This window comes from Zingiber officinale, chromosome 3A (genome assembly GCF_018446385.1).
Source record: "Zingiber officinale cultivar Zhangliang chromosome 3A, Zo_v1.1, whole genome shotgun sequence".
Taxonomy (NCBI): Eukaryota; Viridiplantae; Streptophyta; class Magnoliopsida; order Zingiberales; family Zingiberaceae; genus Zingiber; species Zingiber officinale.
Genome location: NC_055990.1, coordinates 142,922,186 through 142,993,910, shown reverse-complemented (window position 1 = coordinate 142,993,910; position 71,725 = coordinate 142,922,186). Strand labels below are relative to the sequence as shown.

The 71,725-nt window shown below is 39.2% G+C and overlaps 5 protein-coding genes across 10 annotated transcripts; 2 read left to right on the top strand and 3 right to left on the bottom strand.

Moving 5' to 3' along the window:
- Positions 1-12,912: 12,912 nt before the first annotated feature.
- Positions 12,913-33,420, top strand: LOC122050728 (receptor-like protein kinase 7). Its single transcript, XM_042611612.1, has 5 exons — positions 12,913-13,014; positions 13,309-13,406; positions 30,809-31,349; positions 31,453-31,788; positions 33,307-33,420. The coding sequence occupies exons 1-5, from the start codon at positions 12,913-12,915 to the stop codon at positions 33,418-33,420; spliced, it is 1,191 nt and encodes a 396-aa protein (XP_042467546.1).
- LOC122052612 (pentatricopeptide repeat-containing protein At3g54980, mitochondrial-like) lies at positions 32,477-36,124 on the bottom strand. Of its 5 annotated transcripts, none has more exons than XM_042614220.1 (3): positions 33,293-36,124; positions 32,853-33,048; positions 32,477-32,769 (listed from the first exon to the last, which is right to left on the bottom strand). In XM_042614220.1, the coding sequence occupies exon 1, from the start codon at positions 35,974-35,976 to the stop codon at positions 33,496-33,498; it is 2,481 nt and encodes an 826-aa protein (XP_042470154.1). In that variant the 5' UTR covers positions 35,977-36,124; the 3' UTR covers positions 32,477-32,769; positions 32,853-33,048; positions 33,293-33,495. The 5 variants fall into 5 exon arrangements, with proteins under 5 accessions (XP_042470154.1, XP_042470155.1, XP_042470153.1 ...); XM_042614221.1 differs by having other exon boundaries at positions 32,477-32,707; XM_042614219.1 differs by having other exon boundaries at positions 32,477-33,048; positions 33,289-36,124.
- Positions 36,125-36,497: 373 nt separating this feature from the next.
- On the bottom strand, positions 36,498-39,104 carry LOC122052610 (pollen receptor-like kinase 3). Its single transcript, XM_042614214.1, has one exon. It carries the CDS (start codon positions 38,663-38,665, stop codon positions 36,743-36,745), a length of 1,923 nt encoding a protein of 640 aa, XP_042470148.1. The 5' UTR covers positions 38,666-39,104; the 3' UTR covers positions 36,498-36,742.
- Positions 39,105-39,250: 146 nt separating this feature from the next.
- On the bottom strand, positions 39,251-47,474 carry LOC122052611. Of its 2 annotated transcripts, none has more exons than XM_042614215.1 (8): positions 47,010-47,474; positions 41,199-41,346; positions 40,969-41,119; positions 40,540-40,665; positions 40,380-40,460; positions 40,095-40,296; positions 39,758-40,022; positions 39,251-39,666 (listed from the first exon to the last, which is right to left on the bottom strand). In XM_042614215.1, exons 1-8 carry the CDS (start codon positions 47,235-47,237, stop codon positions 39,425-39,427), a joined length of 1,443 nt encoding a protein of 480 aa, XP_042470149.1. In that variant the 5' UTR covers positions 47,238-47,474; the 3' UTR covers positions 39,251-39,424. The 2 variants fall into 2 exon arrangements, with proteins under 2 accessions (XP_042470149.1, XP_042470150.1); XM_042614216.1 differs by having other exon boundaries at positions 40,095-40,287.
- Positions 47,475-65,023: 17,549 nt separating this feature from the next.
- Positions 65,024-65,617, top strand: LOC122050727 (nucleoplasmin-like protein NO29). Its single transcript, XM_042611611.1, has 2 exons — positions 65,024-65,149; positions 65,405-65,617. The coding sequence occupies exons 1-2, from the start codon at positions 65,024-65,026 to the stop codon at positions 65,615-65,617; spliced, it is 339 nt and encodes a 112-aa protein (XP_042467545.1).
- The last annotated feature ends 6,108 nt before the right edge of the window (positions 65,618-71,725 follow it).

Below are 71,725 nucleotides of genomic sequence, written 5' to 3'. Positions count from 1 at the left end.
AAACCCAACTCCCGGTCAACCATGACCTATTGGGTCTCTATGCCTAGCACTTGGCCACACCCGATCAACCTCGAACTAGCCTTCTAGCCTCCTCCATCAGCCTTGCGTCTCTCAGATATCTCCCATCCTTCACCCCTTGCCTTCAGGAGCTTCCTTCGGCCTCATCCTAGTTGTCGGATTATACCACCACACTCGACCAACCTCGAACTAGCCTTCTAGCCTCCTCCATTAGCCTTGTGTCCCTTGGATATCTCCTCATCCTTCACGCCTTGCCTTCAAGAGCTTCCATTGGCCTCATCTTAGTTGTCGGGTTCTCCTAGCCAAATCACCCTAGGACTTGCTTTGCCAAGATCACACTTGGACTTTCCAATTACCTGGCTCCTCACCAGGACCTTCCCATTGCCAAGATCACACTTGGACTTTCTAATTGTCTGGCTCCTCACCAGGACTTTCCTTTTGCCAAGCTATACTAGGACTTTCTAATTTCCTGATCTCACTTATCAGGGCTTTCACCACCAAGTCTGGTCAACACTGACCTACTTGGATTTTCACTCTTGTCAACCTTCCTGTTAGACTTACCTTTGCCTAATCTCCAATTAGGACTTTCCCAGTCAAGTCTCCTGTCAACCTTGACCTACTTGAATTCTCTCTTGCCTAACCTCCAGTTAGGACTTTCCCAAATGCCTAAACTCCAGTTAGGACTTTCTCATTACCTAAACTCCAGTTAGGACTTACCCGGTCAAGTCTCCGGTCAACACTGACCCACTTGACTTATCTTCTCATTAACCTGGTTAATCCCTTGATCATCTCCACAATCAGACGATTGCTTCAGCAATCTCCATATATTGTCAAATGTCTTATATTGTCAAACATCAAAACTCAAATCCTGACTCAAGCTTAACTCAACTCAAGCTTAGTCAAACTGGACAAACTTGACCTAGGGAAATTGTCCCAACAATCTCCCCTTTTTTGATGTTTGATAATTCCTCTAAGTTAGGCTAAATCCCATAACATTAACCTCTTCTTTATACCAAGGCTAAATCTCATATCCTTAACCTCTTCTTTATACCAAGGCTAAATCTCATAGCCTTTATCTCTTCTTTATACCAAGGCTAAATCCCATAGTCTTAACATCTTCTTTATACTAAGGCTAAATCTCATAGCCTTAATCCTCTCATGACAAAGCATGAGTGAAGGTTTCCTTCATTCTCTCCCTTTCCTAGAGGGCAAACTCCCCCTACTTGGGATGAAGGACCAACTTAACCTTCCATTCTCCCCCTTTGTCACACATTAAAAACTGAAAATAAACTCTTCTCCATAAGAGTTAACTCTTCGTTGTTTACAACCTCACATGTTGTTAACAACCCCACAATGAAGATCTCATACTCTTTATTGCCGCCAAAGCTCCCCCTTGAGCTCTACTTTACTTCACAATGCTCATCCTAGAGCATGCATCAACTTCCCGATGAAACTCCCATTCATTGTATTCAATGCTCTCCCTTGAGCAGTAATCTACTCCACGATGCTCATCCGAGAGCATTTATCATCCTAACAATGAAGATAACCAATCTTCCATTGCTCCCCAATACTCGACCCTGAGTATTAATTCATCACGAAGGTTTAACCCACCTTCCAAGGTCTTTGAAAAGATTTTTATGTTTTCAAAGAGTAACTCCCCCTAAAAACATGGTCAAACTTCTATCATTGCACCAACAATAACTTGGGGTTCCTAAATAATTAAGAAAACCAAAACTCGAAGTTTTGAGGTTCATAATTCAATAATGAAACTAAACATCAACCTAAACTTCACCTAAGTCTTCCTTAACCAATCCATGCTGGTTTTCATCATGAAAACTCTCCCTAAGTGTATGCAAATGTATTCCAAAAGGTTAGGAATGATTAATGACCCTTTAAAACCAAAACTTGAAATTTTAAGGTTCCAAAATTCAGAATTGAAACTAAACCTTATCCTAAACTTCACTTTGGTTTCTCTTAACCAATCCATACTTATTTTCATCAAGAAAACTCCCCCTAAATGTCTAAAATGTATTCCAAGGGGTTTGGAATGATTATTGGGACTCGAAGTGATTTAAGGTGCTGAAATCAGGCTTTTCAGGCCAAAATCAGACTTCCCAATGGATTGATATTGGGACTCAATCGATTGAAATCACTTCAATCGATCCATTGATCGATTCCGTAAGCTACTGCTGGCAGAAATGTCCTCTGAATCGATCGACTGATCGATCCAGACTGGGTCAATCGATCGGCTGATCGATTCACTATCCTTCTGTTCGTGGGGATTGACTTCCCAATCGATCGGCTGATCGATCGAACACATACTAATCGATCAGTTGATCGATTGGGTTTCTGATTTCCTGAAATTCAATTTCAGCGAAATTCAGAAACCCCCCAAAAAATTCTATAAAAATCTAAAAATCATGAAAACTCATGTAGACATTATTTAGGGTATACTTTATCAAGGAAAAATAGTTTTCTATGAAAATACTTCTTATTTTCAAAGATTGACACAAATTTGAAAACTTGTAAACACTTTAGTGTTTTCTTCAAGTTTGTGTCTAACTATTCAATGATGATCACTATCAAAAGATAGTCTTCACCAAAGTTTTCCAAAAGTATTTTAAAATCATTTTCAAAACCAATATCCAACCATGTTCTTTGGGCTCAATGCACATGACTTGTACATTAGCTTTTCCAATGATTGGAAGAGACATAACTATATGTTTTGATGAACCTAAAACTCAACAAGATGCACTAAATAAACATCTTGAGTTTTGTTCACCATCCTAACATCTCACTTGTATCTAACGTGTATTAAAACACATTCAAGTCACTTTATAGTTCTTATGAGATGTATATTTGATTTTGCCCTAAACTAAGGGATCATGCATATCTATCTAGGCATTAAGAGACTTATGATCATCCACCTAGGATGTCATTTGGTATAATCTCACTTGTTGGGATATTTATCATTCTTAATGAATGTCTTTTGTCCTTAATTACAAGGAAATTAACATAATGCATGATGTTACATGACATACATCAAAATAAGCATTTTTCAAAAGAAAATTTCCTATAGCTACATGATGTATGTATGACATGACATGGTATTTTTATATTTTTCATAATAATCATGAATGTAAAAATAAATATGATGTCATGACATATGATGGGCAAACAATCATGGCATTTTAGCATAAACAAAATATACCTAGATAATCTATCTAAGTATCCTTAATTCTTAGCTACACCTTAAAATTAAATCCTAGATTGTCCAATTTCATCAAGAAAGTGTCAAACCCAATTTTGACATTTCTTTTCCCTTTATAAATTTGTGCCTTTTTTAAATTAAACAAATTCCTCAAGGTATGGCACATTTTACTCTTTCAAAGAGTAAATGAAATCAAATTAAGGCTTAGATTCGCCTTTAACCTTCTAAGAAAATGTCAAAACCCCAACTTGACATTTCTTATCATTTTCTAACTGTGTCAACCTGAATTAAGTTCAAGTCCTCAAAGTTTGACACATTTTACTCTTCCAAAAAGTAAACCTCTTAGATTTAAAACTTAGATTTGCTCTTAATTCTTAAGGAAGTTATTTAAGTCCTAATTTGACATCTCTTTTGCTTTCTCAAGTATGCCAATTTAACCTAATTTCAAATCCTCACACTTGGCACCTTTTTTCCCTTCAAGACTTAATCACATTTGATTAAAGCATGAGTTTTCTCTTAATTTCTTAAGAAAGTATCAAAATTCTAACTCAATTTTTCTTATACTTTTCTTAAGTATGTCAATTTAGATTGAGTTCAACTCTTCAAATTTTGGCACATATATCACTCTTTCAAAGAGTAACCCAATAAACGTTTTCATTTTCAAAGGTTAACAATAACCTTGAAAATGCTCTCAAGTGTCAACTTTACCAAGGTTGGGTTAACTACCTTTCCAATTAGAGTTGACACTCTCTAAACTCATCTAGGGTGTAGAGAATATGCTCCTAGGAACTCAAAACCTATTGGTGCTCCTTGGGTGCTCTAGGTACTCACTAGGGATGACTTCCCTAGATACCTTCCTAAGGACCTTTTTAGGTTTCTCAGAAGCCTTGCTCACTTCCACTAGGTCACTTATAAGGCTTGCTTCCCTTGTAACCTTCTTTGTGACTTTATTAGGCTTTTTTGGAGCCTTAGTCACCTTTACTAGATCAACTTTAGGGATGGTCTCCCTTGTGACCTTCTTTGTGACTTTGTTAGACTTCTTAGAAGTCTTAGTCACATTGGTCTTTGTAAAAGTACTCTTAGGGATAACTTCCTTTGTACTTTTAGCTTGACCACTAGTCCTAGGTTTGATTCTATAGCTATATGGAACTCTATGAAATGAAGTCACATCCTTCTTGGCTTTAGGTTTGTATCCCAAACCTCTATAGCCATTGGATGGCTCTTGTCTAGCTTTTCCTAGGTTATGCTCATTTTGACCCCTAAGCATGTTTTCCATTCTTGCTAAGGTCATTTCTAAACTATCAAGTCTTGTCCTCAAGACTTGATTTTCACTCCATAAATCCCTAGATTTTGGTTTTTCATTGAATCCTTGAGCATTTCTATTCTTAGGCATATATCTAAAGTCCTTAGAGTTATTGCCTAAGTAGTTATCTACCTTCCTAACCTTAGGTGTGGTAGTTCTAGCATGAGGAGGAATATATTTTCCCTTAACACTATCATGCTTCCTACTTTCATGATAATTTGCATTAAAATGATAAGTGTTATTTCTAACATGTATTTTATCATGACTAAAAGGAATTGCACTATTAAAGGTTACCTTGGGTTTGCTCTTAGAAGCTCCCCCTTGATTTGTGCTTCCTCCTTTAACTTTGATTGGCTTCTTTCCCTTAGGGCATTGACTCCGGTAATGCACATTTTGATTGCATGAGAAGCACACAATGTGCTCCTTGCTCTTGCGTTTCGTGGGACCAATCTCCTTGGGCTTCTCCTTGGCCTTGGATACTACTTGGCCCTTCTTCTTGGCCAATTTGGGACACTTACTCTTGTAGTGCTCATGCTCCCTACACTCAAAGAAAATGATATGGTTTTTGTTATTTACAATTGAAATTTCTATACTTTTGCTTGTAGGGTTGATGCTTGATCCTCCATTTGATTTTTCTTGCAATGTAGAGATGACATCATCTTCTATTTCTTCCTCTTGACTTGAGGATGTGGACTCTTCCACTTCTTCATCTCTTGAGGATGTGGAAGATCTCTCCTCTTCCACCTCTTCCTTCTCTTTCTCTTCATTTTCCTCCTCGAATGTTGACCTCTCGTCAATATCGGATTGCATCTTTTCTTCCTCCTCTTCTTCGAATGTTGACCTCGTGTTAACATCGGATTGGTCCTTCTCTTCTTGAATCAATGAGCCCTTCTCCTTGGGCTCTTCCACTCCTTGGACTTGTGTAGGGTCTTCATGATAGACAATGATCTTTTTCCAAAAATCACTTGCATTTGTGGTTTCACCTACCCTCAATAAAATATTAGAAGGTAGTAAATTATGTAAAATTCTCGTAACCTCCTTGTCCGTCTCCGATTGTTCTCGTTGCTCTTCGGTCCAATGCCGAGGTCAGAGGCATTTACCCTTCTTGTCTGTAGGAGCTTCAAATGGGTCACTCAAGATAACTCATTGGTTCCAATCCATTTGGAACCATGTCTCCAGCCGATTCCTCCAAAAGGCGAAGTCTTCCTTATCATATGGCAGAGGAATCCAGATGTCCCATCCAAGTGAACCTCCCAAGTCCATCTTCTTCCTCTACCGGTTGCTCTCTTGGCGGTTAGTCCTCAGAAGAGCGGCATCGCTCTGATACCAATTGTTAGGACCTTTGTGCCCGCTAGAGGGGGGGGTGAATAGCGTTTCGTCACGCTTGCGTTGGTTTGCTTCTTCTTGATGATGTGCAGCGGAAAATACAAGAACCAAACACCAACAACGCTAACTCTAGGGATTTACTTGGTACCACCTCAAGCAGAGGTGACTAGTCCAAGGATACACACACTCACGCACCCTCTACTATGAAACCACTACTCTACGGTAACTACCAAAGGCGGAGAAGCCTTACAAGCTCACAATACAACAAGAATATAAAGAGAAGTAAATACAAGGGAAATCTTACAAGATTTGTACAATAAACCCTAACCCTAGCTTCTTCTTCTTGTTGTAACTCACCTCTTGACTTGGACGTGCCTCCAAGAACCTTCAAGACTGGCGAGGAGAGCTATGGAGAAGTCGCTGTGACAGTCGCAAAAGAATCGCAGGAAAGAACGCAAAGTTCTGCGGAGAAAACGCTCCGCCAAGGCTTTAAACAATGCTCCCAATCAATCCAAATCATCCCCAATCGATTGTCACGTCAGCACCGCTTCATCGCAGCCATCCATCACCTGGATTCTGCCCAACGGTTGAATTCCAATCGATCGACCGATCGATTGGGAACATCTGAATCGATCGGTGGATCGATTCAGAAGCATTCTGTGTTCTCCCGATCGCGCGAGAACTCCTTGCCCAATCGATCGACCAATCGATTGGGCAGCTCCCAATCGATCGCCCGATCGATTGGGAAAGCTTCTGTGCTCGTGATTTTACATCCCAATCGATAGACTGATCGATTGGGTCTTCCCATAATCACAGCACACTCCAATCGATCCACTGATCGATTGGACCCTAGCTCAATCGATCGCCCGATCGATTGACCAGCCTGAACTTGACTCAAACTCAAGTCCAAATTCCCAAACCCAACTCCCGGTCAACCATGACCTGCTGGGTCTCCATGCCTACCACTTGGCCACACCCGACCAACCTCAAACTAGCCTTCTAGCCTCCTCCATCAGCCTTGCGTCTCTCGGATATCTCCCATCCTTCACCCCTTGCCTTCAGGAGCTTCCTTCGGCCTCATCCTAGTTGTCGAATTATACCACCACACTCGACCAACCTCGAACTAGCCTTCTAGCCTCCTCCATCAGCCTTGTGTCCCTCGGATATCTCCCCATCCTTCACGCCTTGCCTTCAAGAGCTTTCATCGGCCTCATCCTAGTTGTCGGGTTCTCCTAGCCAAATCACCTTAGGACTTGCTTTGCCAAGATCACACTTGGACTTTCCAATTACATGGCTCCTTACCAGGACTTTCCCTTTGCCAAGATCACACTTGGACTTTCCAATTGCCTGGCTCCTCACCAGGACTTTCCTTTTGCCAAGCTATACTAGGACTTTCCAATTGCCTGATCTCACTTATCAGGACTTTCACCACCAAGTCTGGTCAACACTGACCTACTTGGATTTTCACTCTTGCCAACCTTCATATTGGACTTACCTTTGCATAATCTCCAATTAGGACTTTCTCAGTCAAGTCTCTTGTCAACCTTGACCTACTTGACTTCTCTCTTGCCTAACCTCCAGTTAGGACTTTCCCAAATGCCTAAACTCCAGTTAGGACTTTCCCATTGCCTAAACTCCAGTTAGGACTTACCCGGTCAAGTCTCCGGTCAACATTGACCCACTTGACTTGTCTTCTCATCAACCTGGTCAATCCCTTGGCCATCTCCACAATCGGACGATTGCTCCAGCAATCTCCATATATTGTCAAACATCTTATATTGTCAAACATCAAAACTCAAATCCCGACTCAAGCTTGACTCAACTCAAGCATAGTCAAACTGGTCAAACTTGACCTAGGGAATTGCCCCAACATTCTCTTCAAAAATAATACCCTCCATTTGGATATATCCTTTTGCAACTAATCAATCTTTGTATCGATTAATCAATCCATCCGCTTTTCTCTTGATTTTGAGAATCCACTTGTTTCCAATAGCCCTTCGGCCTAGAGGAAGATCAACTAAATCTCAAACTTTATTCTTTCTCATTTACTTCATTTACTCATCCATTGTAACTTTCTATTTTTTTCTCTAACTGAGCATCTTAGTGTTTCCTCAACGGTTCGAGGTTCATCATCATCAACTGAGAGTGTTATTAACGTCTCATTCTCTATATCAAACTATTTCCTAGGTTTAATCTTACGAACATTTCTTCATAAGTTGGGTTATTGAGAAGTCAACTTATGAATTGACAAATTACTCCTTATAGGTTGATTAGATTCATGCATCTCTAGTGATTCCTGATTTATTGATAAAGGAACATTATCCTCTTCCTCTATTTTAAATAAAGGAATTATCTTATCAACTTCACCAATTGTTGGAACCCAGTTTCAAGAAAAGTAGTATCTCTTGACTCTATTTTAAAGATAGTTCTATCTTGTTAAACACCAATAAAAACATAACTCTTAGAAATTTCAGAATACCTTATAAAGATACACTTTTACCTCTAGGACTTAATTTTCTATATTTGTGAGTCTTATCATGAATGTAGGCAACTGACCTCCAAGGTCTCAGATTACTCAAATCTAATTTTCTGCCTATCTAACGTTTGTATGGAGTAGATGAAACCTATTTAGAAAGCACTTGGTTAAATATATAGGTTGCAGCTAATAACACATCTCCCCAATCGAAAATAGACAAATTAGCTTGAGCCATCATAAACCTAACCATATCTAGAAGAGTTTGATTTCTTCTTTCAGCAACTCCATTTTGCTATGGAGTTCCAGAGATAGTTAGTTGTCTAATGATCTCTTTCTCATTACACATTCTCTTAATTGATCAGATAAATATTCACCTCCACGATCAGTGCATAAGGTCTTAACCTTGTGATCTAATTTATTCTCAACTTCGTTCAATTAACGATTAAAGCAATCTAATGCTTTAGATTTGTGAGAAATCAAATACACATGACCAGAATGTGTGAAGTCATCAATAATAAAATAAGAACTTCCATTTCTATCTTTCATATTCATTAGACCACAAATATCCGAATGAATTAATTGCAATGGTGATTGAGCACTAATAGCCTTACCAAATTATTTCCTAATTATTTTTGCAGCAAAATAATACTCACATATAGACAAGTTAACTTTAGCATGAGTATCAAGCAAACCCTCTTTAGCTAATCTATTCATTCGTTCTTATCCTATATGTCTTAGTATAGCATGTCAAACTTCATAATTAATATCAGCATCACTAGTAAGAGCAATGTTTGACAAACAACCATCATTTCCATAATTATTATTTAGTTCTACATCAAAAACCATGAAACCATTTGTTACATAATTATTCCCAATGAACACAGAGTTAATGCAAAGTTCCACAAACAACTATAAAAGTTTACACAATAGCCTAAATCAAGAAGACTTGTAACGGAAATCAGATTCTGTCGAATCTCAAGTGCATATAGGACATCATGTAGAAACAAGGTACGTCACGTATGTAGCTCATCACGAGCTACATGATTCATTGCTCTTGAATCTATAATCCACAAAAGATAAGAATCAGCTAACAACACTGAACAGTCTAAACTTACAACATAATGTTCATGGAAAGAAGATAAAGATGGATCTCTTTTTTGGCTCAATACAATCCTAAGCAAAATGACCCTTCTTGTCACAGTTATAGCAAGTCAGCTTACTCTTAGGTTTTTGTCGATATTTCTTTCCTTTCTTCTTGATTAGGTCTTGCCCAACAACAGCACTAGCTTGTTTTTTCCTTTCCCTTTCCTCTCTTAAACCATCTTTTCGTATTCTTAGATCCAAAACCTTTAGTTACAAAAGCTTAACCAGAAATCCTTGCCGATTCTATTCTCTCTGTCTCCAATTCTACATAGTATGAGATATTAGTGAAAGTCTTGATACTTTTGTTAGATCGTAGAGTTCGCTAGAGGGGGCGTGAATAGCGATCTTTAAAAATCATTATCGAGTAATTCGAGTACGCAGCGGAAAAATAAAAGGTACACCTCTAACATAAACTAATTTTACTTGGTTTGGAGCCTTCGTCGGCTCCTACTCCAAGGCTTGCACTCATCAAGTGCTTTCGTTAGAAAATCACTAATAATTTGTAAGATATTACAAACTTAAGTACAAGAATAATTAAAACAATATTGACAATACAGAAAAAGAAGTTGAATCGCAGGTTGTCGAAGGAGCCTCGCAGCATCGCAGGAGCAGAGCGCAACAGAGCAGTCATAGAAAAAGTTGTCGTTCGTAGCTCTGGAGGAAGGCTCCTTTTATAGGAGTGCTCTGGGCGCCTGGACCGTGACGTTGGGCAACAAGATAAGTTTTTGCACTCTGGGTGCCCGGATCCCTTCCGAGCGCTCGGACTAGCTCCGGGCGCCCAGACCACCATTTTCCAGCACATCAATTTTCTGCAAGAAAATATTAGTCCGAGGTAAATATAAATTATACTACCCTGTAAAATAAAGTGTTAGCACAATTATAGTAAAAAGGGTAGTAATTAGATTCTATCTCACCGAGACTAGAATCTAGTCACGATCTTAACTTAGATTCCCGAAATGCTTCTAAGTTGGATCAACGCTTACTGTTCCCTTGAACGGGGAACGCGTCCTCACCAAGTCACTCCCCTCCAGTGACTTACCTTATCTTACCTGTCAGACATCCGGTCAGCCCGTCAACCCGTCTGGGCTTCGTGCCAGCTATCCAGTCAGCCTGTTGACCTAGCTGGACTTCGTGTCAGACACCGATCAACCTGTCTGGACTTCGTACTAGCTATCCGATCAACCCATTGACCTAGCTAGACTTCGCACCAGCTATCTGGTCGACCCGTCGACCTAGCTGGATTTCTCCTACACACTTAGTCAAAGTGTTAGATCACAACGAAACTAACTTAACCTACTTTGTCATTCATCAAAACCTGAGTTAGATCATTAGTGCTAACCACACTAACAACTTTCATTGTGAGCCAAATTCTATTTCATTATTTTCCAAGATCAGGAGGGAACGGATAACTGTTTGAACATGTTGTTTATCAGTCAACTCATGATCGGCAATTTTTTACTCTCGAACTGTATTCGTCATTTCTCTTAGATGTTGGGTCATGGTGATATTTGGACACTTGTTGCAACTATCAAACTTAATTATTAGTTGATGAAACTTACTAAGACTTACTTCATTATACTTCTCTCTAAGGACAATCTAGACTGTATGAGCAGATGGTAATGACTCATACTCAAATACTAGGTCGTCTACCATTGGACTAATTAATATTCCCTTAGCAGTGGGCATCAAGGTCACGTTTGTGTTATGTTGTAGAACTATCAGCAAGTTCTTCCATGAACTGATTTATAACCTTTTAAACTTCTTTTTCCTCAAGAACATATTGTATCTTAAGGTGTCAGATTTTGTAGTTATCCCTATATAAGTTTTCTCTGTTATTGAGTGTAGCTATAATGTTCTTATTTGCCATGATCTAATATAAATCAACACATTATTTAGTAATTCACTGTATTTCACATGTATATAATTTATGATTAATTCAATATTAATTTGAGTTGGTTTATAAAATCAAGTGACAACTACGTTTCCACTTATCATTTGTATAATCCAATCTAACCAACATTGATCAATTCTATTATACATATCCCATTAAATAAACTAATCATTAAGTGAATAAATCATGAAATAAACTCATCATTTAAATAAACTAATCATTCTTTTAAGACTGTTAACACATAATATTCCCTTTTCTAGTCGGTTAATATATAACATAATTTTTCATAAAGTAGCACTGTTCGTACGTAACAATAGTTTCTACTACATAATTTTATTAAACTTAATGGGCTAATACTGTTCGTACATAACAATAGTAACAATAACAACAAACACTCTAATAAGCTAGATAAGCTAACACCACTACCACTAGGACAAACACTAGTGTAGCGATCAACACTATCTCTTCATCCTAGACTCAATTAGGGAAATCTCAAGTAGACCAGCTTCAGGATTCTCTATTGGATCCACATTCGGATCCTCTTGTGGATCCTTCTCAAATTATTTGGGATTCTCTTGATCCACATGGTGAAGTAATTCCACAAACAACTGTGCATATGAGATTCTCTTTATCCACACTCAGGCACCCTAAACCCTTCTAGGCGCCCGGATCAGGCCTATAAATGCAATCCTGATTTCTGTAGTTAGAACAACACTTGTAACAGCTTCTATGCTTACACTTCTAGTTTTTGTTCTCTACTTTTTACGCTTTTAATGTTATAAGAGGCTACTCCACCATTGGAAGAAGGAGACCTTAGTGAGCTTTATTTGTCTTGGATTAGCAATCCTCTAATTACAAACCAAGTAAATCTTTCTTGCCCCTATCTTTATTTTATTCATTTCTTTTCTATTTTTTTACAAGTATTTTGCCTAACTTAGTCCGAAGTTTAAGAAAGGGTATTCGTTTATTTTTCAGGGCTATTTACCCCCCTCTAGCCGGCCACCAAAGGACCGACAATTGGTATCAGAGTGAGGTCGCTTCAAAAGGACTAATTATCGACCAAAGTAAAGAAATCAATGACCGAACCAAGCCTCATCCCACCAAAATTCGAGGGGGAATTCGCGCACTGGAAACGCCGAATGGAGGTGTTCCTAAAAACTAATTTTGAAATTTTTTTAATAATTAAGTACGGTTTTATAGTTCCAAAAGATCAATAAGGCGTAAAGAAAGAAGAGTACCTCTAGACGAAGAAGGAGAAAAGCAATTTCGTAGCCAACAGCAGAGCAGAATATCACCTTTTAAGTCACCTTTCTTAAAACAAACTATTTTTAAAAAGTCATTCTCATCTTTTCGCCATTAGTTAATATTAACAAAATATCAAAATTACCAAAATTTATAATAATATTTTATTAATATTTTTAATATTTTATTTTTTTCTTGAAATTAGTGAATTGTCATTTTTATTTTTATCCTATACTACTAATCCAAGACCAAGTCTTGGAACATTTGTTATTATTTTTGTTGTGTGCGAGATTCTTATTTTAATGGCCCGCCAAGAAGGCTACAGCACAGCTCGTCTGCCTCTTTTCTCCAGTGAAGACTTCGGCTACTGGAAGGGCATAATGGAGTATTATCTGAAGACAGAGGTAGAGATATGAATTATCATTTAAACGGGCTTCTCCCTACCAGTCGACAACACCGGAGCACTTGCCCCCTACAACAAATGGGATGCACCAACTCGCAAGAAAATTGAAGTCGATACAAAATCAACACAAACTCTTCAATGTGGTCTAACCAAAGAAGAGCTAAACCGGGTTGGTCCCTTCAACAGTGCAAAGGAGTTGTGGGAAATATTGATCGAGCTACACGAGGGCACTTATGACACGAAGTTAAGTAAAAGAGAATTAATATTAAATAAATTATATAATATAAAAATACAGGAAGGTGAGTCAACGAGCCAGCTTCATGCTCGCATACAAGATCTTCCTAATGGACTCCACGTAATCGGACAAAAGGTGGAGAACCGTGACGTCACAAGGTACGCACTAAACGTTTTTCCGAGGAATACATTGTGGACATCAATGGTAGATGCTTACAAGGTATCCAAGGATCTCTCAACAATTAGATTAGATGAATTATTTTCAGAATTTGAATTACACAAGCAAACTAATGCATTGCCGGGTGAGAAAGGTATTGCTTTGATTGCATGTACAAGCAGAACGAGAGAATCAAAAATTAAGTGCCGAACTGAACCTGAATCCAAAGACGAATCAGACCTTGAAGACAAAATCACCACTAAACTAGTTAAATTAGTTCAGAAAGCACTAAAGAAGACGAAGGTGACTCAATCGAACTCGAAGACCAAGTCTGGAGTTATCTGCTATAGCTGCAACTAGAAGGGACACTACAAACCTAACTGTCCAAACCAGAAGCACGAAAAAAGGAAGGCGTTGAAGGCAACATGGGATGAGTCATCGGAACAGTTAGACGAAGAAGAACACAAGCAAACAAGCTTCCTTGCTCTACCGGTACAAGCGTACGTTGTCGAAACTGAGTCCGAGTCCGAAACTGAGAGCGAATCAGAAACCGAATCTGAGAGAAGCCATGGATCCGTATCTATTTTCAAAGGGACAAACACCGCTGTAAGATCTTCTCAAGTAGATAAACTGTATAATTTAATTAACTAGTTAATGCGCAAATTAGCTAAGTCAAATATCCAAGTCAAGTCACTCCAAAAAGAGGTAACAGCCCTTAAGGAAGTGACTAGCCCAAGCTCCTTGACCAAACCTATTCAAACTAGAACTTCAACTCAGGTTCAACAACTTGAGAAAGAAAATTTCAGTCTAAAAGATCAAGTCAAGGAACTTAAGGGAACATTGGAACAGTTCACCTTGGGTTCCAAGAATCTTGATCTGATTCTTGGAAAATAAAAGGTCGTATACAATCGATTTGGACTTGGATATAAGACTAAATACAAATTCAAATCATACTTATCTCTGGTCAACAGAACAAATAGAAAATTAGTCCAAACATGGGTCTCCAATTCTAACCTAACTAATCAAGTTGAACTTGGTCAATATTGGATTCCCAAATATCATATTCATTACCTTGATAGACCCTATCGAAGCTATGATCTAGGGGGAGCCAATAGAAAGATCATCCTTATTAGATAAAATTGTTTGATGTATGTTTTACTGCTTTTTCATTATATATACTTAGACTAGGGTAGATAAGAACCTAGGCTTGATTGACACTTGACTAGTTAAACCTAGGATTTTCATAAAGGAAATTAAATATTCAATTTCTTTAAAAGGCTTTGTCTAGAAGTGGTGGATAATTTCATACCCAAGAAGGCCTAGTACTTCGCCACAGCCTGGAAGTCAATTATTGAAATAGATATTTAATTGATTAACTGTTAAACCTTAATGTAACTCAAAATGCTAATCAATCCTTAGATTGAAATTTAAATTAAAGATTAAATTAATCATCTCACAAAACTATTAAGGTTTCCTGATTGAGAATCTAGAAAAGGGTGAGATGGATCTATGTTTAAAATATAAAGTAGTTAACCTAACCCAAATTAATTAAACTCAATTAAGTTAACTAAAAATTAATTCAATTAAACTAAGTTATTTTAATAATCTAATTATTATAATTATTTTTAAATCATAATTAATTTCAAAATGTTAATTACTTTCAAATCATAATTAAATTATAATTATTTTCAAAATATAATTTCAATCCTTAATAAAGTTAATTATTTTTAAGTAAGTTAATTTTCAAAATCTTAATCATAGTTATTTTTAATATTGTTCAAAAAGTTTTAAAATTTAATTACTCAAACATAAATGTTTTCAAATTCAAACTTATATTTTAAAATCCCAAGTTCAGTATTTTTAAAATCCAAATTTAACTTAAATTATTTTTGAAATATACCTCTATATCATAAATATTTTTCAAAGTTAAAGATAAGATCAACCTAACTTAACTCCGTCTCACACACACTTATAAGCTAAACATGTTTGATAACCTAGAATGGGTGAGATGGAAAATCAGGAAAATAAATAATAATTTTTATATTTTTGATTTACATGCTTGGACTTTAGGACCCTAAATTTTTTTTTGCCATTAATTAAGGGGGAGTGCAAAGAAGTTTAAGACATTAATTTTTATTTTTATTTTATTAAAGCATTGTTTTTCAAAGTTAAACTTTTCAAAAAGTTCAAAATATTTCTGAAAGAGGAAGTTCAATTTTTTATTTTTGAAAAGACAGAAACTAAGTATTTACTAAATTATTTTTATAAGAAAATATTTTTAAAGTTAAGTTTTTATCAAAATATTTTTCAATCTAAGATTTTATCAAAATATTTTTAAAGCTAAAGTTTTTATCAAAATCTTTTTAGAAGCTAAGCTTTTATAAAAGTCTTTTTAAAAAACTAAGCACTTAACTCACTTTTTATCAAATCTTTTAAACTAAGCTTTTATCAAAAAAAAAAAATAGTACTTTTAACTAAGTTTTTTTTTTCAAAATCTTTATAAAGCTAAGTGTTTATTAAAGTCTTTTTAAAGCTAAGTTTTTATCAACTTCTTTTGAAAGCTAAGTACTTGACAAAATAATTATTTTCAAAGTTTAGCTAAGTCTTTGTTGAAAAAACTAAGCATTTTCAAAGCATTACTAAATTAAACTAAGTGTTTATCAAAGTAATTATTTTCAAAGCTAAAATTTACCTAAGTTTTTTTTTTTTTGGAAAAAGCCAAGAACGTTTCAAAACTTAAGAAAAAGTCCTAGCTGCGGTTAGGCGGGTGGAAAACCCTAGGGGATGGTAACCCTAAGCTATGGAAAACCCTAGGGGGTGGTAACCCTAGGTGAAAAGTCCAGTCAATCTGGAGGACCGATCTGGCAACAGATAAACTCTCCTGAGACGAGTAGGTGAGGATGCGTTCTCCTGTGAGGGAACAGTAGGCGTCGGTTCGACCTAGGGTTTCCAAAGGAAATCCGAAGTCATAACCGGACAGTCCGAAGGCTGTCAAAACTTTTATTTACATATTATCTTCTATGTGCTAACTCTATTTTACAGGAGACTAACACTTTATGCAGGGTTAGAATCGACAAAGATCGGTCAACCGAACCTCCAAGCAGCAAGATCAGAGTTCTAGCGAGTGGAACGGGTTGGGCGAGGGGATCGGTCGACCGAACCTCGGGATCGGTCGACCGAACCAAGGATAAGTGACGATTGGATCAGGCCGGGTTGATCAGGGCAGAGATCATCGGTTGATTGGTCGACCAAATGGCGGGATTGATCGACCGAATGAAGGCTTATCCGAAGCGGCAGAATTTGTACGGGAAGCGGGGCTGATCCTGGCAGGATCGGTCGACCGAACTAGGGGATCGATTGATCGATCAGTGACGAGTCAAAGACTGATCCCAAGATCAGTGGATCTAGATCAGATCAAGCTCAGCTATAAAAGAAGGGCTCGACCAGCTGCTTCGACAACAATTCTTAAAGAATAACTTGAGCTCTTGTGCGCACTCTGAAAACGTCTAGACGTCACTCCGACGGCGATCAAGTTAGAAGTTCTATTTCTCCAAGTCGTCGGTAACAAGTTTAATTTTGAGTAATACTTGTAAGCTTCATATTTATACATGTACTCAATTTCCGAATCTATAGTGATTGCCCAAGTAGGAGTCGTCACAGACTCCGAACCAAGTAAAAGAAATCGTGTTAGCGATTGCCTTTGTTATTTATCTTTATTCCATTGCGTTACTTTGAGTTTTCCGAAACAAACGAATTAGCCACGAGTGTTATTCACACCCTCCCCTCCCTCCTCCCTCTCTAGCACGTCTACGATCCTACAAAAGGCAAAAGAAATGTCAAGTTGAGTTTTGACATTTTCTTAGAAGGAAAATATAGCAATATAGGATTAATCTTAAGTTAGTAAATTTTTAGAGAAACTTAGATAGAAAATCTATATATATTTACTTATGCTAAATTGTCATAATTGCTTGGTCATCACATGCCATGACATCATATTTTGTATTCATATTTATTATAAAAAATAAAATATAAAAATATCATGTCATGTTATACATAATTACCTAGTTATAGTAAGTTTTCTTTTAAAAATATTCATTTTGATGTATGCCATGAATTTGTTGGAGCAATTCTGATGGTCCATGCGACCATGTATTTTGGTGTTTGGGCAAAGGGTTTAAGTTAGGTTCACCCTTGTATTTGATATGTGTATATGAGTGTGCAGGTTTACAAGATACACATATGATTCAGGCTGATGGCTTCGGGTCCAGTGAAGGATGGAGCATCCGAGGGACCGTGGATAAGGCAACAAGGACAAGAGTCAAGGAAGTGACTTCGAGGCATACGCGAAGGATGACATTGGGACGAGTCGTAGGCTTGGGTGCATCCGAGGGATGAGATCCAAAGGAAGTAGGTTTGAAGGCAAGAGGTCAAAGCAGCAACGAAGAGTCAAGTGAGTCATAAGGGTGAGGGTCCAAGTGCTGAGAGATTGTATTTGGGTACCAGCCGACTGGTGGTTTCATCAGTTGACTGGTGTAGTCGACTAGGCAATCGATTGGGAGCGAACAGAATGTTTCTGTTCACTCGGCCAGTGTGGAGTAGTCGACTGGTACTTTTACCAGTCGACTGGTATCGAGCCGTTAGGATGTAACGGTCGAATCTCCACAGAGGGCAGTCGACTGATGATTTTTGCAGTCGACTGATAGGCGGGGTTTTCCAACCCGTGGCCTATATAACTAAGCTTTGGAAGCTTGGTTAAGGTTCACAAAATTGGACTTGGTTAAAGTCTAATTAGTAGTCTACCAGTTCTTAAGTGCTTGTGAGTGTTGTGGTGAGCTTTCTCCACCCATAGAGAGTTTCTTGAGTAGTCAGAGTTTGTCGGGGGACTAATCCACCGATGGATAGGGATCATCCACCTCAAGGATAGTCGTGGAGTAGGAGCAAGTTATCTCTGAACCACGTAAACGAGCTTGTTAGCAGTTTGTGCTTTTCTTTATTGTCTTTACTTTGTATTTGCTTGTATTTCGTTGCGCAAGCTAACAAGTGTAGAAAGAGCTATTGATTTGGGGGTACCATCCATTCAACCCCCCTTCTAGCCGGCCGCAAGATCCCCAACAAGTAGTATCAGAGCGAGACTACTCTCCATCAGACTAATCGCCGAGGAAGCTAAGAAGATGACCGGCTTGATTGAACCGCCAAAGTTTGAAGGTAGAAGCTTATGGGACATCACCTATTGGATGATGAAGATGGAGGTCTTCTTCGACACGGATTGGGACACCATGATGGTAGTCAAGGAGCCGTTCGACATCCTGAAGGAAAAGAAAGGGAAGAAACTCTGACCACGATATTGGACAGAGGAGCAAATCACACGATCACAGGTAAATTCAAAGGTAATATCTATTTTGATTGATATTTTAACCTAATGATGTGATAAGTCATGTAGGTGAATATGAGAATGCTCATGATTTGTGGAGTAAGATAAAAGAAGGTTTAATGGGAAGAAAAGAGCCCAAGGAGATGAGTTTAATAACTCAAGAAGAGCAGGAGAAGGAGGAGAAGGAGGATGAGGAAGCATCATCAACATCCTCAAGGGTTGAAAAAGAATCCAAGACAAGTGAAGAAGAAGTCTTGGAAGTCAACCTAGTGAGCACCTCCATCGAAGTTAAATTAAGAGACCACATCATTTGTTTCGGGTACAATAAAAAGGGACATTACAAGAGTAGATGTCCCATGGGTAAGAAGAAGGTAAATCCTAAACTCATTCAAGTTAATTTAAATGCTAACATGGGTTATAGGAATGATGAGGCCAAAAAGAGGAGAATGCACATCATATACTTCACATATGGGTAGAAGGGTCACTACCACACCAAATGCCCTAAGAAGAGAGAGATTAAAAAGTTGGGGCATCTAAAGAGATGGGAGAAGAAGAAGAGCAGCTCAAGTCGAGGGGGAGCTTCAAGGGTAAGGGAGGTATACCCTAATTTGAAGTGTAATTCAAATTTAAATTTAAATTCTTATTTTCCCATGCATGCTAGGAGAAATGATTTTGTTAATCATAGTATGCCCATGCATAATTTTGGATTTAAATATCATGATAGGAATATGGTTAATATAGATCAAAACCCTAAGAAATTTATGCATGATAAACCTAAACATGTTAGATTCTCTTTACCTAAGAGAAGAAAGTAATAGAGAACCTAGGTAAAAATCCCAAGAAGGGGAGACATATGCCTAGAAAGATAGGTAGGTCTAGGAATGTCCAATGTAGACAAGTCAACTCTAGGTTTAGGAACCTAAAAAAGGAAAATCAAGCTTTGAAGGAAAAGCTTGAAAATTTAGAAAAATTCCTTAAGAGATTCAATGTTAGATCTAAGGAATTAGGTATGGTGTTGGATAGCCAAAGACCCAACAATGATAGATCAGGTTTAGGATACCGATCTAGTCCCTTCAAGGCTAAGGAGAGATCATATGCTAGGGTAGCAAATGACCATGGCAAGGGAGAGTCATCCAAGGCCAAGAAGAAATATGCTAGGGTTGCATATGATTATGGCAAAGATGTTGTGTCCAAGGTCAAGAAGATAAGAAAATCTTCTAAGGAAAAGCTAACCAAGGACAAGGTGTCCAAGGTTAAGAAAGTTAGATTTGTAGGCCAAGTGTCACTGGAGGTGCATCAATGTGGCCTAGTCATTGTGGATTAGTCACCTAAGGAGGTGCTAAGGCTAAGAGCTCCAGGGGGGACTCAAAGAGTCAATTTGGGACCCATGGCTAATGGATTTCAAATTTATTTTGTAGGGGATCGGTGGCCGACTTGAAGGGGGGTTAGATAGACGACACCCCCAAATCGATTGCTTCCTACACTATGTTAGCTTACGCAGCGGAATAATACAAATAAAACAAACAAGCTAAAGACTAAAGGAAAGAACAAGAAAGCAAACCGCTAACACGTTCGTTTACGTAGTTCGGAGATAACTTGCTCCTACTTCACGGCGTGTCCGTAAAGTGGACGATCCCTCAATCCGTCGGTGGATTAATCCCCGGCAAACTCCGGCTAGCCCAACCTCCTTGTGGGTGGCGAAACCTCACCACAACTCTAACCAAGACCTCTTGGCACACAAAGATCTCTTGAGCACAAAAGACTACTAATTAGACTTTAACCAAGTCCAATTTAGTCAGAGATAACTAAGCTTCCAAGCCTTGGTTATATAGGGCGCGGGTTGAAAACTCCGCCTACCAGTCGACTGCCAAAACATGCAGTCGACTGCCCTCTGTGGAAATTCGACCGTTACATCCCAACGGCTCGATACCAGTCGACTGCTAAAACTAACAGTCGACTGCTCCACACTGACCGAATGAACAGAAACATTCTGTTCGCTCCCAGTCGACTGCCCCAGTCGACTGCACCAATCGACTGCTAAAACATGCAGTCGATTGCTACAGTAACGCTACAGTACTACTACAGTAATGCTGCATTAACGCTATAGTAAAACCCTGAAACTAGGATTTTACTCCGAATACAATCTCTCGTACCCTCATCCTTATGACTCACTTGACGCTTTTTTGCAGCCTTGACCTCTTGCCTTCAAGCCTACTTCCTTTGGCTCTCGTCCCTCGGATGCATTCAAGCCCGCGGCTCGTCCCCAATGCCATGCTTCACGTATGCCTCGAAGTCGCTTCCCTCGGCCCTTGTACTCGCTGCCTTGTCCACGATCCCTCGGATGCTCCATCTTTCACCGGACCCGAAGCCATCAACTTGAGTCACATGTGTATCCTGCATACCTGCACACTCACATACACATATCAAATATAAGGGTGGACCTAACTTAAACCCTTTGCCCAAACACCAAAACACATGGTCGCACGGACCATTGGGATTGCTCCAACATGTTTTACTTGGGAGTCTGGATTAGGTCATGGAATGTGTCAAGTGGTTTGGAAACGAACTTGGGCCTCAAACCTAGGGATTTGGGCACAATTGAGTTATGTTTCATGCTTGAAAATATGACATTGGGGTCATATTGCATGATAATTGATTTTTGATGTATAGATGTCATATAAACCAATGCTAGGGATGCATTGTGGGTTAGTATAGGCAAATACATCAAGAGAAAGTCAAAACTAGGACTTTAGGTCAAGGTTCAATTGAACCATTTAGCTAGTTTTGGATTTTGTGTCAATCTTGGGATTGGTGATAGATACATTTTTGAATGTATTTTTCCCAAGTAGACATGGGTAAAATAAAGCTCTCCATAAAATTGGGGATTTTTGGATGTCTGTGGAATTTTTGGCCCATTTCTGAAGTTGGGTTCAGAATGTTGTTGGGCTTAAAATAGTGTGTCAGTCGACTGGTAACAGTGTATTTCGAACACAGAATGGTTCTGTGTGTTGAATTCGATAGGAGCAGTTGACTGGTGATTTTGGCACGACTGATACCAGCCTGAAACTATTTTCAACACTGGATTTTGACCGAATCAGCTCGTATATGTGTATGAGATCATAGGGGGATAAATACATGAGTTTATGGTCAATTTGGATGATAAGTTTCAACAATTGGGAGATTGTTAGAGCTTTTTAATGTTAGGCAAAAGGGGAGAAGTAAGGTTTAGTTGGGAAAACCTGAAAATACCTTTGCAGTGGTGAAAACCCTAGCTCGGGAGCTTAGGTGTAGGGAGAGCCTTATGATAGGTTCTTAAATAGCCCTGTGGAAAATTCCTAGCTCAATGGGGAGCATAGGTGTAGGGGGAGCCTTGTGATAGGTTCCAATGTATGTTGCATTGTTTTTGTTTTGGCAGTGTAAGTCCATGTGTATAGTCTTGACAACATAAGTCCATTCGACGATGTAAGTCCAAGTGTGTAGTCTTGGCAACGTAAGTTCATTTGGCGATGTAAGTCCAAGTGTATAGTCTTAGCAACGTAAGTCCATTCAACGGTGTAAGTCCAAGTGTGTTCAGCGGTGTAAGTCCAAGTGTGTAGCCTTGGCAACGTAAGTCCATTCAACGGTGTAAGTCCAAGTGTGTTCAGCGGTGTAAGTCCAAGTGTATAGCCTTGGCAACGTAAGTCCATTCGGCGGTGTAAGTCTAAGTGTGTAGCCTTGGCATCGTAAGTCCATTGTTTTTAGCATATTGTTTTGCTATTATGTTTTCCCTAACTTAAACGTATTATCAAATATCAAAAAGGGGGAAATTGTTAGAACAATCCCTATGGTTCGTGCGACCATGTGTTTTGGTGTTTGGGCAAAGAGTTTAAATTAGATTCACCCTTGTAGTTGATATATGTATATGAGTGTACAGGATTGCAGGATACACATATGACACAGGTTGATGGCTTTAGGTCCGATAAAAGATAGAGCATCCGAGGGACCATGGACAAGGCAGCAAGGACAAGGACCGAGGGAAGCGACTTCGAGGCATACACGAAAGATGACATTGGGACGAGCCGCGAGCTTGGGTGCATCCGAGGGACTAGAGCCAAATGAAGTAGACTTGAAGGCAAAAGGTCAAAGCAACAACGAAGAGTCAAGTGAGTCATAAGGGTGAGGGTCCGAGTATTGAGAGATTGTACTTGGGTACCAGTCGACTGATAGTTTCATCAATCGATTGGGAGCGAACAGAATGCTTCTGTTAGCTCGGCCAGTATGGAGCAGTTGACTGGTACTTTTACCAGTCGACTGGCATCGAGCCGTTGGGATGTAACGGTCAAATCCACAAAAGGCAGTCGACTGATGGTTTTTATAGTCGACTGATAGGTGGGGTTTTCCAACCCGTAGCCTATATAACCAAGCCTTGAAAGCTTGGTTAAGGTTGATGAAATTGGACTTGGTTAAAGTCTAATTAGTAGTCTACTAGTTCTCAAGTACTTGTGAGTGTTGTGGTGAGGTTTCTCCACCCACAAGGAGTTGCTTGAGTAGCCAAGAGTTTATCCGGGGCTAATCCACCGACGGATAGGGATCGTCCACCTCAAGGATAGCCGTGGACTAGGAGCAAGTTATCTCCGAACCATGTAAACGAGCTTATTAGTTGTTTGTGCTTTTCTTTATTGTCTTTACTTTGTATTTGCTTGTATTCCGCTGCGCAAGCTAACAAGTGTAGGAAGAGCTATCGATTTGGGGGCGCCGTCCATTCAACCCCCCTTCCAGTCGACCGTAAGATCCCCAATAGAATCATCATGCATTACTTTTGATTCCCTGTAATTAAGAACAATGGTATTTATCAACAAGTGACATCCTAAGTGGATGATCAAATTTTACAATATCTAGACAGATATGTATAATCCCTTAGATTAGGGCAAAACTAATATTTACATCTCACAAGAACTATAAGTTGACTTGTATGTGTTTTAGTGTACATTAGATACAAGTGAGATGTTAGGATGATGAACAAAACTCAAGATGTTGATTTAGTACATCTTTTGAGTTTTAATTTCATCAAAACACATAGTTATGTGTTATCCAATCATTGGGAAAGCTAATGTAAAAGTCATGTGCATTTAGCCCAAAGAACATGGTTGGAAATTGATTTTGAAAATCATTTCAAAATGCTTTAGGAAAATATTGGTGAATGTTATCTTTTAATGGGAATCATCATTGTATAGTTAAACACAAACTTGGAAAAACATTGAAGTTTTCAAAAGTTTCTAACTTTGTGTCAAATCTTTGAAAATAAGATATATTTTCTTATAAAACTATTTTTCTATGATAGTATATGCCTTAAATAATGTCTATATAAATTTTTACGATTTTTAGAATTTTGTAAAATTTTTAGGGCATTTCTGAAATTCGATTGAAATCGTTTTCAAAAATCAAAAATGATAATCGACCAGGCTAGTCGATTACCACATCCTAATCGACTGAAGACCAACCGTAATCGATTGAAGTTGAGATTCAATCGACTCCCAAGTGTTAATCGATTGTTGTGATCGATTAAACTCCTTAATCGATTGCTGCAATCGATTTCGTGAGCCACTGTGCTCACGGAAAGTCTCCTAACCCTAGGAAGTGCTTAGATAAGCATTCAAGGGTAGTTTTATTGTTGAAATAAGAAAGGATTGGTTAAAGAAGACTAAGATAGAGTTTAGGATGAGGTTTAGTTTCAAAGTTGAATCTTTGAACCTCAAAACTTCAAATTTTGACTTTCCTAAATGTTTAGGAACACCAAGTCATTATTGATGCAATGACAGAAGTTTAGAGTATGTTTTAAGAGAGAGCTACTCCTTAAAGACATGATATGTTTTTTTTTTAACAAAATAATGAAAGGCTTTAAATCTTCATTATTATGTATGCTCTAGGATGAGCATTTGGGCACAATGAAGGGTATGGGACCTTCATTGTGATATTGTGAACAACAAATGAGGTTGTGAACAATATATAGGAAACTCTTCGAGGGAGAGTTTTTGATGTGTGCCAAACGAGGAGAATGTATGATTTAAGTTAGGAAACTTTCATTACCCAAAGGAGGAGGCTACCCTCTTGGAAATGGGAGAATGAAGGAAACTCTCATTCATGCTTTAGCATGAAGAAGAAGTTGAGGTTATGAGATTATTAGCCTAACTTAAATCTATTGTCAAACATCAAAAAGGAGAAGATTGTTAGTGCAATTTCCCTACGTCAAGGTTGACCAGTTTGACTAAGCTTGAGTTGGCTCAAGCTTGAGTCTTGTTTGAGTTTTAATGTTTGACAATATATGGAGATTGTAAGTGTAATTGTCCGTTCGGAAAGATTAGTCAAGGCTTGACTAGGTTAATGTGAACAAGAGTCAAGTAGGTCAAGGTTGACTCGATACTTGACTAGAAAGTCCTAACTGGAGGTTAGGCAAGGGAAAGGTCAACGAAAAGGTTGGCAAAAGGAAAATCCTGATGAGTGAAATCGGGTAAAAGTTTTAGTGAATGAAGCTAAGCAGTTGGAAAACCCTAGTGAGTGAATCTAGGCAAAAGGAAAATCCTGGTGAGTGAAGTCAGGTGAAAAGCCCCAGTGAGTAAAACTTGACAGTAGAAAAATCCTGGTGAGTGAAGCCAGGCAGTTGGAAAGCGCTAGTAAGTGAAGCTAGGAAGAAGGAAAATCCTGGTGAGTAAAGTCAGGCAGTGGAAATCCAGGTGGGTTAAAGTTGACCAGACATCTAGCGATCGGAAGTCCAAGTAAGCCAAAGGTTTGACCGGATTCTTGCCACAAGGAGAGAAGTACAAGTAGATCAAAGATTTGGTCGGATACTTGGCACAAAGAGAAAAGTCCAAGTGGGTCAAAGGATTGACTGGACACTTGATGAAAAAGTCCCAGCATGTCAAAGTTGACCGGATGCTAGGCAATGAGAAGTCACAACAGGTCACGGTTGATCGGATGTTGGCTAAAGGAACCCTAGACTTCGGTTTGGAAGTTAGGGCTTGGTATCGACTAGGTTAGTCGATTACCGAAGCTTAATCAATTAAGGTAATCGATTAAGCAGTTTTCGAGAAGTGCATAGAGAGGTTCGTAATCGATTAGGTCAATCGATTACGAATGCTTAATTAATTACAGCAATTGATTACGCCTGGATTTCGTGAATGCGCAGAGAGTTTGGTAAGTGATTAAGCAGGGCAACTTGATCGCTTACGGCTTGTTCTCGCACGAACAGAAAGCTTCCTAGTCGATTATAATAATCGATTAGGAAGGCTTAGTCGATTAAGCTTGAAAAACCAACCGTTATCAGCCCGATAAAAGGCGTTCGCGTGCACTACTCTCAACAGAACTCACAGGTTATCTTCTCCACCAAGCTCATCGACACACGCCAGTTCTTGAAGGCTCGGAGAGGAGTGTTGTTGCACTTCCAAGCATTTTAAGAGGTATATTCAAGGAAGAAGAAGAGAAAGCTAGGATTTCATTGAGTAATCTTGTAAGATTCCATTTGTATTAGCTTCTCATTTCTTCCTTCTTGTATTTATGTGTGTGTGAGTTTGTATGAGAATTCTATGCTTCTGGATTATTTCCAAGAAGGAGTGTTTGATAGTGGATGAGTGAGTGAGAGCTAGATCATTGGATTAGTCACCTCTTCTTGAGGTGGATACCAAGTAAATCCTCTTGTTAGCACTGGGAAACTTTTGAGTCAAGTCTTATCCGTTGCACATCATCATCGACAAAGCGCGAGAAGCTATTCACCTCTCCCCCTCTAACTCCGAAATAACCCAGCATGCTCGACATCACCCACTGCGATCCGACGCCATGATCTACCCCCGGCCCTGAGTAAGGGTACTGATTTTCTGGTGTGTCGTAGCCTCCTCCGAGTGTGTTGAGCCACTCGTCCACTGTCACCTCTCATTTGCTTAGGCCATGAACAAGACACCGTGATCGATTGTGGGACATTGTGAGCCACTGTCGTTGGTCATGATCCACCACCAACCACTGTAGGACTAGGTGAGAATTAGGATTTATGTTAGGCTAAATCGGTTTGATCTTTATATCTGATTGATGAGATCAATTGAGATTTGTGATGGTTTTGGAGTAATTAAGATCATGTGAATTTGTTTGGAATATTTGTAGTTGTTGAATCATCCATTATAGCTCTTGCCGTCACGGTTTCGTGGGCAATCCATAGCTCCGGCCATCTTTTTAGCCAAAAATTACTCTTCGATCATGAACCACCAACAACCCACTTGAGTTTGGGTAAGTTTTAGAGTTGATTCATATATTAAATCTAATTCAGGTTGAAGTTATTGCTAAGACTAAATTTGCGGATTTGTTGGTTAGAGTTAACTAAGTTATTAGATGAATTATGTGTTAGTGCGGAAAGCATCCGATGATCGAACCTAAGTTTTGATAATGGCAAAGGATTCAAAGTTAAGGTTATTTGTGATATAATGTGTTTGAATGAGTTTGCAGGAAAAGTCTTAAGATATCTTAGGAAAAAGTCCTAGCTGCGGTTAGGTAGGCAGAAAACCCTAGGGGTGGTAACCCTAGGTCCTAGGGGGTGGTAACCCTAAGCGGAAAGCCTTGGCGGGTCGAGGTCTTTGGGCAAAAGTCCTAGAGTCGAAAACTCTAGGTGAAAATCCCGGTGTCACGGATCGGGTGGAAAGTCTGGGTGGGTCGTGAAGTGGATGTCCAGTGGAAAGACCTGAAGACTCGGGCGTTGACCAAAAGCCCAGTCGATCTGGAAGATCGAACTGGCAACAGGTATACTCTCCTGTGTGAAGTAGGTGAGAACGCATTCCCTGGAAAAGGGAACATTAGGCATCGGTTTGACCTAAGGTTTCCGGTCGAAAATCCGAAGTCAGAACGGGACAGTCCGATGACTGTCAAAATATTTATGTTTGACTTAGTATTATATACTAACTTTGTGTTGCAGGATATGCTTGGTAGTTTGGGACTAACGTATCTTGCAGGAACAAAATAGCACAGTTTACCTCAAATGAACAGTACCCGAGGCGCCCTCCATCGAGCTTGGAGGCACCTCGGGTGCAAAGGCTGAGAAGACTATGCAGCGAAGCTGGAGGCGCCCTCATGGAGAGTTGAGGTGGCTCGGACAATCTTGGAGGTGCCCTACAGGATGTTGAAGGCGCCCTCAAGTGGATAGACGAAGACTTCTTCGGAGCTTATCCGCGCTGCGAATTCACCAGTGATGGAGGCGCCCTCAAGGGGATTGAAGGCGCCCTCAATAGCCTTTATAAGGAGGCCTCGAGCAGCAGCAAGGAATATCACAGTTTTGGCAATCCTTCTTCAACACACTGCTAACGAGACGATCCGGCAAAGCCGTAACAACATTCCGACGAACTGAAGCTTCTGTTTTACGATTCCTTTGTAGTCGGTATAATTTCTTTATAGCATTCTAAATTGTTATATTCTTTTGTAAGATTTCTGAACTGATAGTGAATTGCCCAAAGTAAACGTTCAACGAGCCTGAGCCTTGGAGTATGAGTCACCCTAGGCTCCGAACCAAGTAAAACCAACCTGTGTACTTGGTGTGTCTTTCTTGCGCTGCTTTCTTTTAATTTTCGCTGCATTTACTCGATAGTTTTCCTAAACGAAAGTGAAAGCCACGAGTACTATTCACCCCCCTAGCGCGTTTTGATCCAACATTATGTGGGTTGGATTCATGATGTGTTGATTATTAAGTAAGTGGATTGATTCTTATTGGTAGGATAATCAATCATGGTAATAAGAGATAATGGATTAGTTGAATTGCTGGTTCATGTCTTGTTGGATAATTAAATTATGTTAACAAGAAGGGTTAACTAATTAAATTAGATTAATTCATAAGGAGATTAGCTGTGAAGGAAGTGTTGGATCATTAAATGAAATCAAAATATGAATTCCTAATTGGATTAGGATTAATTATTTGGCTTATGATAGAACTTAGCAGTACTATGTATTCTGTGTTGCAGGATACTAGTCGGAGACACATCTCGACATGGAAATAGTTGTGGACAATCTACATTTAAGGCGGGTACCTTTTACCTTTCTTCTTTAATATTTTGATTTTAGTGCATGAGCTAAATATTCAAATAGTTATTGTATTTACCTTAACTCTAGTCATATTTTTCTGAGCTCGATACTTACTTGCTTGATCTTTGAGATGATCGGATCCATATCAATACAATCTCTCGTTGTCACTCATGATATTTAGCAGATACTAGATACCATGTTTACTGACTTTGATTGTTGTTTATCCATTGTGGCAAAAGACGAATACGTTCGCCTCCAGCGCCCCCGCCAATCCGTCTCAAGGCTAACACGGAGGAGGTAAATCATAGGCGGCTACTAGCATTTGGAATAGTGACTAGCACATAAGGGAGGTATTTACCTCGGCTTTGCCGATATTCGAACCCCAGACCTCATTGTGGCAGCACCTCATGTGCTAGCCACTAGACCCATCCGAGGGGACTTGATTGTTGTTTATCCATGTACCTTATTGAGAATGCTAGTTTTATTGTAGCATAGTTGATTGCTATTTATATATGTGATGACTATTGTATCTTCCTCATCATATCATTACATGCATGTCGGCGACAAATTCTCCTTTGTGGTTGAGAGAGTCATTGGCCAAAGCTGCACACTCGGTCACTCATGGGTAGTGGTACCTGGAGTACGTACCGCTCGTCCTGTCGTGCTCCCAGTTGATCACTCATGGGTAGTGGTAGATGGAGTTGCGAGTAGCAGAGACCTCATTGCTATGTAGCTAGTCAACTACTACGCAAATTGTCCATTCGGTCACTCGAGAGTAGTGATAATTAGAGTGTTGTGCAGTTGTCATTATTCTGACATCCTGATCATACAGGGGTCGCGGTACAGAGGGGTGGGCGGGAGTGACCATGCCTTGCATACGCTTATGATATTATATTTACTTATGCTGTTTTTTCATTGTATCCATATGACCATGATATGCTTGTATATGTTGAGTTATATACTTGTTACATTGCTTCGACATTGCCTTACTTATTGATAGTATGTATATACCTCACATGTTACCCTTGTAGTTATGAGCAGTACTATTACAGATCCTCACTACTCCTAATTTTCTATTACTAGCTTAGTATATAGGTTCGGATATGAATATTATTATGATATCACTGTATTTCATATTATTCTTTCCTATAAGACTGTATACCTTTGAATCTCTAGATATATATTATGTTCATGCACTATCTATCTATTACTTGTTGAGTCATTAGCACTTACCACCTCTTGAACTAGTTTTTCTTTCGCTAGGAAATAGGTAGAGGATTTATGAAGTCGCCTAGAGATCCTATCCGCCAGTCCTATGTCACATCGAGCGGTTTCTTTCATTATTGTTTCTTCTCGCATTGTTGGTTTTGTTCTTATACTTGTAATATGTATCCTCTGTATAGATTTTTGGACTTGTGATGTCATTTTATTTGGTTGTATACTTGTTGTATCAAGCCGAATTGGCTCGCAGTCAATTGTGTTGTACCGTGTGGGCTATATATATTATCTTGTGTGGTTGTGTTTTTATTTCAGCTGTGTGAGCTATAAATATTATTCTTATATAGCCGAGTGACTTATATATCTAGGTTTCAATTGTCATTGTTAAAGGATAGGTGTTGTCTAATTTTATCCGGATAATCTTACCCTCGGGGTGTGACGATATGCTTCCTCCTCTTAAAATGTAGATCTGCTACATTAACGGTCCCCTAGTATTGGTCCCACGAATATGGAGAAAGATACATGTAGGTACACAGGCGTCAGGCGCATGGTGGAATAAATCCTAGATCGTCAATTCCTGAAAATCGATTCCTGACCATTACACTATTATGCGCCCACTGTCTATGGTACACCCTGGGGGCTAATATGCTTCCTCCTCTCACTATGTCTCACCGTTATCAGGGAGGCAACTCCAATGGAGGTTCGGCGAATCCTCCTCCAGTTGAAATTCACCTTCAAGACAGCAAACGCGACCGCCTAATCATGGACAACAAACAACCCACATTGCAGCGCCGGTATCACGTGTGATTCTGATGACTCTGTTTCTGAAATCGACCTCACCGACATCGGAATATCTGGAGAAATCCGTTTTGATATTGTTTGTTGGCTTCCTTCGCTCATCCCGCTCTCCCCGGGGTCTAATGAGCTCTCTGATGACATCCCCGATGCCCTTCACAGCTGCACCAGCCTCCGCCGGCTTGACCTCGCCTTCGGCTCTCTCAGAGGTGTAGTTCCCGAAATGACCACTCTAGTCGAGCTTCAGATCAACTTTACTAGTTATTATTTCACCGGTGCCTTCCCGTGGAGCTCCCTCGCCGGGCTGACTGAGTTGGAGGTACTCAGCGTCGGGGATAACTCGTTCGATCCTAATCCTTTCCCTGATGTGGTGCTGAATTTGACCAAACTCAATTGGCTCTACCTCTCTAATTGTAACATCCATGGACAAATTCCGCCGGCGATAGGTAACCTGACAAAGCTCATCAACATCGAGATAGCCGACCGCTTCCTCACTGGCGTGACTCCCCGAGATCTCCAAGCTCTCCAATCAGTGGCAACTCGAGCTTTACAACAATTCGCTCAGCGGACATATCCCGAATGGGTTCGGGAACCTCACAAAGTTGGCCTTATTCGATGCGTCGATGAACAATTTGGAGGGCAGCCTATTGGAGATCCGGAGCTTGACGAACCTCATCTCTCTACAATTGTTCGATAACAATTTCTCCGGTGAGGTACCGCTGGAATTTGGGGACTTCCGATTACTCACCAACCTCACGTTGTACTCAAACAGGTTCATTGGGAAGTTGCCGGCGAAGCTTGGAAGTTGGACGAAGTTCAACTTCATCAACGTGTCGAGTAACTCCTTTACAGGGCCAATCCCGACAGATATGTGCAGGAAAGGGACCATGAAGAGGCTTCTGATGATGGAGAACAAGTTCACCAGGGAGATCGCCGCCGGTTATGCTTATTGCTCTTCTCTGCTTAGGTTCAGGGTCAGTAACAACTCACTCTCCGGTGAGGTTCCCTTGGGTCTCTGGAGCTTGCTAAACTTAAACATGATTAATCTCGCCGGCAACCAATTTGAAGGTTCGATTGGCTCCAGATCGGTGCTGCCAAGTCCCTAAACCAGCTCTTTATTTCCGACAACCAGTTCTCGGGTCAGATTCCTCCACAGATCAAAGATATGGCTTCGATCGTCCAGATAGATCTGCATAACAACCAATTCTCAGGCACGATCCCATCGTCCAGCATCGGAGTGTTGGATATTATCTCGTTATATGATGGACTTCCACATTATTTTGTAACATCCGGATCTTATGTGATGTAATGAATATTGATTGTGGGTTTGCATTATTGGATTTGCTCCAATGTGTAGAACTTGTTATGTTATTAATGATGGAAAGAAGTTCAAAGTTCTACAAGTCAAGCACAACTAAACATGTTTAGGGTTCTCTGTAGCATTGATACCCCCACCATAGTACACAACTCCAATACTTCCTCGACCACCAACCGAGGAAGGATTCCCAACCTATGTGAGTTTGTATTGATCCACATTGGTTGAGTTGAGTAAAATAAAGTCTCGGCAAGGAAGGATTCCTAATCCATGTTTGTCCATATGAAACCCCATTGGTTGAGTCGAAAAGTAGAAAAGGGAACCGATAAGTTTTTGAGGATGAACAATGCCAATAAGTGTGAATCTTCTGCAAAATTTCATTAACAAATAAATAAATAATATAAAAAATCTTTTTCCTGCGTTTTTTTCTATAAACATTCTTTTTTTTCCAGGGTAATAAATTTCCTTTCTCGCAACCTTTTCCTCTGCCTTAGTAAGAAACTACTTTCTTTTCCTGGAATAGGAATGACCTTCCATTCTTTTCCTTCACTCTGGTATTCAGTCAATCCCTTCAGTTTCTGTCCATCGAAATTGAGTTTCAACTCTCGAGTATCCAATTCGCCAAAGCTTATTGGATAAACTCAACAAGGAAAGTCGAAAACAAAATAAATACTTTCAGCCAAACTGCTAAACATATTTTATTTCAGGAAGTGAAATCATTACCAACAGGGGGGGCTGTCTCGGTGGATAACTTCTCTCAAGAGGGTTTGTTGTATACAATCTTCCAAGCATAAATCTGCAACAATTCTATCAACTTCATCTCCTTTTCATCTTGTTCACTGTTATTAGCTGGAACTCTTGGGTTTACAGAGTTCTCCATCAAGACATAATTAGCCATCTACAAAGGGTCAAATCTAGCCTGCAAGTCAAAAACTGATCATATAAATTTATAATCCAAGGAAGGGCAAACAAACCAGTGCATTAACACATGATCTCTCCATTTAAACACAAGCGAATATTTAAAATTGAAGCATTATGATCTAAACTAGATAATATAGGTAGAAGTTGATTCTTAAAGCCTATTAATCCAATCAAGTAAGAAGTTTGAAAATAATATAATCACCGTTATGGTGCATCTTAAGTGCTTCAATATCATTACCTACATTTTCACAAGCAGAAAATAACATTGCGAATAGGAAGAGAATCCTTGAAGACATCCTTCATTCAGCAGAGAATAGCCCTGGAAACAGCAAGAGAATCTCTCGAGGCACCCTTCGAAGATGAACATTAAGCTGCCTCAGGACAATTACTGCCATCCAGGGGTCTTGGACATTCTTAATTAATTGCATTTGAATGAATTAATCCCTCAAAGCTTGTGATTTGCTAGAATGTCATATGTTGTATCATTGGGTACAAGACCTCTGTCGAGCATCTCATCGTGCAAACGAAAAGCTTCTTCGAACTTGCCCTCTCTAAAATACCCATTAATCAATTTGTTGTATAAGCCGACATTAGGTTGTACATCCACTCTGTCCATTTCATGTAACATTCTGTGAGCACCTTCCACATCACCATTGTTGCAGAGGCCATGTATCAATGCAGTGAATGTGACATCATCTGGTACATTTTGGTCCTGTAGCATCATGGAGTAAAATTCAGAAGCTAGGGCTGTTTTTCCAACTTTCAATGATCCATCTATAAGATTAGTGTAGGTTGCAGTATCACAAGGAATTCTATCTCTAACCATTTTTCTATGCAACTGAAAAGCAGCTTCCATGTTACCTTGATACTTATAGCCAGAGATAAGGCTATTGTATATCGATGAATCAGGTGCTAAACCAGCTTTATCTAGATCATTAAAAAGATACAAAGCGACTTCCATCTTCCCTTCCTTGCACAAATAACCAACAAGAATATTATACACAGCAATGTCCAATGGAAAATCTTTCCTTCTTAAATTGTTCCACAATTTGAGAGTAAGATCAACAGAATTACTTCTACAATACCCGTCAATCAAACTGGTGTAAGTAATGGCATTGGGGGAGATGCCACAACTAGTCATTTCTCGATATGTTGAAAGTGCCATGCTCATCATGCCCTGCTTTACAAAGCCATCAATCATGCTATTGTATGTCATAGCACCGGGGATAAAACCGTCCTCCAAAAACTTCTGCAACATGTCTTTCGCTACAGAAACATGTCCAGTTTTGCAAAGACCGTTCACAATGCTGTTGTATGTATAATCATTACAAGCAACACCCATGTTGCGCATTTCATTGACAAGTTGAAGAGCTTTGTCCAAGTTATTTTTCTTCACATGGCATGTCACTAAATTCGTATAAGTGATCACATTTGGTTTTATACCCTTCTCAGACATCTGAGTGTACAAGTTGACTGCTGAATCCAAATCTCCCTTGACACAATGGCCGAATATCAAGTTGTTGTAAGAAACTTCACTGGGTTCTAATCCAGTCTCCACCATCTTATTAAACAATCTGAAAGCTTCCTTTAGCCTCCCAACACGGCAAAGCCAATGAATAAGACAGTTATAGGTGAAAACATTAGCCACACCAGATGAAACTCCCTCCTCAAACACACCATATGCCTCTGTCCAGTTGTTAGACTTCAACAGACACTTTAGGACTGAATTCAAAGTAAATGCATTCGGCACCAAGCTCATCTCCTTCATTTGGTGGTAAAGTTCAATTGCCTTTTCTGCGTTTCCATGTTTAAAACAGCCATCAATCAGAACACAGTATGTAACATTGTTTGGCTCAATACCTTGGTCGCGGACTTTAGCCAGCAAATCCAAAGCATTATTAAGGTCGCCCTTTACACAGTAACCTTTCATCAGACTAGTTGCGAGAACTAAATTCATCACAAGACCACAACCAAGCATCTCATCCTTCAAACTCAATGCCTTTTCAAGGTCACCTTGCTTAATACAAGCTCCAATAACGACATTATAAATGAAAGCAGAAGGAACCAACCCAGCATTCTTCATCTCACTCAAAAAATCACAAGCTTTCTTGGCATCGGGCTTCTTGGAGGATGACTGAATCAATGTATGATAAGAAACCGCATCAGGCTGCACCTGTCCCTTATCAACAGCTTCTCTAAAGTACGCCTCGGCATCCTCTGATTTCCCTGTTTTCAAGCAGACATTCATGACAATGTCAAGTGTAAACTTGTCATAATTCATTCCTTTATCCCTCATCTCCTCAAAAAGCTCTAGAGCTGTGCTATAGGAACCTGATCTGAGCATCGAGAGCAATAAACCATTCCTAGATTCGACACAAGGAAAGATGTCATTCTCGACCATACTCTTGAAAGCTTCAACGGCTTCTTCTACCTTTCCAGTTCTTGTGTAGAAAGTCAAGAGATGATCGAAAGAACTAGAATTAGAGCCGCACTTACTTGCCATCTCGATCAGCCGATGGACCAGAATGCTGGGACGTGGAACAGAACCAGATTGGATCGAATTTTTCATCAAATTCTGAGCACTTGCTACCTTCCCGGCGCTGGCGAGGATGTGGAGCATGATGCATAAGGAATCGACTTTGCGCAAATCTCCATCCATGCCATCCTGAATCCGAGACCGTTTGAAGAACTTGAGGGCGTCGTTGGGCTTGTGCTGATTGCTGAGAAGGAACTCGATCACTGCTTCAGAGGATGGAGAGGGGAGGGGATCCGAGGTATCCTCTGGATCTTGAGCTGTTGATTCCTCGGAAGCATTATGAGAGGGAGGTGACAGGGAGGCAGGGGAGGATAGGAGGAATCTGGAGGCGTGAATGCAGCTTGGACGCCACGAAGAGAGGCGCCGGGGAGAGCACCGGACAGCTCTCATAATTCTGACCGACGCGGTGGGATTCACCAACTAGAGGAAGAAAATGTCTCTCCCCTTCGCCGTGGTAGTGGTGGCGGTGGTAATCGTCGTCGCTTCCGCCGCCGCCTGTACCTTTTCTGGTTTAGGGCGGTACATAAACTCACAACGATTTGTGATGGGTAGGTAGAATGGGGCGAAATAACAGATCCGACCCGTTATTAATAGCGGATCTTGATACCTGAAGATTGAAGAACCATTACAAATAGTATGTCTTTGGCAATAAAAAAAAAAAGCGCCACCAAGAATAGTTTTAACTGAAATTGTTTCAAACTGTTAATTAAAATTATTTAAATATTAGTTAAAGCTATTTCAATTTTAATTATAATTATTTTATTTAACTAATATTAGAATATTTTTAATTTAAATTTTAAAAAATAACTAATATTAAATCAATATTAGAAGAAGAAAAATAGAGACAGAATGTTGTGCGGACTAATTGAACAAGCTAAGTGACAAATAAACTAAGCTGATCCTTCCAAATAAATGACAATATCTCAATAAATATTTCCAAAAGATAAAAGAAAAGAAAAATAACCTGCATTTCTTTTGTTATAAGATTATTTGTCATAAATTAAAATTACAGAAGAAAATAAAAACGATCCTTCCGAATAAATAAATGAATAATTTAACACCACATCAAACGCTATACACAAGCTAACGTATCACGAATGGAGTCACGAAATGGCGAACGATCAATCGTCGTCGTCCACCTCACCGACGCATCTACCTAAACGCCGTGCCGATCGTTGTCGGGAGCTTCCCTCGTGTTGGGCTCATGGCCGTGCGTCTCCGACGCCGCCGCCGCATCTGACCGCAGCGCCTCGGCCGCCGCCTCCGCCAACTCCTCGATCCTCTCCACAGCCTCCTTCAGCCCCAGCCGCCGCTCCGGCTCCGGATCCACGCACTCCACCGCCACCCGCACCAGCCGCGCCATCTCCGGCACTGATGACTTGGCGCCGGCCACCATCGCCGGGTCCAGGACATCCGCCTCCCGCCCTTCCTTCGCCGCCCGCGTCGCCCACTCCACCACGTCCGTCCCGCCGTCCACGTTGCTCAGGCATTGCACTGGGAATTTCCCGGTCATCAGCTCAAGCAGAAGCACGCCGAAGCAGTACACGTCTGACCTCGGCGACACTGGCCGACCCGCAAGAACCTCCGGCGTTCGCAGACACTGCATCACCGTCCCCGCCTGCGACGCGTTGACCATCGGCAGAAACCCGAAGTCCGTTAACCGAGGCTCGAAATCCAGTGTTAGGACCACGTTGCCGGATTTTATATTCCCGTGCGGGGCGTCTATGAACGGAAGCTCTGTGTGGAGGTAGGCGAGGCCGCGGGCGATGCCCCGGGCGATGCCGAAGCGCCGCCCCCAATCGAGCGCCGCGTGGTCGGTTCCCCTGTCGCCGTGGAGGACGTACGACAAGCTCCTCTTGGGGACAAACTCCAACACGAGCAGCTTCTCGTCCTTCCGGTAATGGTAGGCCAACGGCGTCACCACATTGGGGTGGGAGAGGCGACCTAGCCGGGCCATCTCGGCGGCGAACGCCTCCTTCCCCAACCGGTTCAAGTCTCGTGTACGCTTCACCACCACGGCAATGCCGCTCGCCATCGACGCTTTGTACACCGTCCCCATACCGCCGCTCCTCAGTAACTCCGCCTCCGCCTTCATCAGGTCGGAAAGCTGGAGTTCTCCGTTTCTCGAGCTCAACATAACCAATCCCTCTTCTCCGGCTCCGGCGGCGGCGGTTGCACCGCCATCTTCTACCGAGTTCGGCAAGGTAGGTTTTTCTTTCGCTTTCCGAACCTTTCCTAACGTCACCACTTCTTCTTTCTTGTCTCCGGCCTTCAACGCGTACAAGGCCATGCAAACGAGGAGGACAGCGAGGGCGCAGACGATGATGACTCTTCCGCCGCCTCCTGCGGCGATCGCGGGTTCAGCACAGGGCTTTCCGACGACGAGTTGGCCGCACAAACCTTCGTTGCCGGAGAACGAGCTTGAGTTGAACTTGGCAAACGCCTGCGGGATGGACCCATGGAGATTGTTGTTGGACACGTTGAAGGAGGACAAGGAGGGCAAGGCGAGGGCGGGGGGTATCTCGCCGGAGAAATGATTGTTCTCCAGGTGGAGCTCCAGCAGCGCGGTCGCTTCGGCCAGCGAGTCGGGGATGGGGCCGTTGAACTGGTTGTCGTTGAGCCAGAGCTTCTTGAGCCGGGTCATGCCGCTGAAGGAGTCAGCGGTGATGGGGCCGGAGAACTTGTTGCGGGACAGAAGGATGGCCTTGAGGGTGTGGAGGCGGCTGAGGTCAGCTGGGAGAGTCCCGGAGAGGGAGTTGTTGACGAAGCTGAGAGAGCGGAGGGCGGGGAAGGTGAACAGAGCGTTGACGCTGAGGGTGCCGGAGAGGCCCATGTCAGAGAGGTGGAGACCGGTGATGATGCCATGGAGGCAAATGACGCCGGGCCAGGGGGAGTGGGGGTCACAGGGAGGGGAAGGATTGGAGGCGGACCAGGACGAGAGGGCCGCGGCGTTGGTGAAGGAGTTTTTTAGCAGGAGGAGGTTGTCGGCGTCGGAGGCCGGCGGGATGGGGGTAGAGGCCGAGAAGCTGAGCCGGTGGGGGAGGAAGAGGAGGAGGAGGAGAGCCATAGCGGTGGCCATGGCGGAGGAGCGGAGAGGGAGGCCGCTGTCTGATTGGGGTTGGTTTTGCTTCTTTTTTGTCTTCTATGGATTGGGGAGGCAGAAAAGTGGATTGACCAAGAATAGACCGTGCCGGAGAGAATCCAGCTTCGCACCGTTGACCTTGTCAATTGTGTCGACTTATACCAACAACTTCAATTCAATATTAAATAATTATGTCAATATTAACTAAAATAAGTGACTGATAAATAAATAAATAAAACAACATACGGGTGTCATGTCAGTCGCACGAATCTTGACGCGGAACACTTCTTTTCAGCCGTCAGATGTAAACCGCTGGAGCGAACAAACTCATGCCATGAAAGTTTCGTCCATAGCAGAATCATAATTTGGGTCCAACAGCTTTCACAAAACAGATTTACTAGGGGAGGCTGAAGCAGTTAAATGTTAAACCACGGGTTGAACCGCCAACATCTAATATCAGACATGTTTGGTTCGCATTATGCGAGTTTCATCTATAGCAAAACTATAATTTTAACAGATCCAATACAGCAGAAAGAATTTTGCTAACAGATTCAGCAGATATACAGCATAAGAATAGAGCAATTGGAAAACCGCAAGTATATTATTTTCACTTAGGGATCATTTTGATGGGATATTAAGCCTATCTCCGAAGATACAATACTATTACAGTTATGATAGAACACGACATGCAGGTAGGTCTCGTCTCTCAATCGAACAGACCCACACTATAAACAAGCATAGAGAAGGTCATTCTATCTAGTTAGACCAGACATGGATCAAACCTTGCTTGTTGCCAGTGTAGATCTCGTTCCGCTCCTCATCGTAGAAGAGGGCAGTGACATCTTCAAGAGCCTCCCTGATGGTGCTTCTGATTGTAGAGCAGTTGGTATCCTTGCGCTTTCGAGAAGCGGCCTGGAGTGTGGGATCGAGTGGGCATATCTTGGCTATGCATTTGCCAGTGAGGATGTTGCTCATATTGATGGAGCCAACAGGAGATACTGATCAAAATGGAAACAAGACAGATCGTATCATCAGTCAATTGGGCAGGAAGCATAATTGTGGAGCTTGATGGGATTGGGCACACCATACCTCCCTGCTTGTCACACCCGTCTTCAGCTTTGCAGTAGGAGATTATTAGGTTTTGATCACTAGTAATGTAAATGTTGTTGGTATTACAGTCCAGATGCCACAGTTGATGGTCCTCAAACGAAGTGACAAGCTCCCCGCGAAAATTCCAGACTGACACAGTCCTGTCTCTGAACGTCAAGAAAAGGTGGTTCTCGTAAAGGAAAATGAATGCAGAAGGGGTCATGAACTCATTCTTGCTAACTTCAATGAGATCTGTATTCCTCACCTGCAACTTCAAGGTGTTAGAGATGAATGAACAAATTTGAGTAACAAATAAGGAAAATTTTTAGCAGTTTACATCGAGAATCTGTAGGTTCTCATTTTCTTGCTTGACTAGAAGTTTCTCGTTGAACTGTTCTATGAAGTCAACCTTTTTGTTGCGATGCAGCAAGTGATTAAAAGATTTCAAAACTTTTCCGTCTTCGATTGAGAGTATTGTCAGTGGTACATGACTAACAGTTCTTTGGTAAATTAGCAACATGATCCCAGGGCTGCCAGAACTGATATTAGGAGAGAAAATAGGGGAGAAAACAATAGTACAAATATTTCCATAGAAATTATTTGAAGTGCAAGAAGTTGGGACCTTATTTTAATTTCCTGGATCTCCTTGTCACATATTGAGTAGAGAAAGGAGTAGTTTTTCAGGTCAAAAACCTTGTAAATGCTGAAAAGATATAAGTGAGACTTCAGAAGGATGTTCCTAAAATTTAGGAGAACATAGTAACTAAAATGTGGTAGCTTACCCATCCTGGGCTGAGTAGGTCAGCACTTTACCATTTACATCATCGAATTCTACAAAACCTGGCCATTTTAAGGATTCAGTTTCAAAAAGAGGATACCCAGCATCCAATTGGTTTCTCCTGATATATCTGCATAGTTGAGTTGACACCATGTGATCATTCTTTTGAGAGTAATCATATTCAAATAGCAAATTTTATGGACTTCTATCTTATCAAAAAAATAAATAAAATGGAGACATCAGTCGAATAAATAAGACAGCCAGGGCCAGTACAATCAGTGATCATGAAAAACAAATTCAACTCAGTTTATGCTCATTTCTAGAAAGATCAGTGATGCATCTGTTTGTTTTCAACTAAAATAACGAGATGCCGAAGATTTATTCATGCGCAGAAATTCTTTGGTGATTGATCCACTTGAAAAGAGTCACTTACTCTATTGAAGTTGTCCTGCATTTCAAAGAGCTGAAATGATCCGATGCATAAACTGACACGGTGATGAGAGATTCATTGTTCTTATTATAAAATAAGCTCCTGATAACTTCATCAGGGCTTATGTTCAAGAAGCATATCCGCTTGTTTGTTGCTGCAACAATAAGCAGAAGTCAATCACAATGAAAAAAAAAAAAAAAGGACCAGCTACAGAGTGTGACCGGAAGATTTACTTCTACTAAAAGCAGCACAAAGACCAGACTGTGCGAGAGCAAATATAAGATCATTTGCAGCAACAATCTCGATAATCTTGGACCTCTTCTTCAGAAATTGCAATTTCAGAAACCAGTGGATATTAGGATCATACGTATCAAACTCTTCCTGTTATCCAGAAGAGAAACCATAAGAGAAAAGAGATTGTTAGCACAATCCCATTGGCAAAATCTATATTTGATTAGGATATGGTGTACAGAACAAGGTATGTGTACACTTGCATTCATGGAGAATGAATATGCACCAAATGAAAAAATATAAGAATTTGACAGATCATGCCTAAAATCATAAGGGAAAGGCAACAGATATACATCTGTGACATAATTTAGTCATACATGTTATAAGCAAATTGGCCAGGAATTAAAAAAATTTATCACTAGTCACTACATGGCTTAGAAACAGTGAACTTTATATACAAGCAAACTGTCTTGTATTTCGACATAAATGATGTAAGGAAATTTGTGAAGTAGATAAATATAGCATTGACTCAATTTTTTCCCCTTATATTTCACAAATAGGATACTGAATAATAAAGTGTGGTGGAACAGAAAGCTGGCACCGTGAACGAACTTAATGCTATGGTTAGTAGAGAAATCAGTGCCTAGATGATTGTTATCAGGAAAACTTAAAGCATTGGTTATATTTGTAACGTAAACAAGTGTTAGTTCTGATAGGTAGTTGGTCTAGCTCTGTATCAATGTGACTAAGTTTTATTTCCCAAGAAATCTGAACTGAGGAAAATCCTGAATATAATTCTAAATCAAAAACATTTCTCCAACAAGTATTTGGGTTTTGATGGCGGGTTAGATCAGCCTTAAGAAAAGCATAATAATTCTTCAGGAGGTTCAACTATGTGGAAACTCTCTCCAAACTAGAATTTTTAGTTGATCATGACAGAAACTACCATTTCACTTGGTGGGCTAGGAACGCTGGACATTAATTCAAGACTTGCTGGCTCACCAATTATAACATTTTCTTGCTTCTCTTGCTTCTTAATGACAGAGACTCAAACAGAAACACACAAATAAAGCATTGAGATTCATTACAGCAACAGATCCAACAGAAATAAGATGTGGCGAGACCTAAATCTAATTCATAAAGCAGTATAGAGCTCTGTGGGAATGGAAGGTTTAGTGATATTCTTGACATAGTATATAGAAGTCAATGGATTAAATAATCAAGACTAGAGAACAGTATTGTATACTATCATATAGATAACTCCAGAATGTAGTTTCATCCTGCACAAATAAAACAAGTCTACACAATGGTCATCCAGCATATTATTGATACTTATATTACAAGATAGTCACCACTATACAAAGGTCTGCATCATATTTCATTATGCATAATGATGTCATTGAATTTGTAAGTACTTTCCCACCGAGCAATAGAACATCAGCTTTTAGATCATATCTGTAGAATTTAGGAAAGAAAAATACTGTCTTGTGCTGTATTTGGAAAAAATGATCATATTTATAGATTTAACATAAAATCCATAAACATAACTATTCTGTTGCATAACAATAAAAATGTCTTGAACTAGATTGACTGTAATATTTAATCTAGAATTCCTCAAGCTGAAGCATAAACACTGTCTAATTTGTTATATAATTTTAAAAAAAAAAAAGAATCTCAATGGAAACATAATACTTGAAAATCTATCAATGTGAACAAAATATATTAATGTATACAGAAAAAGCACTTTAGACAACCAGAAGTCGGTTGTTTCTCTGCCCTAATAAGTGATGGAAGAGTGGCATCAAGAGCCGCATTAGACAACTAGATGTTGGTTAATTTTCCACTTGATTGTAAAGTGCATGATAGAACATCCAATATAAGAGATTGAGGAGAAGGTATAATTTATGTCTTCATTGTTACCATGCATGGAGTGCAACAAAGTGCAAAGAAGCAACATGCATAGAGACATCCAGGAGACATGTGCTAGTCATAGCAATGTTCTAATCAGCATAAGTCCTAGATTCTCACAAAATGCATGATCATAAGAAGACACTACCAGCCTCCCTTTATAGGATTATTTCTTCCAGAAACTCCTATGTAGAAAGGTGACTTCGAAACCATGTAAAATTTAAGAAAAAAAATATATTGTACTGCAATGTATTTATAAAGAATAATTATATGTTTTCACTGCTTCAATATGACTTATACATGACTAATTCTATCTAAAACATAGGCATCAAACTATGCTTGTCATAACCGATACTATATCTTGTATTTTTATGTAACAATATTAAATGCATTAATGCTAAGTTGACCCTTTTATGCCAGCACAGTTATGACATTCCTAAATGCTTGAAATCATAAACTTCACTTTTACAACTGACGTGGGTGAAAATTTTCATGATTTGTAAGTTCCCATGCATTAACCTCCCACCACTTTAGCATCAAAAGGATTTTCTGAATCTAAAAAGAAATAAAAAACCCTACTATCAATGAGGCACTTATTCTCCCTTTGAAATAGATAGTTTAGTCCCACATCAATAGACCCAAATAGGAGAACTAACTCAATGGGCTAAACCAATTAAGTTCCCATATAAGACTGAACCGACGTGCAACATCTTACAAAAAAATTCACCTCCTTTTTCCTATTCTTTTTTCGTGTAAACTAAGGTTCAGCATCTTATGAAAAAAAATACCCACCTCTTTTTGTTATTTTTTTCCAGTAATTAATTGATGCATTAGTTAAACTGTCAAGTAAATTATGTGCACAATTCAGTGTACCTCTCTCTTTCTTTCTTTCTTTTTCAAAATTCTCCACTTTAGTGTATATGTGGGCTCTCCAAAAGAAAATGTGTGCCTATAGATTATGGCATTCCATGCATAGCTCAAAAGTTAAGTTTTTGGTCCTTGATCGAAATGATTTGATCTCAATGTTCAAACTAACTTAGACTAAACAAAATTGACCTAAAAATCCTAAGCTACCTTAATTAGAAGGTTGTAACTTTAAATAAATAGTTATTTTGCAATTTATAAATATATTAAGGTATTCCATGCACCGTTTAAAAAAAGCATTCGAGTCGGGGTTTCGGTTTGGACGAATCAATTTGACATCGATGTCATATTGGGAAAGTTGGCGTGGTTTTACCAAATCCCTGTTTGAATTGCATAACCAATGGAAATTTTAAAAGGGTCGCATATTGACAGCGTATGACATATGTAGTAGGTTCATTTGAACCAATTTAAACTAAACCAAAATGGCTTAAGCCTCCTACCTTATTTAGTAGCTCGTAATTTTTTTTTAAAAAAAAAAAGTTGTTTGAAAGTGATAAGCACTTTAAGTATCAATATAAATAACTTTTAATATTTTTAACAGTTACTAAATATGCCTCCTCCATACATGATGCCACATATGCACTACATAGTGGAGTGATTATATGGGAGGTACAAGAAAAAAAAAAAAAAGAGTCGCGATAAGGAATCAATATTGACCCAAATGACGCCCTAACCATTATAGGAGGTGAAAAAGGAGAGGAAGTTGTGGCTTACCTAGGAGGAGGGTTCCCACATGTTTTCCTAGCACCCTCGCTCCATGTTGTCAGTGTTAGCAGCAAGTGCAAAAGAATTGTGTCTTTACTTGCATGAAACCTACATCACTGGAGCATAAGAGAATCGCAGAGGCTCACCCTAGGATCTTTGCCCATGAAGCATTGCATCATCGGGGTTGGTGAAGCTTTAATTGTGTAAAAGTTGTTAAGATCGAGATGCTGCCTAGGAACGCAGGTAGGTCCATGGGGTTGGATCGTAGATTTGAGGAGGCAGACTCCTCCAAAAGGGCTCCGACAAATGCAGGGTCCGAGGAAGGGTCTATTGTATGTGGTTTTTCCCTATATTACAAGGTTGTTTCCGCGACTCGAACGCATAACAACCAGGTCACACAATAACAACTTTACCTTTATATATATTAAAGCAAGGAGGGAGACTCCTCCATTTTTATTAAAATATTTTTAAACTATATTTAACTTTTATGATTTATCATATATATTATCTTTCAAGATATAGTATTAATATAAAAAATTTAAACATTTCCATATAGAAAATACAATAGAATTCATAGTATTCTATATTTATATAGCAAGATTTCAAACTTAGTAGTAAACCTATTTCCATGAAGAACCTACTACTTTTATTCAAGTGTAATAGTCCATCTTCCACTACCACAAATAGAAAAGCCAAGGTTTAAATATTTCAAGCTTCAGTTTGAGAGAATACTTCATCCTATAGTAGCTTCAGTTTGAGAGAATACTTCGTCCTATAGTAACTTCAACAATCTATGAGTAAGGCAAAAAGATTTATTCAAAACAACCAACAAATACGTGCCTCGTTCATAAGTGCCTAGCTCATGGTGATCCTCACACATCAAAGGATTTCAAACTTAATGTTAGTGCATTTTTGTTTGGTGGTGAAAACATTATTTTTTAGTTAAGCATTAATTTGTTGCTTTTAAGTCAAATTATAGTTGAAATATTAAATGAACATTGCTGTCCACAAGTCTAGTATTACTATAAGAAAATGATGCTGCTTTTGGCTAAAATTGATGTTAAAATAGGTTTATGAATCAGTCAAGCACATCGCAACATCCAAGAAAAACCAATTTATGTTCGTACCACTATCAATCTATCATCCATGCTAGTGATGGAAATAGATTAAGATGCATTTGAAATTAGCATGTTTAATGATGCTTTCTCCAGTTATACAAAATGATATGTAAGTTTGTAATATTAGCCGGAGATAACCATATCCAACACCACCCAACATGCATGTGAGAACGGAAAAAAAGTCTCGATTGAAGAGATACATGGAGGCTGAAATTTCCTAAAGATCATAACTGAATCTACCTGAGATTATGAAAATAATAAAATTATCCCAGGCTTACAAAATGAACCCAAAACCCAATTGAAGTACTCAAATATCAAATCAAAACCATCATAGAACTGCAAGAATCAAACAAGCTTGAACGGAATTGCTAAGCACAAAGATGATGCTTGATCCGGCACTTGATTTTGATTCTGATCAATGCTCAACTGCACCACTGAATATGAGTCAGTGTCAATCAACTCTAACCATAGAAGCCTAATTTGGCACAAAGGCTGTTTTTTCCTTTTGTATCTTAAATACTGCATTTGATATTATTTATTCCCCTTAATTTTTTATGATTAGTTCATTATTACTCAAATGCATATACATAGTAAGCCACTGAGATAGGATGATTAAAAACTTAACAAAGAATTGTTTTTTCTCCTAAATTGTGCTTTCTCCTGGGGATTCCAAGGTCTTAGTAGACTATTACTTTCCTCCCAAGTGGATTCCAGCACGATGTGTTTGGATTTATTCTAGTTATCCCCTTCCCTTGCACACTTATGATAGCATCCATTTTTTTTCCTTCACCCAATTTCAATGTTTTCTAGAGTGCAATAGTCGGGAACTTACGTCTGTTTTCAATCAAGAGTAAATTCTTTGCCAAACCAGGAGAACATACCTAATTTTAGTTCAATTTTTCCATTAAAGGGCATTCCTTCAGATTATCTTCACTTACACAGTTCCACCCTAAATCAAAGCTCTGGAAACAAAGGAAGAAAGCCACACAGTGATATGTTACTTATTCAAAATAACATCAACAGAAAACTTTGAAATGTCTAAATTTTGCAAACTCCAACGAGCAATACATCGCCAAAGACGAAGCAGTAGCAATTGAAAGACTATAGAGAGATATTAAGCAGCCGCCCGAAACCAAAAGGAAGACGAGGGATTCAAACCTGGAGCTGGATGTTTCGGAACTTCTCGGGCGTCACGGCAGCGCTGCCACGGCACAACTGGGGGGTGCCACCGATCTCCCTTCGCTGGAGCTTCCTCACCGTGTTGATGCATTCCTGCCGCGAGCGCTTCTGTCCGGAGCCCTTGCCTTCGAGCAACTTCCACCCTTTCTTCCTCGCCGTCACTCGGAGCCGAATCCTCAGCGGCGACTTCTTCAGGTGGGTCTCCATCACTTATATCACGGCGCCGCCGACTCCAGCACCGGAGGCGGGGCGAACGGGAGACGCCTAGGACTGGTGAACTCACGGGAGGGAGGATGAAAGCGAGGGCTAGGGTTCAGCGGAGCTCAGCAACGACTGAACAATACAGTGAACGGAGACAGAAAGAGGGAGTTGTCCGTATAAAAAGCGTGTAGCTTTGTTTCCAATTTTACCAATGGAATTCGCCCAAATGCTCTGAAAACTGTCCTCCTTATTTGGCAACAATTCAATTAGGGGTTTTTTTTTTTTTGAATTTTCAAATAAAAAAATCCACAAAATATTCCCTCCCCTGAATTCTCTCTACTTGTTATTCTCTCTGCCACTTGTTCACCCATTCATTGAAGACGACTAGTCTTTCCATTCGATATAGTTATTGAATCATTCATTTCTATTATTAACCTCACCTCTACCTATTGCCTATTAGGGATGAATTGATATAAATGTTGAGAGCGAATGAATCATCTTTTATCATATAAAAAATATTAAAAGATACTAAATTAATTGTACTAGATTTAATTTAATATAACGTAAATTTAGTAAGTCAAATTTTCCGATGATATACAAGTAATGAAGTAGAAGATATCGGATGTTTATCGTATGTACGTATTTTATTATTTGATAATGAAGTTAGTTTAAGGTTTATATAGTTTAGATACGGTAGAGTAGAAGTTTTTATTTCAACTTTTAGAATTAACTACCACAATGTTATTATTTGAATTAGAAATGTCAATAGATGGAATTTGAATTGAATTTCATATCTTTCATTTTTATCCGTATTTATTATATGCATCCAATCTTCATTCTCATTCCTTCTCCGGCATTCAATTTTTATCCCTATTCTCATGCCTGTATGAAAATCAAATATTTAATTTTTTTTTCAAATTTGAATTATTTGAATGAAACTATCCTAAACCCTAAATATGAAAAAAAAAAAAATCAAATTGAAAAGGTGTTAGGATTTTTGAATATAATGGTTTGATAGCCTTGTGGGCATCATCCATGGGTGACGTCTATCGGTCCCTTTGGAATGATCTAGTGGTTAGCGTATGAGGTATTGTCAACATGAGGTATGAGGTTTGAATCTCGGTAAAACTGAGGTAAATACCTCCCTTATGTGCTAGTCATTATTCCAAAGGCTAGTAGTCGTCTGTGATTTACGTCCTCCGTGTTGGCCCTGGGACAGATTGGCGGGAGCGCTAGGGACAAGCGTATTTACCTTTTGCTAACATGGGTGACGTCCACCGACATTTGCCCAGGTATATATATATATATATCGTAAAAGATGATTTATTCACGTCCAATGTTTTCGTCAATCCGTCCCTAAGTTAACACGGAAGAAGTAAATCACGGATGACTACTAACTTTGAGTAATTGAATAATACATGGGGAAGAGCAGACACCGGGCTACTAGCTGGGATTTAACCCCTAGACCTCATAGTGGCAACACCATCATGCGGTAGCAAACTGTTCGTCCCAAGGGGATTTTTATAGTTTTAATATGTTGTGCACCTTGCTTATGCACACAATAAAAAAAACTGCAATTTAGCGACAAACATTTGCGACAAAAATTACTTGTCGCAAATTTACGACAACTTTTACGACAAATAAAGAACTTGTTGCATATTAGCAACAACGTCTACGACAAAAACAATTTCATCGGCAATCAGCAACAAACTAATATTCGTTGCAAACTTTATTGGAAATAAGCAACGAACACAAATATTCATCGCAAATATTGCGACGAATTTTGGATTCGTTGCAATTTTTGCGACAAATTTAGGATTCGTCGTAATTTTTGCGACAAATCTAAGATTCATCATAATTTTTGCGACGAATTTAGGATTCGTCGTAATTTTACAACGAATTTAGGATTCATCGCAAAAAATCATTTGTTTCAAGTGTTGGGAATTCCGAATTTATATATATAAAACTCAAATCTGTGCAAAATTCGACGCAAATTGTAAATATTATTTTTTTTAGAAAAAGAAATTTTCTGGGGCCGGTTGAGGTACTTAGAGATTTCGGAATGAGATGAAACCAGTTCTTATGAGTTTCTAAAACTCTCTTGATCATATAGATGCCCTCAAATATAAATTTTACCCAATATATTGAGATTATTGGTTTTATGAAGGAAATTAACATTTTTTGGATATCTTCGAGATAAAAAAAATCACCGGTGGGGTAAAATTAGTGGTTGAGGATATTTATAAAATCAGAGAAATTTTAAGAATCCATAGGAACTGGTTTTATCTCATCCCGAGCTCTCTAGGTACCCCAACCGGCCCCGAAAAATTTAAATTTATATATAAAAAAAAACTCAAATCTACAACTAATTTTGAAATTCATCACTGATTATGAGACAAAATTTGAAAATCATCGTACATCTGTGACGAATTTCAAAATTTGTCACAAATTTGAGTCTTTTTTATATATAAATTTAAATTTTTCTGAACCGGTTGAGGTACCTAAAGCGCTCGGAATGAGATGAAACCAATTCCTATTGTTGGTGCAATTGACCTCTAGAATTTCAATGTTTGACAATATGACCAAGGGTTGACCCAAACATGACCTGATGTTTGGGAGAGAAAAGTCTAGTTAGGACTAGATGACTAGCAAATGTAAGTCTTGACCAAAGGTTAGGTAAAGTGGAAGTCCCGATGAGTGAAGTCGGGTCCTAGTGAGTGAAGCTAGGTGGTGGAAGCCCCGATGAGTGAAGTCGGGCCCTAGTCAGTGAAGCTAGGTGGAGGAAGTTCTGGTGAGTGAAGCTAGGCAACCCTAGGAGGTAACCCTAGGTTATACTTGATATCTGTTAATATTGTGCTAACTCAGTGTTGCAGGGAAGCTCAGCTAGGTCAACGGGTTGACCAAGTAGCTGACACGAAGTCCAAACGGGTCAAAGGGTTGGCCGGACGTCTGGCAGGTAAGTGGAGGTAAGTCACTGGAGGGGAGTGACTATGAGGATGTGTTCCCGGGAAGGGAACATTAGGCGTTGATCTGACTTGGACCCATTTCGAAAATCTAAGTCGAGATCTTGACTAGATTCCGGTCTCGAAGAGACGGAATCTAATTACTATTCTTCTTTAACTGTGCTAACACTTTATTTTGCAGGGTAGTTTGCATTTTGCCTCGGACTAACTCTTTTCTGTAGGTTGCTGAAAAAGTGAAGGTCCGAACACCCGGAAGGGGTCCGGACGCCTGGAGGTCCGAGCGCCCGGGAGGGACCCGGGCGCCCGGAATGCAAAATATATCCACAACGTCATTTCACCACGTGGAGCATCCTGGTTGGGTCGGCTACGTCATATTCAAGGCGCCCTAGAGGTTCCAGGCACCCGAAACCTCCTATATAAGGAGGGTCAAGGCTGAAGCTCCAACAACAACTCTCAATCTGATCTCTGGTGCTCCTGCGACGCTGCTGACAACACTGCTTTTTTATTCTTCATTTTTGTCAGTATTTTTCTCTTTATTAGCATTTGTGTACTTTAAATTGTAAACATTTTTGAATTGCTAGTGAATTTCCCATCGAAAGTACCCTCGTGTGCGGGCCTTGGAGTAGGAGTCGACACAAGCTCCAAACCAAGTAAAAAACCTACTTGTGCCACCTCTTTTTTTGTTCATTCTTTTTCCGCTGTGCACTTACTCTACAAAATTTTTAAATTCGATATTCACCCCCCCCCCCCCTCTATCGAACGCTTACGATCCAACAAGTGGTATCAGAGCAGGTACCACTCTGATTTGGTGCAACCACCAATCAGGCAAAGGGGATTTTTTCCCTCCAAAAATCTTTTTGAAAATTTTATTTTCATTTTTTCACCGTTGGTTAATATTAATAAAATATCGCATTTACCAAAATTTGAAATAATATTTTTTTAATATTTCATTAATATTTTTAATTAGTGAAATGTTATATTATTCCTCCAGCACTACTAATCCAAGACCAAGTCTTGGAAGTTTTTGTTTGTTTCCTTGTGTGCAAAACCAATGTCTCTTCTAGAAGGACGGAGTATCCACGAACCACCTCCATATGAGATGTACGAGAGACATGAATTCAATCTGTGGAGGATGCAGATGGAAACCTTTATTCTCATGAACGACCTCGATGGTGGCATGGCACTAAGAAAACCAACACAAAACTCAGAAGCAAACCAAAAGGTAATAAAGTTAGTTTCAGGTTTATTACCTAACGAAGTTACTTGCAGGATAGGGAAGGTCAAGGATGTCCACGAGTTTTGGACCTACCTGACCAAGCTTCACGAGGAGGCGTTGGAGTTAGACGATCAAGTCGAAATCGAATCCAGACTCGAGTCAGATCCAACGGAAAAGGCTACTGAACTAGGAGTTACGCTTAAGGTTAGTAATATTTACCAAAATAACCCTGTTAATAGTAGTTTAAATAATATGCATGTTAATTTGGATATTTCTAAAAATTTATGTGAAAATAGTATAGTTGACAATACTTGCAAAAATACCCCTATAACATTTTTTGATAAAACAAATCTAATTAATTTAGAAAAATCTGAAAATACTTAATAAACCTAAAAATTCAAATTTAAACCTAAACAAATATGAAAATTCAAATGATAAAGATGACAATGTCAATATTGATCTAGATAAAATTAATAAATTTCTTAATAAATTATTTAATAATCTAGACAATATCAATCTAGAAAATTCTATCCAAACCCAAGATAATTTAATTAACAAAAAATTAAATTTTAATGATAAGATTAATCTAATAAATTCCACTAATCATATCAACTTAAAGGCAAAGAAAATATAAGGATAAAATCAAACACTTTGATAAAATCAAAACTAAATTTAACAAACTTAAAATTAAATGTTAAAAATAACATATTAAACAAAGATAAATCTAGAAAATTCAAAATTAACAAATAATAAAATGTTAAAAGATAATTCTTTAAAGAAATATAATTCAAACAATTTAATTAATTCAAATTTAAGAATTAATAAAAATTTAAACTTTAAAAATAAGCTATTAAAGAAAGATAATTCAATTAACTTAATAAAATTAAAATTGAATGAAAATTTAAACATCAAATACAATCCTTTAAAGAAGGACAATTTGACCAATTTAATTAATTCAAAATTAAAACTTAAAACTTAAATTAATTCAAAATTAAAAACCTAAATTTAAAATTACAAATAAAATCTTAACTGAAACTACAACCTAAATCGGATCAACAATACAGAGGGAGGCTCCAGAATAGCTGGCATCTCCAAAACAAACCTACCCAACAGAATAACCCAAACTAACCTACCCGACAGGGTAATTAGGATTAATTTGAAAGGGACCAAGTTTAACTTGACCTATGGTACTGGTGAAGTTTTGGATGATAGTACGTTAGGGAAGCTTAGTTTATGCATGTCTAGGAAGATATGGCTTCGACCTGATGCATTTGGCTAAGTGGAACTAACCGAAGCTACCATTTATGGATCCTAATTAGTTAGACCAAAGTTTTGTATTAAGTTCAGTGGATAGGACTATTTGAAAAATCTCGAAGACATGGTTACACTAATGATGTCCAAGTGACTCACCATAGCCCAGAAGTTTATCCAAAGAATGTCTATTTGTTGTGTCCAAAACTAAACTTGAATCTAACACAAAGTTAAACCAAACCCTAAAATTGAACTAAATTCATCTCACAAAATTATAGGATTCCCTGATTGAAAACACAGATCGGGTGAGATGACTAAGGACTCAATTAAATAAAATTTAATTATTAAATTAATTAAATAAAATAAAATCTATGACTAATTTTGAAATTCATCGCTGATTATGCGACAAAATTTGAAAATCGTCGTACATCTGTGACGAATTTCAAAATTTGTCGCAAATTTAAGTCTTTTTTATGTATAAATTTAAATTTTTCTGAACCGATTGAGGTACCTAGAGAGCTCGAAATGTGATGAAACCAGTTCCTATTGTTGGTGCAATTGACCTCTAGGGTTTCGATGTTTGACAATATGACCAAGGGTTGACCCAAATAGGACCTGATATTTGGGAGAGAAAAGTCTAGTTAGGACTAGATGACTAGCAAAGGTAAGTCTTAACCAAAGGTTAGGCAAAGTGGAAGTCCCAGTGAGTGAAGTCGGGCCCTAGTGAGTGAAGCTAGGTGGTGGAAGTCCCGGTGAGTGAAGTCAGGCCCTAGTGAGTGAAGCTAGGTGGTGGAAGCCCCGGTGAGTGAAGTCGGGCCCTAGTGAGTGAAGCTAGGTGGAGGAAGTCCTGGTGAGTGAAGCCAAGCAATGGAAGTCCTAGTGAGTGAAGCTAGGCAACCCTAGGAGGTAACCCTAGGTTATACTTGATATCTGTTAATATTGTGCTAACTCAGTGTTGCAGGGAAGCTCAGCTAGGTCGACGTGCTGACCAAGTAGCTGACATGAAGTTCAGACGGGTCGAAGGGCTGACCAGACGTCTGGCAGGTAAGTGGAGGTAAGTCACTGGAGGGGAGTTGTTGGTGCAATCAACCTAAGTTTGATCGGTACGATCAAGGTTTTGATGTGTGTGTCAAAGAGTTTAAGTTAGACTTTCATATGTGTTTGATATATGTGTTTGAGTCTTGCAGGACTTGGTGAAACACACATGAGGAGCTTGGTGCAACTAAACTTGGGAAGCTCATCCTAGGGCTCGGATCCTTGAGTCGATGAAGGATGGTGTGGGAGGCATCCGAGGGACCGCCGGACAAGGAGCAACGGAGTGGAGCCGAGGGAAGTAGACTTCAAGGCAACGTGAAGGATGGCACGGAGAGGAGCCGCGGGCTCGGGTGCATCTGAGGGACGAAGGCCGAGGAAGAGGACTTCAAGGGTGACTCCGGAGAGGATGAGTGTGAGTGTGTAACAAGGTGCAGTCCAGTCGGTTACAACTTTTAGCAGTCGACTGCACCAGTCGACTGCATGTTTTAGCAGTCGACTGCACCAGTCGACTGCATGTTTTAGCAGTCGATTGGCAGCGACCAGAAGCATTCTGTTCACTCAGCAAACAGCTACCAGTCGACTGCTAGTTTTAGCAGTCGACTGGTAAATGACCGTTGGTGCTGGAAAGTAGTCGTTAGCTACCTCTAACGGTAACACCAGTCGACTGATGGTTTTGTCAGTCGACTGGTGTCGGGGTTTGAGTTGATTGTTGATCAACTCTCTCCTCTTATTTAAGGGATGCTTTGGGGGCTTGAAGAAGGTTACTGGTGCTAATTGTAAACCTTCTTAGTCTTGCCCAAAGCTTCCAAGTTCTCTTCTCTTCCTCCCAATCTAAACTCCATCTTGTAAAGAGGAAGAGATCAATTTGTGTGAGGTTTGCTCCACCGAGAAGGAGAAGCTTTAGCCGGAGATTGCCGGCGGGGACTGATCCACCGAAGGATCAAGGGCTCGTCCACCTCAAGGACACGTCGTGAAGTAGGAGCATCATCTCCGAGCCACGTTACATCGAGTGTATTAGCGTTTGTATTTTTCCTTGATTGCTTTCATTGTTTTGTTTAGTGTATTCCGCTGCGTTCTAACCTTATTGTAGAGAAGAAATCGATTTGGGGGTGGCCTAGCTATCCAACCCCCCTTCAAGCCGGCCACTGATCCTCCAATAATTGGTATCAGAGCAAGGTTAGCATTGGAAGAACTAACCGTCGACCGAAGCATCAAGATGATGCTTCAAGAGGGATATAGCACCGCTCGACCACCTTTCTTTGACGGCAATGACTTCGCATATTGGAAAGGTAGGATGGAATATTACTTAATGAATAATATTGAAAATTGGTTTAGTGTTATAGATGGATTTGAGAAACCAAAAGATGGGTCGAGAGTGCCTCTTCCAACTAAGGATTGGACAAAAGATATGGCAAGGAAGGCTCAAGAAAATGCAAAAACCACAACAACTCTACAATGTGGACTCTCCAAGGAGCAATTAGGGCTGTGCAAAAAAACTGACAAACCGAAAATCGGACCGGAACCGATAGCTTACCGGTTCCGGTTTACCGGTTGGTTGCCGGTTTTGGATTTTTTTTACCGGTTTAACCGATAAACCGGTAAAACTGGAAACATGTTTTACTAATGTGTTGCCTTTTGTTTTGCTATTATGTAGCCTGCCTTCTATAAAGCCTTTGGGCTCACTGTCGTTGAGTCAATGACCTGTGGTTTGCCGACATTCGCAACTATGCACGGAGGACCTGGAGAAATTAATCAATTATAGTAGATGGGGTTTCTGGCTTCCACATTGATCCTTATCAAGGTGACAAAGCTGCTGAAATTGTTGTGATGCTGAAGAGAATTGAAGAGAAGTAAGAACCCTTTCACTTTGTGTTGCTTCCTTGTCATGATTCTCGTTCTCGATCCAGAAAAAGGGGTATGTGACTGTTATCTAACACACTTGAATAAAATAGGTATACCTGGAAGCTTTACTCTGAGAGGTTGATGACATTCACTGGAGTTTATGGTTTCTGGAAGTAGTCTCTAATATGGAAAGGCGCGAGACTAGCCATTACGGCTTACCGGTTCTCGGTTGGAACCGGTTAACCGACCGGAACCGGTTCAATCGGAACCGGTAGAACCGGTAAGATACCGGTTGGTTAACCGATTTTAAATAAACCATGGTAAACCGTAATTAACCGGAACCGATAAATCGGTAAACCGATTAACCAACCGGTTGAACAGGCCTAGGAGCAATTAAGCAAAGTAGGACCATTCAACTCCGCTAAAGAGCTTTGGGGAAAACTCATTGAATTAAATGAGGGATCAAGTGAATCTAGGAGGGCCAAGAGAAATCTTTTGGTGGGGAAACTTCAAACCTTTGCCATGAAGACCAATGAGACTGTGAGTCAAATGCACAGTAGATTCAAGAAGATAGTAAATGAACTTCATGTAATAGGTGAGAAGATTGACAATCGAGACCTAGTGAGGTATGTGCTCTAATCTTTTCCTAGAACCACCATATGGGCATCGATGGTTGATGCGTATAAGGTATCTAGGGATCTTTCCTTGATTAAGCTTGATGAATTATTTTCCGAATTTGAACTTCATGAACAAGCTAATGAGTCTTCAAAAGAGAAGGGAATAGCTCTTGTTGTAGAAAGGAAGAAGAAGAAAACTTCATCCCCATCATCCTCCGACTCCGAGGATTCAAGCGCCTCAATAGATATCGATCAAGAGGCATATATGGTAAGGAAGATGAGAAAAGCATTTAAAACATTTTCTACTAACAAGTCTCATGCTAGAAGGAGTTCAAGAAGCAAGAGTAGGACAAGAAAAGTCATTTGTTATAATTGCCAAGGAAAAGGACACATGAGGGATGATTGCCCTCTCTTGAAAAAGAAAGAAGGAAAGAAGAAGGAGGAGAAGAAAAAGACAAAAGGAAAGGGAAAGAAGGCTCACAACCTAAAAGCAACATGGGATGATCCATCATCATCATCGGAGGAAGAAGAGCACCATGTAGTCAATTTTGCTTTAATGGGAATTGATGATATAGTCTCCACCTCATCCGAAAGAGAAGAAGGAAGGAGCTCAAGTGAAGATGAAGAGGGGAGCTCAAGTGAAGGAGGAGGTCAAACCTCAGATTCAGACTTCTCGGTAAGTGACGTACACAATCTTCCTTCCCAGGTTTTGGTTAAGATTATTAAAAGCACAAATGAGGATTTATTCAAGGCAAAAAGGAAAAATAAATCTTTGAAACATGATATTATTTGTCTTGAAGAAAAATTAGAATCCATGTGTTCTAAGGACAATGATATACATGCTTCTTCTACAAGTTCATCTGATTCATGTTTAGAAGAGGAAAATAGAAATTAAGGGAAAAGGTAGAATATCTTACCAATGCCCTTAGAAAATTTGAAATTGGCTCAAATACTCTAAACATGATTATTGGGAGCCAAAGGGCAAGTTTCAACAAAAAGGGTTTAGGGTATAAGGAATCCAACAATGAAAAAGTCTATCATTGTTTAATTGCTAGGGGGCAACCCAAGACAAAGACCATAGATAGGAAATGGATTCCTAAGGAGTATTTGGTAAACCCAATTAAGAAGAACCTCTATTGGGTACCAAAATCAATCCTCAAGGGTTAGAGGATTTTGGATCAAGTCAACCATGATAATCATAATTCAAATCCTTAAAAAATGGTTGACTTGAGACCTTAAGGGGGAGCACATAGCCTTGATAGAAAATCATGACCAAAAGGGCTAAGTAGAGGTTACCTCTATCTCACAATGATTTGCATTATTTTCTAACCATAAATGTGAGATATTAGGATGATACTGTTAGGATCGATGGTCGTACTCGGCTAGAGAGGGGGGTGTGAATAGCCGCCCCAAATCCTCAAACTCGATGGATGTAACGAGGTTCGGAGATGATACTCCTACTCCTCGGCGTGTCCGTAAGGTGGACGAGCCCTATCAATCCGTCGGTGGATGAGTCCCCGGAGAACCGGCTAATAAGTACTCCTTGTGGGTGGAGAAACCTCGCCACAATAACTTGCAACAGCAATATGGAAATACAAAGAAGAGCAAGAACAAAATACACAATGAATGTACAAATACTCGCTTGCCTTCTCGTCGACTGAAGTCCCGGATGAAGCACCAACTTCACGGACGAATGCCAACAAGCAACTCAGTCGAAGAAGCTCACTCGAAGCTTCGGAGCTCAGCAAAGCTCAAGAGCACAGCAGTGAAGAAGCAGAAGCTTCAGACCAGAAGAAGAGTGAGAGAGTTACCGCACTGTAGAAGCCCTCAGCCCTCTTATACCTGCATCCACCTGCGAAGAAGAAGCCAGAAGACAGAAGACCGTTGGCTCACAACGGATAGTTCTGGACCGATCAGGCTTCAGCCTGATCGGTCCAGGATACCTCTGATCGGTCCTGGGGACCGATCAGAGCTTCCTCTGATCAGTCCTGGGGACCGATCAGAGCTTCCTCTGATTGGTCCAGGGACCGATCAGCATGCATTCCCTTCCTTTTCTCCCGAACTTTTTGCCTTCTGATCGTTGTTTCCTGATCGGTCTGCAGACCGATCAGATAACACTCAGTAGGCTACTGTTTGGTTACTGATCGGTCACCAGACCGATCCAGATACCCAGTGTATCACTGGATCAATCCACTGATCGATCCAGAGCTTGGTTTTTGCCCAAACCAAGTCTCAAACCTTCCAAACCAACATCCGGTCAACCTTGACCTATTGGTACATCATGCTTAGCATCCGGTCACTCCCTTGACCTGCTAAGACTCCCAACCAAGTGTCCAGTCAATCCCTTTGACCCACTTGGACTTTTCTCTTCGTGCCAAGTATCTGATCACTCCCTTGACCTACTTGATCTTTACAATACCAGATGTCTGATCACCCTTGATCCATCTGGATTTTCCCTTGCCCGACTTCACTCACCAGGACTTTCACCTAGCTTCACTCACTAGGGTTTTCACCTGGCTTCACTCACCAGGTTTTCCAATCTGCCCGGCTTCACTCACCAGGACTTTCCAACTACCTGGCTTCACTCACCAGGACTTTCACAACTGCCTGGCTTCACTCACCAGGACTTTCCCCTGCCTGGCTTCACTCACCAGGTCTTTCTCCAACTGCCTGGCTTCACTCACCTGGACTTTCACCTAGCTTCACTCACTAGGATTTTCTATCTGCCTTCCTGGTCTAGAGAACGAGCTACCGAGCCCTCTCTGACCTAGTCCGGAGAACGAGCTACCGAGCCCTCTCTGACCTAGTCCGGAGAACGAGCTACCGAGCCCTCTCCGACTTCGTCCGGTCCAGAGAACGAGCTACCAAGCCCTCTCTGACCTAGTCCGGAGAACGAGCTACCGAGCCCTCTCCAACTTCCACATCTGGTCCAGAGAACGAGCTACCGAGCCCTCTCTGACCTAGTCCGGAGAACGAGCTGCCGAGCCCTCTCCGACTTCCACATGCCAAGCTTCCATACTTGGACTTCTCCGTGCCAAGTCCCTGCTTGGACTTTTCTCATGCCAAGCTCCCTGCTTGGACCTTTCCGTGCCAAGTCTCCATACTTGGACTTTTCCCGTGCCAAGCTCCCTGCTTGGACTTTTCCGTGCCAAGTCTCCATACTTGGACTTTTCCCGTGCCAAGCTCCCTGCTTGGACTTCTCGAAATAGATCAACTCAAGTCGGGTCAACCAGGTCAACCTTGACCAAGGGTTGCACCCATAACCTCCCAAGTTTCTGTTCTTGTCAAACATCAAGATACAACTTGAGTCAGGTCAACCAAGTCAACCTTGACCTAATGTTGCACCAACAATCTCCCAACAAGGTACAACTCTTCTGTTCTCGTCAAACATCAAAATACAACTCGAGTCAGGTCAACTCGAGTCGGGTCAACCAGGTCAACCTTGACCTAAGGTTGCACCAACAGATACAAATAATTCACTTATGCTTATGGCATTTTGATGAGTTATGTGATGTATCAATTTTTAGTGATCATAGGCCAACTATGGAGAAAGCAAATGTTTAATTAATGGACATCTTGCCCATAGATCATAGTTGGACATTTCAAATGTTTTGAAAACAATTCTATATTTTATTTACAGTGGATAGTTATTTTAAAACATATGAATTCAAATCTAGGGTTTAATTTGATACAAACTTGAGTATTTTTCAAGGTGTTTGAGTTTTATCAAAACTTCAAAAATATGATAAATTTTCATGAAAACATATTTTTCCTTATTAAAGGACATTAAAATAAATATGTGTTCAAAATTTCATGATTTTTTGAATTTTCTAGAATTTTTTATGCATTTCTGAAGTTGACTTCGGAAGGCTGAAATTTAGCTTAGTAATGTGTCAGTCGACTGCAGCAGTTATCAGTCGACTGGTACCTATTTTCCAGCACTGTCAAGAGATGGTTTTGGGAAATTTTAAGTCCCCATTGATACCTAGGTATGTGTACATGTTTGGTACAATTTTTGATGGTGTCAAAGGGGGAGAAATGGGAAAGGTTTAAGTTAGAAACCTAATTGTGTGCAAAACTTGAAAATTAAGGTTGAAGAGCATATGTTAAGGGGGAGCTTGAGAATTATGCTTCATATTTACATATTGCTTTTAATTTTCATATTGTTATTAATGTCTAACTTAAACATATTGTTACACATCAAAAAGGGGGAGATTGTTGGTGCAATCAACCTAAGTTTGATCGGTATGATCATGGTTTTGATGTGTGTGTCAAAGAGTTTAAGTTAGGCTTTCATATGTGTTTGATATGTGTATTTGAGTCTTGCAGGACTTGGTGAAACACACATGAGGAGCTTGGTGCAACTAAGCTTGGGAAGCTCATCTTAGGGCTCGAATCCTTGAGTCGGTGAAGGATGGTGTGGATGGCATCCGAGGGACCGCCGGACAAGGAGCAACGGAGTGGAGCCGAGGGAAGTAGACTTTAAGGCAACGTGAAGGATGGCACGGAGAGGAGCCGCGGGCTCGGGTGCATCTGAGGGACGAAGGCCGAGGAAGAGGACTTCAAGGGCGACTCCGGAGAGGATGAGTGTGAGTGTGTAACAAGGTGCAGTCCAGTCGGTTGCAACTTTTAGCAGTCGACTGCACCAGTCGACTGCATGTTTTAGCAGTCGACTGCATGTTTTAGCAGTCGACTGGCAGCGACCAGAAATATTCTGTTCGCTCAGCAAACAGCTACCAGTTGACTGCTAGTTTTAGCAGTCGACTGGTAAATGACTGTTGGTGCTGGAAAGTAGCCGTTGGCTACCTCTAACGGTAACACCAGTCGACTGATGGTTTTGTCAGTCGACTGGTGTCGGGGTTTGAGTTGATTGTTGATCAACTCTCTCCTCTTATTTAAGAGATGCTTTGGGGGCTTGAAGAAGGTTACTGGTGCTAATTGTAAACCTTCTTAGTCTTACCCAAAGCTTCCAAGTTCTCTTCTCTTCCTCCCAATCTAAACTCCATCTTGTAAAGAGGAAGAGATCAATTTGTGAGAGGTTTGCTCCACCGAGAAGGAGAAGCTTTAGCCGGAGATTGCCAGGGACTGATCCACCGAAGGATCAAGAGCTCGCCCACCTCAAGGACACGTCGTGGAGTAGGAGCATCATCTCCGAACCACGTTACATCGAGCGTATTAGCGTTTGTATTTTTCCTTAATTACTTTCATTGTTTTGTTTAGTGTATTCCGCTGCGTACTAACCTTATTGTAGAGAAGAAATCGATTTGGGGGTGGTCTAGCTATCCAACCCCCCTTCAAGCCGGCCACCGATCCTCCAACAAGGAGTGACTATGAGGATGCATTCCCGGGAAGGGAACATTAGGCGTCGATCTGACTTAGACTCATTTCAGAAATCTAAGTCGAGATCTTGACTAGATTCTGGTCTCGAAGAGACGGAATCTAATTACTATTCTTCTTTAACTGTGCTAACACTTTATTTTGCAGGGTAGTTTGCATTTTGCCTAGGACTAACTCTTTTCTATAAGTTGCTGAAAAAGTGAAGGTCCAGGCGCCCGGAAGGGATCCGAGCGCCTGGAGGTCCGAGCACCCGGAATGCAAAATATATCCACAACGTCATTTCGCCACGTGGAGCATCCTGGTTGAGTCGGCTGCATCATATTCAGGGCACCCTGGAGGTTCCAGGCGCCCTGAACCTCCTATATAAGGAGGGTCAAGGCTGAAGCTCCAATAACAACTCTCAATTCAATCTCTGGTGCTCCTGCGACGCTGCTGGCAACGCTCTACTTTTTTATTCTTCATTTTTGTCAGTATTATTCTCTTTATTAGCATTCGTGTACTTTAAATTATAAACATTTTCGAATTGCTAGTGAATTGCCCATCGAAAGCACCCTCGTGTGCGGGCCTTGGAGTAGAAGTCGACACGGGCTCTGAACCAAGTAAAAAACCTACTTGTGTCACCTCTTTTTTTGTTCATTCTTTTTCCGTTGTGCACTTACTCTACAAAATTTTTAAATTCGATATTCACCCCACCCCCTCTATCGAACGCTTACGATCCAACACCTATGGGTTCCTAAAATTCCCCTGATCATATAAATGTTTGTAAAAAATTATTTAACCCATTATATTTATTCCTAATTGCCTAAATCAATTATAAGCACGTAAGACTTAGTTAAATTTCTATACGAACGTATAGATTAGAATAAGATGAAACAAGTCACACTTATTTTGAAATATCTGAAGATGGTTGAGGTACCTAGAGAGATTAGAATAAGATGAAACTAGTTCTTATGGGTTCCTATAAATCCCCTAATTTTGCAAATGTCCTCAACCACTAATTTTACCTCGCCGATGATTTTTTTTACCTCGACGATGTTCAAAAAATGTTAATCACCTTCATAAAATTACTAATCTCAATATGTTGGGTAAAATTTATATTTAAGGGCATCCATATGATCAGAGTATTTTTAGAAACTCATAGGAACTGGTTTCATCTCATTCCGACCTCTCTAGGTACCTCAACCAGCCTAGGAAAATTTAAATTTATATATATAAAAAGGCTCAAATCTGAGATGAATTTCAAAATTCATCGCAGAATCGGTAACGAATTTCAAAATTCGTCGCAGAATCGGCAACGAATTTCAAAATTCGTCGCAGATTTGAGTTTTTTTTATATATAAATTTAAATTTTCCTGGGTCAGTTGAGGTATCTAGAGAGCTTGAAATGAGATTAAACCAGTTCCTATGGGTTCTTATAAATCCCCTGATTTTACAAATGTCCTCAACCACTAATTTTACCTCACCGGTGATTTTTTTTACCTCGAAGATGTCCGAAAAATGCTAATCGCCTTTATAAAATTAATAATATCAATATATTGGGTAAAATTTATATTTGAGGGCATCTATATGATCAGGGGATTTTTAGAAACTTGCCTAATCGCAACTGGCCCTTGATGCCTTTGGTCAGCCCTTACCCGACCCTTGCTGCCCTTGCCATGGCCAAGACGACCGAGATTTATTGGCTAAACCAATATTATAATCTTGTTTATAGCGACCTTATTTGTGTTTTTGACCTATATAATTAACTGTGTATATTGTTTTTGCAGGTGTATATTAGATGTTTTTAAGAGGCACTTGACGTCATTGTCGACCTCTGTTTGGTATACCTACACTATATATTACATATTATTTATTGGGACCTTGACACCCACTAGAGGGGGTGAATAGCGTCTCATCTAAAAAGTCGCTTCCTATAATGGTTAATACGCACAACATAATACAAAAACAAATACTAACAATAGAAACTAAACCTAACATGTTGATTTAACGTGGTTCAAAGATAAAGCTCCTACTCCACGGCTGTCCGTAAAGTGGACGATCCCGATTTGTCAGTGAATGATTCCTCAGAGAACTTCCGACTAGCTCGTGTAGCTCCTTGTGGGTGGAGAAACCTCGCCACAACCTCGTACAAGCACGCTAGATCACTTGGAGACTCTAATTAAGGTTAACCACCACTAATTTCGTCAACCTTGGCCAAGCACCCCAAGCTTTATGAAATAGAGCTCGGGAGAAAAACACCTACTGTTTTCCCTGCCATCAGTCGACTGGTACAACCACCAGTCGACTAGTCCTAAGTGAAATTCGACAGTTACAAGCCAACAATCGGCTACCAGTCAACTGATGAAAATATCAGTCGACTGATACAATAATGCTACAGTAATGCTGCAGTAAAATCCTAATCTTAGTTTAACCCCCGAGTACATTCACTCAGCACTCGTCCTCGTTTGATCAACCTAGACCTAGCCGTTTAGCCTCCTCCATCAGCCTTACGTCCCTCGGATGCCTCCTCATTCTTCACGTCTTGCCTTTTGGAGCTTCCATTGACCTTGTCATTGTTGTCGAGTCTTCCTTTGCCAAGAGATCGTGCCTCCGGGACTTCATCCATTGTCAAGTCACACTTAAACTTACATTGTCAAGACTACATGCTTGGGCATACACCGCCAAGACTCATCCTTGTACTTTCCTCCTTTGCCAAGACCACACTTGGATTTTCCTTGTTGTACCTGTATCCTGCACACTCACAATACATATCAAATACAATAATAAATCTAACTTAAAACTTTGCCCAAACATCAAAACCTAGGATCACTAGATTGCTCCAACATTATTATCTAATAATATTGTCTAATTACCATCAGATTCCTATTTCATTTAAAGAAAAAAGTGAAAAATAAGGCACAAGTTGAAGCCTCTATTATTAATGCATACATTATGGAAGAAGTAACAACTTTTGCATCATATTATTTTGAGCCTTGTGTTCAAAGCAAAAGGAGAAGACCAAGAAGAAATGATGAGGGTCCTATTGATCCAAATTTGAAATCTTTCTCAATTTTTAACTACATTGGTCGACCAAGTGGACCATGTAAGCAAAGATACTTAACTAGTCAAAAATGGTGGGCAACCCATGCATATATTTTATTAAATTGTCCATAAGTATCATCATATTATGAGTAAGTATATCTTTTATATATTTTAATTATATTTCTTATGTCATAACTTTTAGTGTTATAATTTTTTTTGGGGTAGGATTTTTGAAAATTTATATTTTGAATTGTTGACACATGAGTTTGATCGCTTATGCCAAGAAGAATTTGTACCATGGTTCAAATCATATGTAAGTAAACACTTTACATTTGGTTAATACATATGTAGACTTCTAACAATTACTGTATTTGATTTTAGGTTCATGATAATCGAGCTCATCTTGAAAAAGAAATGTTATTTCATCTTTCATGGGGTCCAAAAGCATTGGTACGTACTTGGCCGACTTATTTTATAAATGGTTATAATTTTCATACTTAAGAATATGGGATGGGGAAGAGTATGATGAATAATGGGATTTGTATTCAGTCATTCAATGATGGAGGTACAAGTAATGATTTTTATGGTTTGCTAGATGAAATTATAGAGATAGAATATCCTGGGCTAGAAATGCGAGTAAATATTATTTATGTGTCGCTGGTTTGACTCTGCCAAAGGGATGAGGTGCATCCACGGTATGATTTAGTTGAAATAAATCATAAAAGATTATATAAATAATATGAACCATTTGTGTTGGCACAACAAGCAATTCAAGTATTTTACGCTTCATATCCTAGTTTGAAACGTGACAAAATTAATTGATGGGTTGTTTGTAAAACAAAAGCACGGAAAAAAATTGAAGCACATTGGAAAGACATTGCATATCAACAGGAGAAAGTTGTGAATACATTTCAGACCGAGAAATATATTATTCCAACATTACGAAATCCCAGGGGAGTAGTGATAAACATGGATGCAAATGAAATTGATAATGATGTGGAGGAAGTGGAAGACGAAGAGGAAGAGGAAGAGGAGAAGGAGGAGGAAGAGGATGACGACATCATGGATGAGGATGACAATGATAATGAGGACTTCGATTGTTAATAATGGGTAAGTTTTGTTATCTTAATATAAAATAATTATGATCTTTAATTTTCATATAAGGTACTATTTTGTTAGTAATTTTTTAAAAATCTATAACTTTAAAACAATCATAGCTTAATTGTTGTATATCTAATAACTCATTCTTAAACTTATATATATTATCTGTTAATGCTCTATATTTCTTGCTATATATTATAGGTCACTAGAGGTGATATCTATCGTCAAAGGAATCTCACACACTCTCTTTTAACAAATATGGTAAGTTTTTTTTTATATTATTTATTATGCAGCATTATATTTTTAACTTTATCCTATTTTTAAAATTTCAGAACATCTTTAGACGGGGAGGACGTAGACGAAGTTTGCATGGCCAGGCAGCACCTAGCAGTGTACCTACACCCATCCCTGATAAGCCTGTAGGACTATCACATTCAACTTCGCAAGTACAGGCAGGACCATCACATTTCCCTACGCCAGTTCATGCAGGACCATCACATTCCCCTTCTCCAGTACATGCAGGACCTTTACATTCACCTTCGCCAGTACAAGCAGGACCATCACATTCTCCTTCGCCAGTACCTTCACCACAAAATTTGGTAGCTAGATCCGGTTCCTACCAGATACTCATTTTCTGAGGTCCAGGATGTTCGAATATTTATTGTCCCCTAAGGAGATTCGTAAGTATAAAATTAATATTTTAATTTTTTATTCTATATTTTTTAATTATGATTATAAAGTAGGATTAAAACTTGATTTGATCACATCAATTATCAATTTTTATCGAGTTTATTTAATTTTAATATTTAAGTTCTGATATGCATCACTTCATTCTATTCCATGCTCTAATAGTATAATTGAGTTACTTTATTTTCAACTATATCATGAGATTACTTAATTCTATCTTTAATCATCCTCATTTTATGATAAACACTAAAAAAATTTTGATGTGCTACTTTATTTTCAACCACACATCTTTATTCTTAATAATGAAAAGCTCTAAGAGCGATTTGATGTGGTACCTTTTTTTTTATCAATTAGACCATTAGATTAGTGTATGATCATTATTCATTCTCTCATTTATGAAAAACTATGAACAATCTTTAATTAGCAATGATACTTTTCATGTATTTTATATATTAAATAATTGGACTATTTAACCATTAGACTAGATTGGATTGTGGTAGTTACAAGACATGGCCAATTATAATTGCTAGTTTAGGGATCTTAAAAATATGGTTACCCCTTTCTTATATTTTTAGACTGTTCTTGTTACTATTGTATTTAATATTCTTCATTTACCATAGGTTCAAAAATTCGATAAGTATTGTGTTGGGATGTATACTATAAGCCTAGCTTTTGTATGAACATATGTTTTGAAATATTTTGAAATGAGAATCACTTTGGTCAAATGTTTGCATTATATATATATATATATATATATATATATATATATATATATATATATATATATATATATATATATATCAATACAGTTGTTCATTTAATTTATATTGTAGATAACATGGTGTGTGGTGTCACACAGAAGATCATGTTATCGATTCCTTATAAATTATAAATAGTAGCTCACAACTAAGATGGATTGGGACAAACTATTGGAACGGTTGTAGTGTAATTTGGTATTAGTCTGTCTTGACTATAAAATTACACTAGTACACTATGTGTATATTGAGTAGGACCATTTGAGGTTGTTCGATTTGTACTGACTACATTAAAAAACAAAACTTCTGTTATTATGGATGTGCGTCCTCTTAATCCCTATATAATAACAAGCATGTATACTTAGTATTTATTTCTTTAACTTATCAATGGATGAGATTTATTCATTAAATCAATAGACTCGATGAGTTGGGAAATAGTACTATTTATATGGTGTGTTGTTGATTATAGAAGGAATCTGTGTCCTAATTATTTAGCTGATGATGTCCCCCTGAGGAGCTCATAAAGATTATCATGTAAATGCTACAGATGGACTTAGTCCGGCATGATAATAAAGTTGAGTGGTACTACTCTTGGAATCAAATATTAATTAATTGAGTGTCAGTAACTCAATTAATTAACGAGCATACGATATCTTAAACACATGGAAATTAACACACTCATGATAGAAAGGAGCCCATATTGTAATATGGGATTGGTGCGGTAGTTCAATAATAATCATTTAGTGGTATGAGTTATTATTGATGGACTTAAGTTGGGTGTTCGGGCCGAACACAAGAAGCCCAAGCCATCAGGAAGCCTAAACCCATTCCTCCTTTAGGTCACTGTTGTAGCCTCTATATAAAGCCTTGCATCCACCCATCCAAGGAGTTGTTGTTTGATTTTCGGCGCCACCTCCTCTCCTAGGGTCAGCGGCATCACCTCCTCTCCTAGGGCCAGCGACATCATCTCCTCCTCCTAGGGCCGGCGGCGCCATCTCCTCCTCCTAGGGCCAGCGCCACCTTCTTCTTCCCCTAGGGTCGACGCCACCTCTTCTTCTCCTTGGTGGTCGACACCTCTTCTTCTCCTTGGTGGTCAGCGCCTCTTCTTCTCCTTGGTGGCCGACGGCTTGGAAAAGAAGAAGAAGAGTAGAAAGTGTCTCATCCTAGAGCTTCTCTTGGTGGTCGGAGATTTGGAAATAACAAGTGGAAGGGTGTTTGTTATCTTGGTAGATCGTCGCTCACACGACGTCCAAGAAGAGGAGAGGAATACAGTAAAAAATCAAAGAGGTCTTTAGCTACAAAGGAAAGGCACAACTAGTTCTTTAATTCCGCTACGTAATTAGTTTAGTTTTCTTTGTATCAATTTTGAATACCAACATAAGAGGCCAGCGATCTTGTACTTCGATCAAGGTGTGGTTTGATTCGTCAAGAACTTACTTGATTGATCAAACACATGTCTGATCGAACATGCAGGTTGCTAGGAAAAGTTCTGTACTTGTACAATTTTTGTACATGGAAATTTAAACAGAACGGAATTCCAACGCCTTCAAGTGATATCAAAGCATGTTCTCTGGTTCTGTGTGATTGATTTTCGGTTAAATTATGCACTGCTCATATACAAGTTTAGGCAGGATAATAGTAGAATGTGCTAGAAAGATTAACTATGTGGTTGCAGGCATCCTAAGTCCAACTATTATGGCTTTTTGTGTTTGTGTGTGATTTTAACTCTCAAGCATGTCGAGGTTGTGATCTGTGTGCATGATTGTAATAATTAAATACGGTCGGTTGCTGTATTATTATTTTTTTTACATTCTGTTTGATCAAAATTACATGTAAATTCCTTTATGGAATATAGGATCGATAAATATAAATTTTTATTTTTTTGTTGCGGCTTGTATCCTCGCTATGCATGGTGCTATTTTGAGGATTGGAGGCGTGGCGAAGAAGGAAGCGAGATAGACGCGGCTATATAATTGGGACCCTGCTTATGAATTCGAAATTAAGAAAAATTTTAAGGAAAAATGTGGCGATCACATTCGCTATAGTCTCAATCATGCTAAACAAAGGGGTAAAAAACCACTTTGTATCGTAGAAGATAATTGGACTAAGATCAATAATTTTTGGGCAGCCAATGAAAGTAAACAACGAAGTCAATAGAATAGATTAAATCAATATTATAATTCTAGAGACTTTTCGGGAGGTTCAATTAATATCGATGAGCATAGATGCAGAATGGTAAATATTTAACTTTTTTATTAATTTTTAACTCTCTCAATAGTTTTTTAATCTGCAACTATTTTATTATTTTTAATCATGCTTTTTTAGACCAAAGATATGGGGAAAGAATCTTCATTCATAGAAACTTTCACCAAAACTTTTACAAAAAAAGACAAGTCTTGGAGCGGGGCTAGAGCAAAAGCAATAAAGGTTTGGATTAATTAAAAGTATGTGTGATTTGAACCCTCGAGCATGTCGAGGTTGTGATGTGTGTGCATGATTGCAATAATTAAATACGGTTGGTTGCTGTATTATTATTATTTTTACATTCTATTCGATCTAAATTACATGTAAATTCTTTTGTAGAATATAGGATCGATAAATATAAATTTTTATTTTTTGGTTGTGGCTTGTATCATTGCTATGCATGGTGCTATTTTGAGGACCGGAGGCGCGGCAAAAAAGGAAGCGAGATAGACACGGCTATATAATTGGGACCCTGCTTATGAATTCGAAATTAAGAAAAAAATTTTAAAAAAATGTAGTGATCACATTCGCCATAGTCTCAATCATTTTTGGGCAATCATGTTAAAAATGTAGTCTCAATCATGTTAAACAAAGGGGTAAAAAACCACTTTGTATCACAGAAGATAATTAGACTATGATCAATAATTTTTGGGCAACTAACGAAAGTAAACAACGAAGTCAATAGAATAGATTAAATCAATATTATAATTCTGGAGACTTTTCTGTGACATATGCGGGAGGTTCAATTAATATCAATGAGCATAGATGCAGAATGGTAAATATTTAACTTTTCTACTAATTCTTAACTCTCTCAATAGTTTTTTAATTTGTCACTATTTTATTATTTTTAATCATGTTTTTTTAGACCAAAGATATGGGGAAAGAACCTTCATTCATAGAAATTTTCACCAAAACTTTTACAAAAAAGGACAAGTCTTGGAGCGGGGCTAGAGCAAAAGCAATAAAGGTTTGGATTAATTAAAATTATGTGTTTCTATATTATTGTTACAATAAATTTATTTTAATTTTATAATTACAATATAGGACAAATACGATGAACTCGAGATAGCACATAGAAGTTCATGTGCTAGTGAGAAAACTGAGTATCTGTTGTTAATAATTTGGATTTATGGCTGGAGGCTGGTGGGGGATAGAAAGGGGGAAGAATATTGGGAATGAGTTCTTTAAGCAAAAATCATAGAGTTTCTCGTAAATCCTTTTCCACCCAGCAGCAGTCACGACTCAGATCAATTTAAAGGGCATAATATTAGAAAGAGATGAAGAAAGAAGAACTAGAGATGCAGAAATGAGAGCTAGTCAATAAGAAATGAGAGCTATGTGCCAACAACAAAATTTAATTATGAAACATCTGTAGTTAAGTTCCACTCCTTCTGATTTTAGTGATATTGGCGATGATGGTGACATGGCGGCGATGGATCTTCTTGTATGAATTTTATTTATCTCATAATTAGTATTTTTGAATATTAGTTATTTGATTGTAAACGTTTTTTTTTGTTAATACTATTAATTTTTTTTGAAACAAGATTGGTCAGTCACAATGAAAAACAATGTTAAAGTAACTAAAAATTATTTTTTTTCATATATAGTAATTTCTTTATTGTAATCATTGATATTGTTTATATTTTTATTTTGATGCGGGAAAAAAGGATATTAGAAGAAGATGGAGAAGATTTAGTGATGTTTGGAAATTTGTTGATGTATGGATGGTTTAGAACTTCTTATGATATTTGGATTGCATGGATATTAGATCTTTTGTGATGTTTGTATTTTGATGTATCATATGTTTGGATTGTAAGGATATTGGATCTTTTGTGATGTTTATATTTTGACGTATCATATGTTTGGATTGTAAGGATATTGGATCTTTTGTGATGTTTATATTTTGACGTATCATATGTTTGGATTGTAAGGATATTAGATGATGTTTTCATTTTAATGCATATAATGTTTGAATTTTATGGATATTTTGTGATATTTGGATTTGATATATATAAAATGTGATTTGGTTTATGTATAGTTTTATTGTTAGAAATGATGGGCTAGATAGGATGTGTATTTATTAGATACATATTTGTGTATTCATCAAGTTAAATATAGAAATAATAAAATTCTGGATGGCAAGAAAAAACAGTATTAGATTATGTGATAAATTATCATTTTCGTCACATATTTTCGTGATGAATTTACACATTCGTCACAAATTCTGCAACGAATATTAAAAGTCGTCACAAAATCTAATAGTCATGTTTCAGGATATTATTACAGTTTTGCAATGAAGTTTTTTTGTCGCAGATTTTATTGCAAATCTGCGATGAATTTGCAAATTCGTAGCTGATTCTGCGACGAATTTGTAAATTTGTCATAGAATCTGCGACGAATTTTCTGATTTGTCACTAATTCTGTA

What these genes read in the sequence shown, in the direction of transcription:
- LOC122052612 (XM_042614219.1), bottom strand. Translation starts at nt 35,976, where the DNA reads ATGAGAGCTGTCCGGTGCTCTCCCCGGCGCCTCTCTTCGTGGCGTCCA.
- LOC122050728 (XM_042611612.1), top strand. Translation starts at nt 12,913, where the DNA reads ATGGCCCGCCAAGAAGGCTACAGCACAGCTCGTCTGCCTCTTTTCTCC. An exon ending in AGTATTATCTGAAGACAGAG is followed by an intron (nt 13,015 to 13,308) that starts GTAGAGATATGA and finishes ATAAAAATACAG; the next exon opens with GAAGGTGAGTCAACGAGCCA. An exon ending in GAGAACCGTGACGTCACAAG is followed by an intron (nt 13,407 to 30,808) that starts GTACGCACTAAA and finishes CCCACATTGCAG; the next exon opens with CGCCGGTATCACGTGTGATT.
- LOC122050727 (XM_042611611.1), top strand. Translation starts at nt 65,024, where the DNA reads ATGGGGAAGAGTATGATGAATAATGGGATTTGTATTCAGTCATTCAAT. An exon ending in ATCCTGGGCTAGAAATGCGA is followed by an intron (nt 65,150 to 65,404) that starts GTAAATATTATT and finishes GCATATCAACAG; the next exon opens with GAGAAAGTTGTGAATACATT.
- LOC122052611 (XM_042614215.1), bottom strand. Translation starts at nt 47,237, where the DNA reads ATGGAGACCCACCTGAAGAAGTCGCCGCTGAGGATTCGGCTCCGAGTG. An exon ending in TCCGAAACATCCAGCTCCAG is followed by an intron (nt 41,347 to 47,009) that starts GTTTGAATCCCT and finishes TCTGGATAACAG; the next exon opens with GAAGAGTTTGATACGTATGA. An exon ending in TGCAGGACAACTTCAATAGA is followed by an intron (nt 40,666 to 40,968) that starts GTAAGTGACTCT and finishes TCAACTATGCAG; the next exon opens with ATATATCAGGAGAAACCAAT.
- LOC122052610 (XM_042614214.1), bottom strand. Translation starts at nt 38,665, where the DNA reads ATGGCCACCGCTATGGCTCTCCTCCTCCTCCTCTTCCTCCCCCACCGG.